This window comes from Colossoma macropomum, unplaced genomic scaffold (genome assembly GCF_904425465.1).
Source record: "Colossoma macropomum unplaced genomic scaffold, Colossoma_macropomum, whole genome shotgun sequence".
In the NCBI taxonomy this organism is placed as follows: domain Eukaryota; kingdom Metazoa; phylum Chordata; class Actinopteri; order Characiformes; family Serrasalmidae; genus Colossoma; species Colossoma macropomum.
The window spans coordinates 7,898,269-7,970,357 of NW_023494784.1; the positions used below are offsets into that span (position 1 = coordinate 7,898,269).

At 39.6% G+C, this 72,089-nt stretch overlaps 3 protein-coding genes across 3 annotated transcripts in view; 2 read left to right on the forward strand and 1 right to left on the reverse strand.

The window, feature by feature from the left end:
* cxcr2 (chemokine (C-X-C motif) receptor 2) overlaps positions 1-1,542 on the forward strand; it is a 6,051-nt gene extending 4,509 nt beyond the window's left edge. Inside the window, exon 3 of the mRNA XM_036573243.1 lies at positions 782-1,542. Within this exon, the coding sequence (XP_036429136.1) occupies positions 782-1,333 (552 nt within the window). The 3' untranslated portion in view covers positions 1,334-1,542. The remainder of the gene's footprint in view (positions 1-781) is intronic.
* Positions 1,543-16,153: 14,611 nt separating this feature from the next.
* dnajc10 (DnaJ (Hsp40) homolog, subfamily C, member 10) lies at positions 16,154-48,696 on the forward strand. Its single transcript, XM_036577096.1, has 23 exons — positions 16,154-16,265; positions 18,797-19,073; positions 20,474-20,639; positions 20,766-20,816; positions 21,566-21,648; positions 22,891-23,022; positions 23,172-23,265; positions 24,772-24,849; positions 25,007-25,050; positions 25,169-25,300; positions 27,571-27,660; positions 27,885-27,995; positions 28,699-28,813; positions 29,619-29,746; positions 32,007-32,123; positions 34,777-34,878; positions 36,652-36,807; positions 37,230-37,363; positions 39,002-39,055; positions 40,245-40,392; positions 44,822-44,944; positions 46,196-46,303; positions 47,623-48,696. The coding sequence occupies exons 2-23, from the start codon at positions 18,855-18,857 to the stop codon at positions 47,632-47,634; spliced, it is 2,397 nt and encodes a 798-aa protein (XP_036432989.1). The 5' UTR covers positions 16,154-16,265; positions 18,797-18,854; the 3' UTR covers positions 47,635-48,696.
* A 23,137-nt stretch (positions 48,697-71,833) lies between these two features.
* frzb (frizzled related protein) overlaps positions 71,834-72,089 on the reverse strand; it is a 14,065-nt gene continuing 13,809 nt past the window's right edge. Inside the window, exon 8 of the mRNA XM_036572646.1 lies at positions 71,834-72,089. This exon is cut by the window's right edge and continues 1,989 nt beyond it. The gene's annotated coding sequence lies outside the window, so the exon portion shown is untranslated.

Sequence of the window (72,089 nt, forward strand, 5' to 3'; positions counted from 1 at the left end):
TGACCACCAGCGTGTAATGATGACCTAGGTCATTACACTCTCATGGGAACAAGGCAGCTGCAGTTTTCAGAGCCAGGCCCTGCAGTTCCTTTCCACCTGGCTGAGTGAGCTGAAACACAGCTTGATGATGACAAGACAACTCCTTGTTGGCAAGACGCTCCAATGACCACCATGACATTTGCCTCTTTTTTATTAAGCATTTTATTAAGCAATTCAGGTTCGTTATAAAGACTTATAACTTCTATTCCATGTGTGATGTCTGATATCATGTAACTCTAATGGCATGATCTCTACTTGTGCTTCATGCCGTCTTTTTCTGAAACTAAAATTAGATGTGAAATCTATTCAAACTAAGAGAAACAGAAGATATGCTGTGTTAATTTAAGCGTAACAGTTTAAGAACCTGAGCGAAAGTGCTTGATTAGCTCACCAAAATTACTATTAATATCACCTGTAAAACAAACAAGAATAAAAATAGAAGGCAATGATAATGCTAATAATTTGTGCACATGGTAATATTTTACATTCATATTAACAAATGATGCAACAATTCCAGAGCGTGCTTTATGTAAATGATATGTAAATGAAGTGCTGGTAGGCTGGCACTTGTTTTTACGCACTGAAACAAATTCATCAGTTGCGCTTAAATGTCTGTTTTTGTTTTCACATCGTTTGAAAGTTTCATAAATCAGACACAGAGCAGTTTGCAAATCTTAGGCAATTTCAAAATAAGGGTCTGTATGTCTTAGAGTGGCAGTGCCTAATTTGGCTGTTGTTACAGGTGGTGCAGCGCGAGGCCCTGCATTTAGACGGCTACAATTCCATGACATGTTACGAGAACGTCACGGCTGAAAGCCTGGATGAGTGGCGCGTGGCTCTGAGGATTCTCCGCCACACGCTGGGCTTCTTCCTGCCTCTGATAGTCATGCTGTTCTGCTACGGCTGGACGGTGGGCACCCTCTTCCACTCCCGCAACAGCCAGAAGCACAAGGCCATGCGGGTCATCCTCTGCGTGGTTTTGGCCTTCGTGGTCTGCTGGCTCCCCAACAACATCGCGGAGTTCATCGACACGCTCACACGGGGAAACCTGATAAAGGACACATGTGAACTCCGGGAGAAATTGGAAATGGCCTTGCATATGACTCAAGTTTTGGCCTTTATTCATTGTGCCATAAACCCCATACTCTACGCCTTCATCGGCAAGAAGTTCAGGAACCAACTCTTCATGTCTTTCTTCAAGAAGGGTCTGGTTGGAAGAGAGGTGCTCTCCCGGTACCGAATCGGCTCCCTCTACAGCTCAGGAAGCTCCAGGCATACATCCGTCACACTGTAGGACAAATTAAATACAAAGGAGGTCCAGAGGAAGAAAGGCTTACAGCTGCAAGCGGCAATTATAGGGGTCCAAGCACTTTGGGATAACTAGGTTTAGTTACTGCTATACAACGACCGGCCACTTCATTAAAACCACCTTGTTGTTTCTGCACTCACTGTCAGACACATCAGTGTCGCTGCTGGACTGAGAACCAAAAACATCCTGCCAACAGTGTCCTGTGGGCAGCGTCCTGTGACCACTGATGAAGGACTAGAGGATGACCAACACAAACTGTGCAGCAGCAGATGAGCTATCGTCTCTGACTTTACATCTACAAGGTGGACTGACAAGGTAGGCTTGTCTAAAAGAGTGGACAGTGAGTGGACACAGTGTTTAAGAGCACCAGCACAACACACACCAACACACCACCACCACGTCAGTGTCACTGCAGTGCTCAGATTTACCCACCAACCAAATTATACCTGCTCTGTGGTGGTCCTGTAGGGGTCCCGACCAATGAAGAACAGGGTGACAAAGTATGCAGAGAAACAGATGGACTACAGTCTGTAACTGTAGAACTACAAAGTGCTTCTATATGGCAAGTGGAGCTGATAAAATGGGCAATGAGTGTAGAAACAAGGAGGTGGTCATAATGAAGTGGCTGGTCAGTGTTAACATCAAAGAACACCTGACACAAGTTGGCTGTTTGAGGTGGAATCAAGTATAAAAGCAAATAAAGAAAGCAAGAAAGAAAGAAAGAAAGAAAGAAATTGATAAGTAATTGGTGTACAGGAACAATATGGAAACTAGGTCCCAATTTACAGTTACCATTATAAACAACAAATCAACACCTGACACAGGAAGGCTGTACAAGGTGGAATTAAATTTAAAACTGAAACAAAATCCAAATAAATTAGATAATATTTTGTTTTTTCAACCGTTATGATGGCGGTTTGGTTATCTCATTGCATTACATTGAGTTAGATAATAAAACAAATCTGCAATTGTTTTTTAAAACCAATGTACATTATTATTTTTAATATTCAACATGCACATGTTAAAACTCAGTATGGAGACATTAAGAGGATCTTCTTAACACACCCACAGACCACACACTCTGTCTGAAAAGACATTATCTACAAACGATCTGTCAAAAACAACCTTATCTTGCCTTGCAGAAGGAAGAAACTGAGTAACCGAGTGTTCTGTAGTAACAGTAAGAACATGCACACACACTGGAGATGAAATGTACTGGATTATGTGTTTTTAACCCACTGTCTTTCTACAGATACGCTTTATTTATATATGTTTGTTCATTTTACGTCATTTTGAGAAAGTAGCTGTTGTGTAGTCACTGTATGACACGCAGCATTGCATCACAACCCCGGTTTTCTCTTTCTCATAAACAAGCTATGAATGCAAATGTGTGGGTTTCAAAGCACTCATAGCAAGAAATGTCCAAAAAAGTAGCGTTTGTTTTAAAGTCCGTCAAAAAGTATTTTCACACTGTCTCTTGCTTTGCTTTATCTGTAATATTGTAATGAGTAGAGCTTGTGCATCATGCTGTATATACTAGGACTCAATAAACGTCTCTTTGAAATGAGAACCGACTTTATTTTTTCAGAAAACACCTGTTTTATTAGCGGGAGGAAGTCTCTGAGCTGCGCGATAGACATCTGGTTGTCTCCGACATCTATGTGCAGAATATCACCTCCACCTCCGATTCAAGAGGTCGCATGAATTTCCTACCTTACAGAAAACAGATCATTCAAATTTTCATAATTCAGTTGTAGCGTTTAGATGTTAGAAAGTGCAGGAGACAAACGTTTCTTTACAGTGATTGCGATGGCAACAAAATACAACACAAATATAGACATTTTATTCACTATCCAGAACCACCAGGGAACCTATATGTGTCTTCTGAGCTTTTATATGTAATACTGATGATGGAAAATAGTGATGAATCTGAGGAAAATAACTTTTGTCTTACAATAGCCTACATATGTTTTTATAAAGTGTTTTAAGCCAAAATCCTCTCAGAACTATTGTAAAAATGTCTCAGACATCAGGCAGTGAATTCATAACCAGTTCATGGAGTAACTTTCTGTGAGGGAGCTTTTAGAGGTGGATGTCTGGTTCCTATCACCACCACTGTGAACAGTTCTGACTCGGTAAGTTTATCCAGAACAGAGCGTTTCACACCAAACCACTCTGAACGACTTAGTTATAAAATCTGAATGGTTGATTAATTGATTGGTGGAATCTATTTTCCTCTTTAATATTACTTAACCAGAGTCTAATCTTTAATATTATTAGTAGCAGTTTTTTATATAGTTCATATGGTGCCTCTCAAAAAAAGAGATAGCGTTCAGACAAAAAATGTAATTGAAGTTTTTGAAATAGGATCCAGGACAGCAGTGACATGGAGGCTGTACACACTTAAAAATGATGGTTCTTCAAGGGTTCTTTAATAAAGAAAATGGTTCTATATAGAACCATTAACACTCAAAGAATGCGTTGCATGATTAAAGAGTTCTTTGCATTGTTAAAGTGTTCTTCAGATTGATGGGGAATGTGCTGTAGATGCTTCTATATAGAACCTTTTTGAAAATGAGTCTATAAAGCACCAAAGCTTGACATCAAAACAATAGCAGAAGCCTTTTTGGTGCTATATAGAACCATTTTCTTTATTAAAGAACCCTTGAAGAACCATCATTTTCAAGTGTGTAGAATGTTCATGGCTCCACATAGAACCATTTTTTCACTAAAGAACCCTTGAAGAACCATCATTTTAATTGTGTAGAATGTTTATGGTTCTATATAAACCATTTTCTTTAATAAAGAACTCTTGATGAATCATCATTTTCAAGTGTGTAGAATGTTACTAAAGAACCTTTGAAGAACCATCATTTTCAAGTGTGTAGAATGTTTATGGTTCTGTATAGAATCATTTTCTTTGCCCTTGAAGAACCATCATTTTTAAGTCTGTAGAATTTTCATGGTTCTATATAGAACCATTTTTTTTGCTGAAGAACCCTTGAAGAACCATCATATTAATTGTGTACAATGTTTATGGTTCTATATAGAACCATTTTCTTTACTAAAGAACCTTTGAAGAACATTTTTAAGTGTGTAGAATGTTTATGGTTCTATATAGAACCATTTTTGTACTAAAGAACTCTTGATGAATCATCATTTTCAAGTGTGTAGAATGTTACTAAAGAACCTTTGAAGAACCATCATTTTCAAGTGTGTAGAATGTTTATGGTTCTATATAGGACCATTTTTTTGCTGAAGAACCCTTGAAGAACCATCATATTAATTGTGTACAATGTTTATGGTTCTATATAGAACCATTTCTTTACTTTTAACCCTTGATGGACCATCAATTTTAAGTACGTAGAATGTTTATGGTTCTATATAAACCATTTTCTTTACCAAAGAACCTTTGAAGAACATTTTTAAGTGTGTAGAATGTTTATGGATTTATATAGAACTATTTTTGTACTAAAGAACTCTTGATGAACCATCATTTTCAAGTGTGTAGAATGTTACTAAAGAACCTTTGAAGAACCATCATTTTTCATTGTGTAGAATTTTTAAGGTTCTATATAAATCATTTTCTTTACTGAAGAACCCTTAAAGAACCATCATTTTAAGTGTGTAGAATGTTTATGGTTCTATATTAAACCATTTTCTCTACTAAAGAACCCTTGAAGAACCATCATTTTTAAGTGCAGGATGGTTGTCCAGTGTCTGGGATCGGTGGCGCTGAATGATCCACCCCTGTTGATGTTAGACTGGTGATTAAGAGCAGCAGTAGAGCAGCAGTAGAGCAGCAGTAGAGCAGCATGTGGGTGAACACACAGTCAATGTAGAAGCTCTGTGAGATAAGGAGGTGTTAGTCTGCGCAGGAAGGAGAACTTCACACTCAGCTAATGATGACGCAGCTGGTGCAACTGACCAGTCATGAGTGTGATGTGCTGGTGCATTTGAGGACTCGGCCCAGAGCTATCCCTGCAGCTCAGCCTGGACAAGGGTGTCAAACTGAACCAGTAAAAGAGTCATTTTAAAAAATCTCATCAAATCTGTGGGTCAGAGAAAAAAAGTTTTTATTTCATTTTTAATTAAAGTTGTGCTGTGACCCGAACAGACTACTGTTTAATTAAAACATGCAAAAACTTCAACACTAAAATACAGACACTTGTAGTAGACCTTGAAATATTACATGAATACTTGAAATATTAAAAATGTAAAAGTCCCCAGGAGCTCAGTCTTTTAACCCTACCTATTTGGGTCATTATAGAGAAATGTCCATTTTTGTGTCTCTAGCGTTTACAGATACATTACACTTCAAAAACATGTTGAGGTTACAATTTATTTATATTTTAAAATAAAACAACAAGTTATTTTAACAGTTACACCTTCTTGAGGCATCAATTTAGCAATATTGGTTTTTAAATCAGTTATCTAGAATTCCAAGCACCACAGAAGAGCTCGTCCTCACAGTCATGTGTGAAGGCTGAGGCCATATTTTGAAGAAAAAAACACATTTTTCTGCAATTTTAACCACAATAATCTATACATGACTATGGAATATATGAATTAAATGACATAAAGAAAAAAATGCCAAATAAATATTATAAAATATATAATGAAAGTTGTGGTCTCCAGAAGTCGTGTCACTGGTGTTACTGTGTAAGTCACACTAATGACATCACGACTTCCTTTTACCTGTTTTCTGAGGATCTGTGAAAAAAAGCTCATGGTGAGTCCACTGTGTCTTTCAGTTATCAGAGATTTTCTCATTTAGCTCATGATTTCATATGAAGCTTTTAGCTGAAGTCACTGGTGTGACCGACTTTATTCTGAGGTAATGGTGAAAAAACAGAATACAAACGGATTAAATTACATATTTTGGTGGATATTCCATGATTGACAACATGTGGTTTGATGCTCGGTAGCAGCCATTTTGTAAAATGCATTCTTCATTAAAAATGTCTCTGGTGTTCCCTTTATTATGTGTAACACCAATGAGGATCAGTAACACCAGTGACTAATATGGAGAGATAGAAAAGTGGACATTTCTGTAGAATGACCCATTTGCTTGAACTAGACCCCTGGCATCCTTTCTTTGCTGCAGGTCCATTAAGACTTGGGCTCAGTGTCTGAGCTGCTGAGCTGACGTTAATTTGTATGTTTATATTGGTTGACCTGTAGCTGAAATGCATTGTGGTGATATGACTGGTGTGTAACTGCTCAGAATTGTGTAGAATTGAGGTGTAACCGTGTCCCTTAGATTGTTGCTGTCTATTGATGCAATGCATGCTGGGGACCGTAGTGCAGCACGTTGTGAAACGGGCTAATATTAATAGAAAATTAAAATACTTTTGCAGGCTTTGTGTTTGACACATGGGGCCTGGACATACAGTTGAATCTCTAACACTGACTCACTTACACTGATAACTATCTTAACCCTAAGTTTTCAATAAGAATCAAAAAGGACCCAAATACACAGTATGGCAGACTTTCTTCTCTCATTTTGAGTCTTGACCTCTCAGATTGAGCAGGTACTCTTTTTTGTGCTGCTCCACTGATCTGTAATGCTGCACTGCTTTCTTCTTTTTTCTCTTTCATTATCTACCTAAGACCATACAGTAATATAGTACAGGAAGTGATAGGCGTTCCCTGTAGATGTAGAGTGGATATGATTTTTTTGTTTTTTTGTTTTCATCATCTTGTATGTGAGGTTTCTCAGTTTTGTAATTAGCTAAAAAACATTTTTCCAGTGTCGATATTTCTTGTTTGTCTTCATTTATGTAATACTATATATTTCATAAAGATAACACACTTAAATATGTCGTTTTACCGCTTTTTCATTAGCTACCTAAGACCATACAGTAATATAGTACAGGAAGTGATAGGCGTTCCCTGTAGATGTAGAGTGGATATGATTTTTTTGTATTTTGTTTTCATCATCTTGTACGTGAGGTTTCTCAGTTTTGTAATTAGCCAAAAAACATTTTTCCAGTGTTGATATTTCTTGTTTGTCTTCGTTTATGTAATACTATATATTCCATAAAGATAACACACTTAAATATGATGTTTTACTGCTATTTTTAGTACGCAATTTCTATTTACAACCCCATTTCCAAAAAAGTTGGGACGCTGTGCAAAATGTAAATGGAATGATGTGCAAATCATTTAAACGCTATAATTTATTGAAAATAGTACAAAGACAAGTTGAAACTGAGAAATTTTATTGTTTTTTGAAAAATATGTGCCTATTTTGAATTTGATGCCAACAACACGTTCCAAAAAACTTGGGACGGGGGAACAAAAGGCTGGTAAAGTTATGCAACGCTCAATAAGAACACTTGGTGGTTGACTGGCAACAGGTCAGTAACATGATTGGGTATAAAAGAGCATCTCAGAGAGGCGGAGTCTTTCAGAAGTAGAGATGAGGAGGGGTTCACCACTCTGTGAAAGACATGATCAAAAGGTGCAACAATTCAAGAATAATGTTTCTCAGCATAAAATATCAAAGAACTTTTGCTTTTCATCATCTACGGTACATAATATCATTAAAAGAGTCAGAGAATCTGGAGAAATCTCTGTATGTAAGGGACAAGATCAAAAACCAGCATTTGCTGGCCGTGATCTTTGGGCCTTCAGGCAGCAGTGTATTAATAACAGACATGATTCTGTAGTGGAAATCACTGCATGGGCTCAGAAGCACTTCTGAAAACCACTGTCTGTGAAAACAATTCATTACAAATGCAAGTTAAAACTCTTAAATGCAAAGGAGAAACCATATATACAGGATCTAGAAACACTGCCACCTTCTCTGGGCCTGAGCTCATTTAAAGTGGACTGAGAGGAAGTGGAAAAACACTTACAGAGTGTTAAAAAAAGAGGTGATGAAACACAATGGTAAACATGCCCCCATATGGAGAAATCTTTGTATGTGAGCTCTTTTAAAATGGACTGAGGGGAAGTGGAAAAATGCTTACAGATTTTGTTAAAAGAAGAGGTGATGAAACACAGTGGTAAATATGACCAAGTTCAAAGTTCAAGTTCAAAATGGGCATATGTTTTACAAAAAACAATAAAATTTCTCAGTTTCAACATTTGATATGTTGTCTATATACTACTTTCCTTTAAAAATATGGTTTACTTGATTTGCACATCACTGCATCCTATTTTTATTTACATTTTGCACAGCATCTCAACTTTTTTGGAAATGGGGTTGTATTTACTGAATTGAGTATACTGGGGGAAAAAAACATGAGATATTAAAAGTGCAATCTTTTGCACAGGCCTCATTTTATGTTTATTATTATTAATACTACAACTATTACTACTACTATTCTTCTTCTTCTTATTATTATTATTATTATTATTATTATCATTATTATTTGCACATATAATTAATTCAATGTGCAGAATGTGTTCTCTGTAGAGTGTTAACTTATTTTCACTTCGACAAAAAATGTCATTTGACCAGAAGCGGCCAAACTTTTGCACAGAGCTTTTGCATTTTCCTCCACTGTAAAATACAAACTTGTGTGCATCCAGGGAATAAAGAAAGAAAGATGCTTTAGAGCATCATTGCTTTATTTTTTATTTTTTACTGTGTGGAGTAATTTGATAGCATGGTCCATATCTGAGGTGCACAGCTTTGTTTACCAACTGGCTCAGGAGATGCTAATCAACTAACAAACTAATCCAGTAATATTCAAATAAATATTTACTGAATGGTTTCCTGTAAAGCTGCAGCAAACTCAGTAATAAACATGCTGGGGTTTTCCCTCAGTGCGACACACCGTCTGAGGAGAGTTATTAGCTGTAAGTGTGCTGATGGTTCTGATAAGGCCTGGCCCACGCTACAGGATATCAATAATCCTGATCGATGTTGAAAACTAAGCGCCCCCACATGATATTTTTCACCGATTTTTCTGTCCTTGACTGTTGTTAGTCGTCCAAGTCCCCACAATGCATGATCTGCCCTGAAGGAAACACCACACACTTTCAGATTATGCACGCCAACAAGAGTCCTGACCGATCGTTATGGTCTTCAAAACCTCGTGGGAGCTTCTCACAAAACTAACATGACTTTAGATCTAAACCAACATGGCATTGGAGGTGAGTACCTACATACATACAATATATGGACAAAAGCATGTGGACACCCCTCCTAATTATTGAGTTCAGGTGTTTCAGCCACACTCATTGCTAACAGGTGTATAAAATCAAGCACACAGCCTTTCAGTCTCCATAGACAAGCACTGGCAGTAGAGGGTCGTACTGATGAGCTTAGTGACTTTAAACATGACACTGCCATGGGATGCCACCTCTGACAAGTCAGTTTGTGGAATGTCTGTCCTGCTAGATCTGCCCTGGTCAACTGTAAGTGCTATTATTGTGAAATAGAAGTGTCTAGAAGCAACAACAGCTCAGCCACGAATCAGTAAACCTGTCAAACTCACAGAATCATCACGAAAGAGTTCCAAGCTGCCTCTTGAAACAAAAAAAACTGCACATTAGGAGCTTCACAAAATCACTTACCGTGGCTGAGCAGCTACACACAAGACCAAAATCAAAATGCACAATACCAAGCGTCGGCTGGAGTGGTGTAAAGCGCCACCACAGGGCTCTGGAGCAGTGCAAATGAATTCTGTGGCGTGATGAATCACACTTCTCTATCTGTCAGTCTGATGGACGAGTCTGGGTTTGGCGAATGCCAGGAGAACGTTACCTGCCTGACTGCACTGTGCCAGCTGTAAAGTTTGGTGGAGGAGGGATGATAATATGGGGCTGTTTTTCAGGGGTTGGTCTAGAACCCTTAGTTCCAGTGAAGGGAAATCTTAATGCTTCAGCACCAAGACATTTTGGACAATTGTATGCTTCCAACTTTGTAGGAACAGTTTGGGGAAGAACCTTTTTTGTTCCAGCATGACTGAGCCTCAGTGCACAAAGCAGCTTCATAAAGGCCTGACTGGATGAGTTTGGTGTGGAAGAACTTGACTGGCCCTCACAGAGCCCTGACCTCAACCCCATCAAACACCTTTGGGATGAACTAGAACAGAGATTGTGAGCCAGGCCCTCTCGTCCAACATCAGTGTCTGACCTCACAAATGCTCTTCTGGATGAATGGGCAAGAATTCCCACTGACTCTCTCCAAAATCTCGTAGAAGCTTCCCAGAAGAGTGGAAACTGTTAGAGCTGCAAAGGGGGACCAACTCCATATTAATGCCTATGGATTTAGAATGGGACGTTATAAAACCTCCTGTGGTTGTAATGTGGAGGTGTCCCAATACTTTTGTCCATATAGTGTATGTATGTACACCCACACATGAAGTGAATAGATATCGGTTTAGCTGCCATGATTACAGCTTCTTCAAACACGCTGACAAGTTCAGTTCGGCTCAGCTCTCAGTGGTTGATGGTCTTTCAGCTATGATGTTAACATTGCGTTTCACACCAGAGAATCGATGTCAGACAGAATCGAGGAGTGAAAATTGAACTGTAGATGCCCCGCAACACAGGATAATCTGGGATGATCATCATTTAAGATCACCCTGATATCAGGAGACCTACTGCGATTGTCAGGAGGAGCAAATCGTCCTCAAAATCAGCCTGATTATCCTCTACTGTGGGCTAAGCATAAGTTGCAAAATGATGAAAATATAGTAATTCAAAGTTTCCCTCAGGCATCTAGAGCTGAATTTCAGAGTCACTCCACTGTAAAATTAGAAAAACTAGTTTTAGTTTTAGATATAAAGCATGTGGACGTACACTGGGGTCCAAAGGTCTAAAATCATGCTGAAAATCTGGTATCTTTTATCTAAACCTGGAAATAAACAACAAAAAGTTTTACAATCTTGACAAACGTAAAACACAGAAAAGTTATGACAAGAAAAATGATGAAAGACTATTCAGGCACTATTCCTGCCCCATTTCTAGTTCACTATTCACATTTAAGCTCATTTCTGAACTAACCACACCGAGGCCTTTGACCACACTGAGGCCTTTGAATGAGAAGCTCAGACTGTTTTTGAGTCTTATCTGTTCTGGAGCTCGTGCTCAGACTCTCAGAATGATTTGATCTGCTGATCAGAGGCTTTTGTACAGACTGGTGGGGTTCATGCAGCTCGAGTGCAGTCTGTGATTTAAGCAAAAGACGCACACACCACCAAATACTGAGAAATTCTGAAATTTTACAATTTCAAAGATTCTACTTTTCACTCAAACTGTTACGCTGATGATAGAAAGTATGATGCAAATCTTTCTATTAAATTAGAAACAAAGGCAAATTAGAATTTTTTTTTTACTGCCGCTCTCTTTCTCGACTTTTGGACTCCACTACTTATATTATGTGACAGTTTTTTGGACCTTTAACAGGTGCTTCAGTCACAGAAATCTTTTTTCAAACATGGGAACCAAAAGTAGTTTTTCTATGGCTTCACTCGCTCAAACAATCCTTAATGGCACCTACATTGCCTCTATTGTTAAGAGTGTAGTGGTGTTTTGGAAGATCAGAAATAAACCAGGTTTCTTTAGAACTTGTTGTGGTCACAGGAGTTTTAAAAGGCCCAAATCCTACATTTTTCTTGGATTTTGCTTTTTTTCTACCTCATTCAAAAACTGGCCAGTTTGAAACAGGCCTTATAACTGCATCGTGAGGGGACTGAGCCAAACTGCTGTAGGCTGAATAGGTGGATATACAGGTGATTTAAAAAGATTAATCTGATTTCAAAATGATTAATTTCACTTGTAAATCATTACAGAACAATGCAGTGAACTGTAAATGGTTTAAATGATCATAAAGTTTATTATGTTATTGTACAAGTGCTCAGTATGAACCTCCTCCAGCTGTACGGACATCAACGCCATAGTCAAATTCATCCCATACTGGATTGAGCATGTCGGGTGTCGCTGCACTCACGGCTCTTTCAGTGTGATTTCGGAGATCGTCCAGTGTTGTGGAAGCAACGACGAACGCTCTGAGCTGTTGGAGGTTCACTGCCCACGAAAATCACGCTGCACAGTTATGACGGATTCACTGTTATTGAAGTGAAGGACGCAGAACGCTTTCTGCTCAGGGGTCTCATCTCCTCTCAGACTTCCACTGACAGTCAGAAACTCTTTCAGTGGGATTGTGATTGGTTCTTAGACGCCTCACGGTTGTAAAAATATGGCGCTTTGAAATTGGATTAATCTTTTTGAATCACCCTGTATATAAATGTGTTGGTTTTTGTGACATCACAAGAATAGTGGATGCAAAACATGCTGTTTTTGCAGCTTAATTTCAGCATATGGACTTTGTGGACATTTTGAAATATTAACATTGTTCATGTACTACATCACACTCTTTTATTTCCGAAAGGTCATGGAAATATAATGAGATGAAACCCTTTTGACCAGAATGGCATCTGATTACAAAAACTGCAACAATTTAAACCATGTTGATGTTTCAGACCTTGAGCATTTGGAAACTACCAGCAAGCGCTTTTGGTGACATTCAGTGTAGTGGGCCATCAGCACACAGGCACTTTCATGAATTCAAGTAAGTCATCACTGCCTGCTATTGTAGAAGACAGAACACTGCTGCTTGAATGTAGATAAAGGATCCACAAGGTCAGAATGTCGTCTTATATACATGTAAAGGAGTAGAAGTTACAATATCATTATGTAGATCATGTAAAGTACCGCACAAAACACACTTCAACTTGCTATGCATGGTCAAGGACAAATGAGAGGGCGGGGCTACAGACAACAGACAGGTGAGACAGATAACAAGAAGGCAGGACTGGGGAGACAAAAACCAACAACAGCAACAAAAACACATGAATGACTTGAACAAAAGCACATGGAACAAAAATAAAGGCTGAAACAGAAAAAGACAAAGACAGGACAAGTTAATAATAATAATAATAATAATAATAGTAATAATAATAAAAATACGTTTCTGAAAGGAACTATCACACAAGATTATGATGTGAAGACAAGTATATTGAAAATCTTACGGAAACTGAATGAAATGCTGTTTAATTGCGACATTTAAAAGCTAAACATGTTGACTCAGATTTTCTGTTTGCCTTTCACTGCTTGGTTGTTCAGTGAATGTTTTGAGAAATGCTGAGTAGACAAATTATTTATGGATATCTCCTCGAAATTTGAGTCAGGCTTCTGGGTAAACTGTACTGTTTAAATGTTCTGTTGCTGCTTGACTCAACAAGTGAACAGAGACTTTCGTAATTTCCGTGCAGCACTCAGAGGAAATGGTTTTCTTTCGTGTGATTTGGTAATTTTTTCCAAATTCAAGCTGTTAGAACTAAACAATGCGACACACATTTCTGAAATATTGGGGTCTATATACTGTCATGGAGAATTCCTCTTGTTGTTTGCTACTTTAATAAATCGATTATCAATCATAAATCAATCAAAAATGTAATAAAGCAAACAATAACATGACCAATTTTACATAAGCCTGATGGAAATGACTCTCCCTGGTTTCCACAAAGTCTCACAGCCTGTACCTTTGTCTAATCGCAGATAGTGAGCATATATCAGTCCTCCGGCTTGATAAGGTCGGCACCCCATTGACTGTTTTCCACTGCTGGTCCACCCTTGGACCACCCAGATTACTGTCCTGCATACAAGCTCTAACTAGCTTTTAATCTCCCTAAACAGATTTTAAATGTACAGAGACTTTTATTTTAGAAAATAAACTATGAAAAATATTACAAACAACTAAGAGAAAAATATAAGGCCTGATATAAAATTGTTTTATAGAAAATGTTGTTTCTGATGCTGAGCTGGATTAAAATTGTTTACTGAACTAATTTCCAAAGTATAACTAAAGAAAAGAGACTGTGAGTGAAAAATAAGCGATGATACATGAAATATTGTCTAATACTCTGCTTAAACACCAGTGGGCCGTCCAGAAAAACGCTGAGCAAAAACGCCAGCGGACTGTCGGGACCAAAGGCTATCCCCTTCAACCCCAGGCCTCCAACATAATATTATGAATAACAAGAAATCTTTTAATACCAGCTAAACTCTTTCACTAATGACTGTTTTAAGTCTAAATTCTCAAAAGATGTCAAAGAGTCTTCCGACACTGAGTTTGTGGAAAGAGGGAAAAAGGCTGCTTCTTTATTTCAGCATTAAGCGGCTCAACTGGGCAAATACAGTGTCCCAAACACCAGTTTATACCGTTTATCTGGGGTAGTTTGATATCCCCCCACCTCACTTCTCAAACTTTGATATCAGCTCATTCTCTAATAGGTGCATCTCTTCGTCCATCAATCTGGTCATCGCATGATGAGCTCACTCCTAAAAACTGGTTTCAACAGGTTTTACCAGCCTGCTTTACCTTTCAAGGTCAACTTGCCCCTCTCTTCACTGGGTCAGTTGGTACACACAGGCCTGTCTGTGAACCCAGGGGCTTTCCAGTGTCTAGAATCTCCCAAGACCGACCCTTTGTGAGAGAATTAATATGCTCTGTTAGCCAATACTGCCTATTTGGTTATTCATTACAATATCTGATCTATCTGATTACTGATTAAGGGAATATTTATTCGAAACCTCTGTCAGGACTACCAGTTAAACTAACTGAGAAGTGAATGTGCGCTGCTGTTAGCTTGGCGCTAACAAAACACAGAAAGGCTGAGTAGTTATGGTCGAATAGTTACCTCAACAACATCGCTGAGCAGCCATTGTTCTTTATTAAGTCTGCCTGCAGACTCTGTTAGATATTAAAAATGGTTTTGCCTTCATTTTCACGGGTAAATTAGCTGGATGTGGTTATAAAGATTTTAAAATTATGTTGTGGTGTTTGTGACTGAGATTAGCATCGACTCTCCCTCAGCAGAGCCGCGTTTTGCTCGGCCAATCAGACGGCGTTCTGTGCAGGGCTTAATGAATATTCACGAGCTACAAAAAGAAATTTCGCGAGAAAAGACGTGGCGCTCTGTGAACGTCATTGCGTCACTCGGGGGATGGTACTTGGTGGGGTACAGGCTGTGCTGGTGGGCGCTGGGTGACGCAACACCCATCACTGCCTTTATATTAATAACTTAAGCAAAGTTAAGTAAAAGATCAGTGAAGCGTCTGAAAAGAGCCGCAAGTTGCGAGAACAGCTTCATCTATTAGCCATCAGACAACCACAGCTAAAGTTTCTGAATCTAGAACCTCATCAAACGAGAGGACAATATATACATTGATGCATAAATAGCAAAATAAAAATAAAAAGTAAAATAAAATAAAGAAAAATAAATAAATAAATAAACAAAAAATACAAATTAATTTAACAAAAAACTTTTTTGTTCGCTTCTATTTGTAATAAGGAATCATTAAAAAAGAAAATAATAATAATAATAACAATAATAAAAAATAATAATAATTACATTTATAATAATAATAATAATAATAATAATAATAATAATAATAATAATAGCAATAATAATAATTCATTGCAGAAAAGCCTAAAAGAACCGATGCCATCACCCAGGATTCGTGTATATAAAATTCGCCTACTAAGGTAAAATCCATTTTATAATATTGCTCGGGGCAGCTAAATATTCTAAATATTAATATATAATTCCTGTTTAAAATTAATTTCCAAGCTCTACTACTTTAACTGTGTCCTACACATTTGGTGTCCTGAAACTGGACTGAGCTTAGTTGTGTTCGTTTCGGGCTCAATTTCAGGTTTAATAGAGGGTCACAATAGGAATTAGTTTATTCCTATTCAGGATGAGTTTTCCAAAGAAAAATCAAGCCCAAACCTGAGCCAGATTTTCAATCAGGCGGGCACGTCGGCTACCGAAGGGTCCTTGGGGTGCAGAGTTTGTCGGGGGGTGCAGCGCGGTGTAGCAGAGTACCGGCATCCGGGCCACAGCGACCCGTAAACTCAGAATCGGAGCTCAGCGTTTGTGTTTCGGAGGTAAATCACAGTTTTGTGGTGTTTTGTCTGAATGTTGCCTTTATTGTTGGACCGGTTTGTTGTGTTCGTGTCTCTGGTGTGGCTAACGTTAGCCTGTTAGCTTTACCTGGTGAACTTACCCAGCTTCTTGTTCGAATTTTCCCGTTCCACCTTAAATGGAGCAGTTATTATTAGAACGCCGCAAGCGCCACAGTGTTACTGCTGCACCATTTAAGGTGGAACAGGAAAATTCGAACAAGGTGCAGGCGGATATGTTACTGTAACTCCTGAGACCCGGAGTGGTTGACAAATGGAGTTTATAAAGCAGGAATAAAGAGGAGTAAACTGGGTTTTTATGGTGGAAACAGTTCTGGTTCTGCTGTTTTGGTTAATCAGCTGTAGTTTAGTTAGTCCTTTATTAATGGTTTATCTGCTATTTCTGGTGGTGGTAGTAAGAATACTGTTCTTATATTCTTATTCTTATAGCACCTTTATAAACACCGATCAGCCATAACATTAAAATCTGGTATCTACAATCACTGTCCATCAGCTCCTCTGACCATATAGGAGGACTTTGTAGTTCTACAGTTACAGACTGTAGTCCATCTGTTTCTCTGCATACTTTGTCACCCTGTTCTTCAGTGGTCAGGACCCCCATGGACCCTCACAGAGCAGGTACTGTTTGGGTGGTGGGCCATTCTCAGCACTGCAGTAACACTGACGTGGTGGTGGTGTGTTAGTGTGTGTTGTGCTGGTACGAGTGGATCAGACACAGCAGTGCTACTGGAGTTTTTAAACGCTGTGTCCACTCACTGTCCACTCTATTAGACACTCCTACCTTGTCGGTCCACCTTGTAGATGTAAAGTCAGAGACGATAGCTCATCTGCTGCTGCACAGTTTGTGTTGGTCATCCTCTAGTCCTTCATCAGTGGTCACAGGACGCTGCCCACAGGACGCTGTTGGCTGGATACTTTTGGTTGGTGGACTATTCTCAGTCCAGCAGTGACACTGAGGTGTTTAAAAACTCCAGCAGCACTGCTGTGTCTGATCCACTCAGACCAGCGCAACACACACTAACACACCACCACCACGTCAGTGTTACTGCAGTGCTGAGAATGATCCACCACCCAAATAGTACCTGCTCTGTGAGGGTCCATGGGGGTCCTGACCACTGAAGAACAGGGTAAAAGGGGGCTAACAAAGTATCAGAGAAACAGATGGACTACAGTCTGTAACTGTAGAACTACAAAGTGCACCTATATAGTAAGTGGAGCTGATAAAATGGACAATGAGCGTAGAAACAAGGAGGTGGTCATAATGTTATGCCTGATTGGTGTAGATTCTACAGCTCAGAGCGCTTAACCAAAAATAATAATAGGCTAAAGAAGATAAAATGTTATTCTGATGTCGCTTTTGCTGAACTTACATGCTACAAGCTGCCTTAAGCTGCGTCCATTCAGTATCATCTCCATAGAAAAGCACTGGGCTGTGGAGCAGTGGAACTGTGTTCTCTGGAGTGATGGAGCTCCATCCAGTACCTTTGAGATGAGCAGGAGATCCAGAACTGACCATCCAAAATCAGTACCTGACTAATACTCAATCAGATCCTCACAGCAATGTTCCAACATCTAGTGTAAAGCCTTCCCAGAAGAGTAAAGGCTGTTACTGCAGCAAAGAGGGACAAACTCACTATTAATACCCTTCATTTCAGATGAAACGCTGGAGTCTACAGACTTGGACATACAGTGTATGTCACATTAACAGAAACAGACTGTTTTATATACTAAGGGATAATAGAAGGTTGACAAATGGTCATATAACATGAGTTATGGCTGATTTTGGTACATAAACCCTCAAAAATGTCATTATTGGACCTCAGAGATTTAATATAATTAAAATATAAGAAAAATGCTTTTTAAAAATAACCTTTTCACAGTCTTCTTATGTTTCTCCAACATATCACTGTTGTCAGAAGAAAACCTCATATCTGCAAAATGGTAACTTTACAGGAGAAGGAAAAAACATACTTTACTTTTAATGTAAGTCAATGGAACCAGACGTCTTTCCAAGTCATTTTGGGCCGTTTCTTTTGGTCCATTCATCAGGAAATTTACACACAATGTAAAGAGCAACAGGCATTTTCAAATTATGTCAATAACTGAAAAACGACAAAAATGGAGAGGTTTTCTTCCGACAGCAGCGACATACAGACCTGTTGCTGTAGAGGGAAGGTAATGTTAGAGTGTTGAAGAGCACAGATGTGTAATAGATGATGATATCTTTGTAAGTTTATAGGTTAGACTTAGATAAATAATGTTTACTTGACTGCCTTTCTTGTCTAATCGAGTATGTAGTCACTCATAGTAAACCATGATGACTTCCTGCTGTGGCCAGGATTTCGGCTGTGCGATGTATCCCGTCACAGTTTAAAGACACTCCACCTTCTGTAAATATAGCCGGCGTATGCCTGCGTGTTGATTTCTACATGGTAAATAGGGTAATAGGCCCTGTGGACGGCCTTCTGACCGTTTGCTCTGTGCTGTGCTTACAGGATTCTTTATTTGGCACATGGTTTGAATCTTCAGACATCTTCAAGATTACCTGCAGCAATGAGGCATCAGAAATCAAGCACAGCGATGATCCTGAACTGTCTGAAGCCTTCGAGGAAAACGCTGCTGTTCCTGCTCTTCATAATGTGGCTTGTGGTTTCCAGTCACTCAGATGAAGATTATTACAAGTTACTGGGAGTTTCGCGAGAAGTGAGCACCCGGGAGATCCGGCAGGCCTTTAAGAAGCTTGCTCTGACCATGCATCCAGACAAGAACCCAGTGAGTACCATAACCGAGAACACAGCAAAAACATGTTTAGGTGTCTGAAGTGATTCTGCTCTTACTGATACCAGGTGTTCTGTTGTTTTATGTTTGTGGTCCATCTGAAATAATTATGATTTAGCTTGACAATATGTAAATATGTCAGAGAGTCTGGTGAGCTGTCTCAGAGTCTGGTGGGTTTGTTTTCATGTAAAGGCTGGTGAGTTTTCAGAAAGTCTGATGCATTGTTGGAGAGTCTGGTCGGTTGTCTCAGAGAGTCTGGTGTGTTCTCAGGGAGTCTGGTGGGCTGTCGGAGAGTCTGGTGGGTTGTCAGGGAGTCTGGTGGGTTGTCAGAGAGCCTAATAGATTGTCAGAAAGTCTGGTAGGTTAATGGAAAGTCTGGTGGGTGGTTGGATAATCTGGTGGGTTGTCTAAGAGTCTGATGGATTGTCAGAAAGTCTGATGGATTGTCAGAAAGGCTGACGGATTATCAGAAAGGCTGACGGATTGTCAGAAAGGCTGACGGATTGTCAGAAAGGCTGACGGATTGTCAGAAAGGCTGATGGATTGTCAGAACGTCTGGTAGGTTTTTGGAGAGTCTAGTTGGTTGTCTCAGAGTCTGGTGGTTTCTCAGGGAGTCTGGTGGTTTCTCAGGGAGTCTGGTGGTTTCTCAGGGAGTCTGGTGGGTTCTCGGGGAGTCTGGTGGGCTGTCGGAGAGTCTGGTGGGCTGTCAGGGAGTCTGGTGGGCTGTCAGGGAGTCTGGTGGGATGTCAGGGAGTCTGGTGGATTGTCGGAAAGGCTGATGGATTGTCGGAAAGGCTGATGGATTGTCGGAAAGGCTGATGGATTGTCAAATCTGGTAGGTTGTTGGAAAGTCTGGTGGGTTGTGGGAGAGTCTGATGGATGGTCAGAAAGTCTGGTGGGTGGTCGGATAATCTGGTGGGTGGTCGGATAATCTGGTGGGTTGTCGGATAATCTGGTGGGTTGTCGGATAATCTGGTGGGTTGTCGGAGAGTCTGATGGATGGTCAGAAAGTCTGGTAGGTTGTTGGAAAGTCCAGTGGGTTGACAGATGTTTGGATGGATCCAATTGACTGACGTAAACCAGCCAGTAACAAAACATTGATTTTGCATGCTTCATCATTCCTTAAAAGAAAATATATAAATATATGATGCTGTGGACTTTTTCAGTCCAGTGTTTATGATGTGCTTAAATGAATCATTGTCATCATGGTATTTTCTGTTTTCTGCTAAACAAAGACAAGTGAGATTAAAATAACCCTTGGAATGTTTGTTGCTTAGATATACAACTTAAATGTGTTGCATAATTTATCATGTCTCTATTCATTTAGTGATCAACACTACACGATTACCTTGTTTTTCCCCACAACACAAAACCCTGCTTTTCTGTACGTGTAGAATGACAAGACGGCCCACGAGAAGTTCTTGAAGATCAACCGTGCATATGAAGTGCTGAAGGATGAAGACCTGAGGAAGAAATATGACAAATACGGAGAGAAAGGGCTTCAGGACGAACAGCAGGGAGGCAGATACGAAAGCTGGAGCTACTACAGATATGATTTCGGTATGATTTGGTAACTCGAGTGAGTTACTGGTCTGTTTAAAAGCTTGAGACGTGAACATTTATGATGTGTTTGATTTTGTTCAGTTGTTTGATAACCTATATATTCAAATGATTTCTGTTTTACAGGCATTTATGATGATGATCCTGAAATTATTACTCTGGACAGAGGAGACTTTGGTAAGTGATGTCTCTCTTTACCAGACGTGATAAAATCAAGCAGACAGAAGTTTGCTTATTGACGGAAGTAAAGGTTTGGGCGATATGGCAGAGATAAAACTTAAGAGGCTTTCACAATAGGAAGTATGTAAATATGCGTCATAATATTTAGTTTTTCATGTTTGTGAACAAGTTGGAACAAATAAAACGCAACAATAAAACCGCAGTGCCACAAAAAAAAGCTGGAAAAATGTGAGTAAAATAAATAAATAAAAAAGTAATAATAATAATAATAACAATCATTATTATTATTATAAAAATCATGTTGTTGTTGTTCTTATTATTATTATTATTATTATTATTGTTCTTATTATTATTATTATTATTATTATTGTTGTTGTTGTTGTTGTTATAAAAATCAAACAGTTGGTAAAAATAAATTAATAAAATAAAACAGGCCTTCAGTCAGCTACCTGTCACTATGCAGTTTGTATTCACTGGCTGGTTACAGGCCCTCTGTAATTGGTGTAATTTGCCTGTATGATCCATACAGTTCAGTGTTCTAGAAATACGATACCCATCATATACTCAAAAAGTGTATTTTGACAGTTTATTATGACGATAATAGCATATTTTGTCATATTTCCCCCTACTAGACAAAAGTACAGTCATTTTGCAGGGACTAAAGAGACTTTTCAGCTTTTCTCTGACTTAATAATGTGAAAGTGTCGTTTCGGGTGACAGTTTGTTTTGTTTTCTCTGTTGGACAGACGCAGCGGTGAACTCTGGAGAAGTTTGGTTTGTGAATTTCTACTTTCCCCGATGCTCACACTGTCATGACCTCGCTCCAACGGTGAGACTCGCCTGCTGTAACTCACAACATGCTTCTTGCTCACTCCGGCTTGCTGTAATCTCTCTCGCAGGGCTGGACGATACCTGAAATTTATCATTATCAAAATTGTCTTGTTTAAAAAAGCAGGACTGTCAGTTACCTCATCTGTGTCCATGTGACCGCATTACATGTAAACATCATTTAATATTACTTGGAAAGCTCTTTTAAATTAATCTAGTTTATTTTGGTAATTGCTGATTTTTCAAATAGTTTACCTTACTGTCCAGCCCTAATGCAAAGTATAATTCTAACGATTTTTCAAAATTTCTCCATAATTCAGTGAGTGAGATGTAAACAGAGAGATTCAGAGTGGTTTGGTGTGAGATGGTTCAGATGTCTTTACAATTGTGGTGATAGGAACCAGGGGTCACCATGACTACAACACAGATATAGACATTTTATTTACTATCCGAAACCACCAGTGAACCTACACGAGTCCTCTGAGTTTATATGGAATGTTGATGGTTAAACACTGATAAATCAAAAAAATATATATTTTGGGATTATTTTGCTTGCAATCAAAAGTTTAGGCACCACTTGTCAAACATGCGTTACTGATTTTCCAAGTTCATTTGCTGAATTTAACATATTAAATATCAATATTCTGCAAATTTAAACATAAAATGCAGCCTGTGCAAATGTTATGGCACATTGTGTATTTTATGTTTAATTTTTTTTCCAATGTGTTAAAATATAAATAGAAATTGGGGACTTAAATGTACAGAAAATGCCATAGAAAATCACTAAAACATGTCATCTGACTGGGGGTGTGCAAACTTCTGCATACAACCTGTCTCCCCCGAATACCTTTAAAAACATGCTTATTGCCAAAACCTTGTCATGAAACTATCATAAAACAGTGTCTCAGTCATCAGGCAGTGAATTCATAACCATTTCCTGTAGTAACTTTCTGTGAGGGAGCTTTTAGAGGTGGACGTCTGGTTCCTATCACCACCACTGTGAACAGTTCTGACTCTGTTTCTCTTGGCGTTTCACACCAAACCACTCTGAATGACTTTGATTACATCTCAAATGTGAAATTATGCAGAACTAAAAAAAAAAAAGATGTGTTTATACAGTTCTTCTATCACACACAGCCAGACTGTCTGATTTCTTTTAGAAGTAGGAAAAAACAGCTCATACAGAAGACCGTGATGTTTTAACCACTCTAATCCGATTCCGTACTTATATAAATGTGAACAGTGGCGAGAGTTTGCGAAAGAGATGGACGGTGTGATACGGATCGGTGCTGTGAACTGCGGAGACAATGGCAGACTCTGTCGCAGTAAAGGCATCAGCAGCTACCCCAGCCTGTTCATCTTCAGAGCCAACATGGTGAGATTTTTCATCTTTATTGTGCATTTTTTTAAAAGCAAAACAATTCGTCGAACAAAATCATCCACAGGTGCTCTAAAGGTTTGACCTCTGTAACTGAATACAGATTTTATTCATCCTTTACTGTATTTTTCTCTCTCATTTCTCAGAATCCAGAGAAATACTATGGAGACAGGTCCAAGGCCAGCCTTACCAAGTTCGCAATGCAGTTTGTAACCAGCAAAGTGACCGAGTTGTGGCAAGGTGTGTTCACAAACTGTCTAAACACGTTAAACAACCGGCTTAGTCCATATTGACGCTGCTGGAGCAAAACCTTGTGTCTCTAAATTGGTAAAAGAGGAGAAAAAATGGTTTTAGCTTTATAGGTAGTTAATGTAGTGTTTTATTTCAGATAGATTTGGACCATTTCTATTGGTCTGTTCATTCTGGGATTTGGACACAATGTAAAGATCAGCTGACATTTTCATTTTCAATGTAAAAACCTTTTATTATTATTATTTTTTTTGGTTCCAAAATTCTTTTATTTTGTTATACAGGAAAAACAGCTGTTCTTTACATTGTGTGAATATTTCATGATGAATGGACCAACATCAGTGGTTTAAAATCTTGTTTCATAAACATACATTAAAGTCAAAAAACAATGTAAAATGTTCAAAATGTTTGGACGATGCTGAAAGTGGTGTATTAAGCATCCAGCAAAGTTTGAATGGAACTGTTTGGGTGTGGCTTAATATTCTAATGAGCATGCTTGATTGACATGTCTGTCCAGCACTCCGTGTGCTATGTCACTGAACTGAATCTAAACAGTGTGAACGAGGAGAAACAGGTGAAATCGGCTCTGCGTAGACGACCTCACTGTGTTCACTCAGTAGAAACATTATCCAGTTTTAATATGGCAGCATCTTAAAGGAGGTTCTTATTCGTGTTACTGCTGAATGAGCGTCCAGGGAACTGAATAGACAAACAACAAACAGATGAGCTATCTTGATAGCTCAGTTATGCTGGCTTAGTTAGCTTTGTGGGCAGGACAAACCACATCAGCCTTGATATCATCACTGTCCAAAGAAAAATGTGTATCTCCATTTTTTTTATTTTTCTACCTCATTTCAACGTGGAAGGTCTCCTCCACATTTTCTGAAAATCTCATGATGAATGGACCAACAGAAGTGCTCCAAAATGAAACATCTTTATGTTCACTTACATTATAAGTTAATAAAGTTTTTGCCTTCTCCTGTAAAATTTTGTAGAGATACTTGGTTTTCTTTGTACAGCGACGGTATATAAAAATGTTTATATGTGTTTGTGTGTGTGTATGTATGTGTGTGTATATGTATATATATATATATATATATATATATATATATATATATATATATATATATATATATATATATGTATATGTGTGTGTATGTGTACACACCAGCGATTTTGACACACACATATATATATATATATATATATATATATATATATATATATATATATATATATATATATATATATAAATAAAAATATAAATAAATAATTTAACGCTTTTAACGTTATGTATGTATGTATATATATGTGTGTGTATATATATATATATATATATATGAGATGTGTGAAGTGCCCATTCTCTGTGGCTTTAACGTTAAGAGCGTTAAATTATCATTTTGGACTTCAGTTATGAAGGCAGTGATACATAAATGTGCTCATGCACTCCTTTTTACGATGTCCTAGTCTTGAAGTATGTATTTCTTTCTTTTCAAGGAAACGTTTTCACCGAGATTGATCAAGCGTTTGCCTCCAGAATCGGATGGCTCATAACGTTCTGCGCTGACACTGGAGGTAAGATTAAAAAACATTTAAGTTCTGGATAACGCAGAAAACAGTCGCGTTCACAGCTGATAAGTGCAGAGCAAACACAGCAAATACAGCTCCGATATTGTAATGAAGAGACATTCTGTCAGCTCCATTTAAATAAGCGTTCTTGTTTTTTCCGCAGACTGTCTGGAGTCACAGACGAGACAGAAGCTGGCTGGGATGTTGGTGGGCATTACTCTTCTTTTTAATGACACACAGTCTGTGTAATGTCCTCTGTTGTACAGCGGTCAGTGCCGTTACGTTTGTCAGTGGTGATGTCCGTGTTTGTTGTGTCTCTCTGCAGGACGGTGTGGTGAAGGTGGGCTGGATGGACTGCACCATGCACCCTCAACTGTGTGAGAGTTTTGACGTGACGAGTAGCAGCACCGCCCTGTTTCCTCCTGGCAGCTCCCTCGCTCAGGAGGGCAGTGTGCTGGTAAGACTTCCTAAGAAATAGTCTCCCTTTTATAAGATGATGGTTGATTTTTATTTTATTTTAGTGACTGGTTTATTTGTCGGGGACAGTGCCCATTACTTACAGGGCTGATATCCTATATGTGTCTCGTATTTTTAATGTAAGATATGTAAATTCAAAAAGCAGCCTGGACTGAAACACCATCTAGAGCTTCAGAGTAAGTGGGCGGAGCTAAACTGCTGTGGGCTGGGTAGGTGGGATGCACTGTATGTAGATGTGTTGGTTTTCGTGACTTCACTGAAACTGTGAAGCAGTTTTTGCACTCTAGTTTACATATTTGGACTGTATGGATTGAGGAGTGAGCGGTATGTTTAGAAACTTTAACAGTTCCTGTGTTTACATGTTTTTGTCAATCCGATTGAACACAGTCTGATTATATATTAAGACTGAGGTGTTTATTCTCACTCTACTCAACAATCTGATGAAAATCTCCGTTTACATTCACACTACAACTAATCAGATCCAAAATTACGCGCATACGTAGAGAACCGCTTAATGTAGACGTTACCATGACAACGAGCATCACGTGAGTCCAGTCAGAGTGAGACGAGCAGCAGTGAGCAGCGCTTGTGTTTTTAATTACTTTAAAATGATGTCAGACTCAGGAAAACGTCCTTCACATGTCCTTATTAAAGAAGGCCGAGAGGAAGACGTCGTGTTCTGAGACACATAAGCTGGACGTCCGTCCCACCGCCGTCTTTTAAAGATCAGAGCATGAACTTCGTCTCCTCTGCAGACCAGTTTCTGCTCCGCCATGTTGAACGGTATAAACTTTCACTATGACGCGACGAACATGATCAGAACGGACTCAAACTTTCCGATAGGGAATGTAATCAGATACAGGCGTTTACACGGATATTATTCTTCTATTTGATGGATTATTTACAGGATTACCCACCTCGTTCAATTGGAGGGAAACTGTATTCCAAATGGCCTCAGTCGGACTAGACTATTCCGATTGAGGTGTTAACATGGACGTGTTCTATTCTGATTGAGCTATTAGTCAGATTATTAACGGATTATCAGGCTGCATGTAAACGTGGCTACTGTTTACATACTTCACTAAACTCTTGTTTGAAGAAAGTGTGGAAAGTTTTCCATGATATGGGCCTTTAGCATTAACCACAGAACTGTAAATGATAGTGATAATGATTTTGAATTACTCTTTATTATTGTTATTATTATTATTATTATTATCATTATTATTATTATTATTATTATCATTAGTAACAGTAGCAGTAGTAGCAGTAGTAGTAGTTATGGAGTTAAAATGGTATGTATGGAGTGAAAACGTAATAAAACACCGGAGCAAAACCAAGGAAAACCTTTAGCTAATTCAAAATGTGGTTAATACTGTTATTTCATTCCGGTTGTACTGTGTCCATTAGGCCTTCACCTTTTTTAAATACCATATTAAATATGATTCGTCGTATCGTCATTTAAAGGACAAAATTCTTGTTTTCCCATAGTTTTCCACAACTGCAAACGCCATCTCATTTTTGAAGAAATGCGCATCATTGACTGGGGCAAATTAATATTAACCAATAATACAATGTTTCCCTGTTCCATCACCACGCCCACCTCTCGTAATCAATCACAGAGAGAAAGTGCTCAGCTAGCTCAAGAGACCCCCCGATACAGTGTTTCACACACAAATATGATACATTTAGTTGTTTTTTTTAAATAAACTTTCTAAAGTTATTACAGTATGTGGGCTGAAGTATTTGCCACCTAATCCATAGTCTTTGACAACATAGAACGACTGATCATCCAGTGCATTGAAATACATTGTTTTTAGTTATATTTTGCAGTTTGAATACTGAAAATAAACAGAAAAGAAACAGTTTTTAATCACTGTTTCAGTAAAATTTGTTGGAAAGTGATAGATTTTGATCTGTTTTTTTTCTACAATCATTTTTAGCACTTTTTGCCATTTTGATCATTTTTGGCTAAAACTTTTGGGTGGAAAAAAATATGCATTATTGATGTCGTATTATTATTATTATTATTATTATTATTATTATTATTATTATTTTATTTTTTTTATTTTTATTTTTTTTTACTTCTATACCATGCTGTAGTATTATTCAGTGCTAATCAATATAGTATTCAATACTACTAAAGTCATTTTCTGAAGGACAGTATCATCCAGTATTCCTATGAAGTCGTAGTGCAGGTTTCTCTTTGATCCTCTGTCTTTCTCTGAATGAATGAATTTCTTGGTCTTGCAGTTTCTGAAGACTCTGGATGCCCGAGAGATTTACACGCAGGTGATGCAGCACATGCCTGACCTGGAGACCCTCACAAAGTACAGTTTTGAGGTAATGGATCTGAATGTGAGTGAGTAATGTGGTTATTTAGCCGTGCAGCAGTCTGAACACAGAGGAAACGCATTAGTGTTGCTGAAGCAGTTGCACTCCTTCACCCCACCCAGCAGGTGTTTGCTCAGTGTTGCTGTTGTGACTCACACCGGACTTCACAAATACATGCAGTGTGATTAATGTCAGATTAGTCTGCTGATTAAATGATGACACTGTGCTTTCAGGACAAGTTGGCTCGTCACCGCTGGCTGATCAGTTTCACCTTTGGGGAGAACAGTGTGGCCACTCATGAGTACAAAAAGCTCAGCGCTCTCCTCAAAGACGCCCACATACAGGTTAAAGCATTTTCCACACAGAAATATCTCAGTACTAACTGACCGTCCGAGTCTGATATGATTGATAATTGTGCTTTTTCATACAGTTGAATGTGAAGTGAAAATAAATTAACACATCATCTGCAGAAAACAAACTCAAATATTGCTTTGGTCTGCATATTTTAGTGCACAATTTGTATGTATTGATAAGTTTAAAATTTTAGAAAAAATAATATTTCTTATAATGATACGTTAAATTCAGCAAATAAACAGTAATTTTGTATGTATTTGTATTTTGTGCACAGAAGTGTGTTCTCCGTGAATTTATTATCACCTAGAATGTCAACAAAACATGGAGTTTGACCAGGGGCACCCAAACTTTTATATACACATTTACGTCTGTGCAAAATACATACAAATACATACAAAATTACTGTTTATTTGCTGAATTTAACATATCATTTGTTGTTGGAAGAAAACCTCGTATCTCCAAAAGGGTAACTTTACAGGAGAAGGAAAAACATACTTTACTTTTAATGTAAGTCAATGGAACCAGACTTTTTTCCAAGTCATTTTGGGCCGTTTCTTTTTGTCCATTCATCCTGAAATTTACATACAATGTAAAGGACAAAAGTCTTTTTTTGTATGTATAATATATAAAATGTATTCCTGCTCTCACCGCAGTGTGTTTCTGCTGTATTTCTGTATATATGTGTGTGTGCAGGTGGGGAAGGTGGATTGTGCGTCAGAAGCAGAACTGTGTGCTTCTCTCTACATCCAGAAACCCTGCATGGCCGTCTTCAAAGGGCTCGGCATTCATGACTTCGAGATCCATCACGGTGGGTTTACAGATGACTATCAGAGTTTTCACAATGTAGCAAAAGATTTAACACTGTAAGGCGATAAACTGTGAAGTATGGCTGAGAACACATAAATAGAACGAGCGGCACGTCTATAAAATAAGGCTGCAAAAAATGATTAGTGATCTAGGCTGTCACTAAGCATTCGTATGGAAAAAGCGGTACTTGGATTGCAATTTGAGCCAATAGGGAGAAAATAAGCAGTTCCTGCAGCACTTACTCTGTAGCAGTAACAGACTCCGATTTCTTTACAGTGGTGGTGATAGGAACCAGGGGTCACCATGACTACAACACAAATATAGACGTTTTATTTACTATCCAAAACCACCAGTGAACCTACACGAGTCTTCTGAGTTTATATATAATGTTGATGGTGCTGAAATAGAGGATAATCAGAAAAAATAATTGGGGACAATTTTACTTCACAGCGCCCTGCATTTACCCCTCCACCATGAACGGATTTTACCTTTTCAAAACATTGGTAAAACAGTGTCTCAGGCCTCAGACAGTGTATTCATAACAACTTTATTTAACAACCTTCTGTGAGGCATTGAACTCTTAAGATGTCTGATTCCTATCAGCACCACTGTGGGCAATCGTGATTCAGTAAGCAATTCACCTCAGACCACTCCGAAAACTTTGTTTACCTCCGAGAGATTTAATTATACAGGGTTTTTTTTAAAGCCCCATTAACATGTTTCTTCTGTAGTTGGCTGTGCTGCTGTTTCCTCACTGTTTCTCTGTAATTTGGTGTTTGTTTTAAGCTGCTCTCCTGTGTCCTCAGGTAAAGACGCCCTGTATAACATCGTGGCGTTTGCGAAGGAGAGCGTGAGCGCCCATGTTACAACGCTGCGGCCGGAGAATTTCCCCCGGGACGAGAAGGAGCCCTGGCTGGTGGACTTCTTCGCACCTGTGAGTTATTACACCCCCCACAGCAAACTGAATGAGGTTCTCTCATATTTTATAAAATATTGTTGCTATTCCCCGTCCATAATTTTACACAGTGAGTTAAACATGCATTGCAGCTGCCTCATCAGCCGTCTCTGCGGTCAGATATTAACACGGCTCGATGTGAAGTGTTTTTGTGTGCATTTTAACGTACTTGACTTGTTGGCTGATAATATTACCAGATATTGACCACATTTTTGTTTATTTATTTATTTTTTATCAGTATTGCCGAAAATGATAACAATCCTGGTTTCATCAAGATTTAAACTCGTAATCTCTCGATGAAAGGTCATAACTTTAGGTGGTTGTGCCACTGGGAAGCCCAATATGAGTCACTTCTTGTTTACGTACATGACAGAGCTATCGTCTGCTAGGTCAATCTGAGCACAAAATGTAACAGTAAAGGCTGAGCTGGTCAATCTGGACATAAAACATAACAGAATTTGGGTAACAAAATGTATTCAAACCTCATCTTTAGCATGAGAATAACATGTTGAAACACACACAAAAAATTAGAGGTAATTAAAAGAAACTTAAACAGTAAAGAATTTTGAGTGCCCTGAGCTACAATATTGACGTTATTAAAGACTTAAAACTAAAAAACTACTAATAGAGTATAAAATTAAAGTATATAATTATATCAGCCGATACTATCAGTATTTTACCCCAATAAAAAAATCAGTTTTACCCAGTTTTCCACTTATCCCAGATTCTGTTGATCAGCCAAGACATGCAGTGAGGCTCCAGATACTGGAACTCAATAGTCACCCAAATAACCCAAACTGGTTCTGTAAAAATACATCACCAGTATTTTTCTTAAACTGCATCCAGGTCTTCGCAAAGGTGCCACAGACTTGCTGATGCGGTTTACTGTGAATAATATAAGTGAACAGAACTGTGGGCGGCCGCTTTAGACAACGGGGTCTGTATGTACAGACCACCTCAGCAACATGAGCGCTGATCTCGAATCAGTATGTGTTACATTGAGTGTGTTTGCATGCATTGCTAATCCAGTAACTGCGGAAAGTCAGAATTTGTCAGTAATCTGATCAACATGTTTACATGCACTTGAATCATCAGATAATGGGAAAACTCCAGATCTACATGATTCAGACAGTAATCAGATTTCTGCTTTACAGCCTGCCAATAAACTCAGAGAAGATGATGTGACGAAAACGTCTTCTTTAAAAAAACATCGCACCACTTTACTTGGAAATATGAACATTAATCAACTAGAAGTTGAAGAATGTTTAAATCATTCGTTGAGATTGATTGATTAATTCGTTGAGAATGTATTTGGTTTCAGCGTCTCTCCAAAAATGTTTTGCTGCAACGCTGCTCGCTTATTTCTGGTCTGTTTTCGCACATGCTCAGACTGAGAAATCCGAAAGAAATCAGAGTGAGAGTTCACATGCACTGAGAAATCTGACTACTGAGCTAAATCCAGCCTCTTATCAGATTTCTTAATCAGATTTCTAGACCTTACTCCGGTCTAAGAAATCAGAGTATGCTGTTTACACGACCATTGGAGTAATCAGAAATGCGGAACTGCGGAAATCTGATTATGATCAAGTTATGATGTGCATCGTGTGCATGTAAACGCACTCAGTGACCAGCATAAATACAGAGGAATCTGATCCAAGTAAAGTTTTTTTTTTCATTTTTATAGTTCATGGAAAGTCATACTGAGCTTTAAACCACACTGACAAGTCATCAGGACCTTTGTGAAGACCTGTATGTGGATTGAGCCGGTTGAGAGAAGCTTTAGGGATGTATATTTACAGAAATGATTTGGGTGACTATTGAGTTTTAGTGTTTGTTAGACATTGTAGCTCCAGTTCCAGTTACTCAGTAAGTAAAATTTAGACTCCAAACATGTCTCGTCTGATCAGCTGCATCCGGAGTAAGTGGGAGGTTGGGTAAATTTAGATTATTATTTTTTTTTTTAAAAACCATTCCCTCAAAATCGGTATCGGCAGCAAAAATTTTATCTTCTAAATTTCAAAATTTTATCCTCTTATCTTCTTCACCAAGTGGTGACAGAAATTTCAAACCTTTATCTACACAGTTCTTTAATACTGTATAATACTAATACTGTAGTTGAGCAAGTTAAGAGCGTCTTTCTGAGAAACAGTGCTTAACTCGGTACAGCCTTTTACATATTGTGTGTGTGTGTGTGTGTGTGTGTGTGTGTGTGTGTGTGTGTGTGTGTGTGTGTGTGTAGTGGTGCCCCCCCTGTCGTGCTCTGCTGCCTGAACTCAGAAAGGCCTCCATCCAGCTGCATGGACAGATGAAGTTTGGCACTCTAGACTGCACCATACACGAGGGTCTCTGCAGCATGGTGAGAAAAACACACTCCACTCTAACTCAGACCTCCAGGAGACACAAACTGATTTATCAGGGTTAGAAATATGATTTCAGGACGTCAAAAATCCAATGACTGTTCTATGATTTGTTTTGTGTTTTCCCTCTTAAACTGCAAGACACAGCAAACTTCAGTGTCTGCTCTCATTATTATGTAACTTCAATATTAGTTTCATGGTTACTAATAATTCATAGTAGTCACTGGATTATTGATGATAGTTACAAGATGACAGAAGATACTGAATAATTCATAGGAAATTCTGAATAGTTCATAATAGATACAAAATAATTAATCATAGTTTCCAAATAAATTCATTGTCGTTACTGTATAATTGATAATAGATACTAATTCATAGTAGATATCGAAAATGAAGTGCTGAATAAATCATAATAGTTATTGAGTAAATACTAAGATTAATAATTTAGATTAATGATAAGTTTCAAAGTTTTATTTGTCACATACACAGTCATACACGGTGCAACTATCAGTGAAATGCTTGGAAATTTAATAAAAGGCCTGCAGTTTAAATGTCTTAGATAAATGTTGTTATATTTGCTAGTTCAGTCTTCTTAAGTCTCCGGTCCCTGGAACCCATACTGTTTTCTAGAACCCAGTCAGCAGAAACCACAGAACACAGGAAACCCAGATTTTCACCTTCATTTCTGTCCTCACCCTGCAATGATGGATCTTACAACATGCATGCATGTGTACAGCACTCTCTCTGTGCTGCTCTGGCGTACAGGGTTTGGGGTTTTGCAGCGGCTGAGACCTCAGATAGCTTGTCAAGAACCTTGATTTTAAAACTTGCACAGCTTTTACTTGGTCGGCCATGTTTGCTTAAGACAGTATTAAGTAGTGTGCTGCTGGTGAAGCCACTTTTTCAGTCATTATGTGCGTGAGTTAATTTCAAACTTTTAAAGTTTTGGTGTTTTTGTTTGTTCTAACACATTAATGTGCATATGGGTCATTCTCAGTCTGGAGGGGAAACCATGTCACAAAGGTCTCAGGGCTTAAAAAGATGCTTAAAAATATTCGGCACAGCTCCAATTAAATAACACATTTTTCTTTTTTATCCTGTTTCATAGTCGCTCTGCATCTGTAAAACGGCTCATCACAAAACCAGTTTTCAACCATTTTTAATATAAAACATTATATTTAAGAGGTTTAACTCAGGAATGTGTATAAAACAGATTCATGTTTACTTTTTATATCATTAACGTTTTACTACATTTAAAAATATATACAGTATTTTATTTAAAAAATTCATTTGTCAGAGATTTTGGTCGCTGGTGTTATCAGGACTCTTATTTTACATTGTAACACAGTATTTTCAGCTTTATTAAACTGCTTCTTTGGGTCGAAGCTCATCAGAGAGGAAGCATCTCGAGACATGAGCAGGCGAGTCACACTCGCTCACTATATTTCATTAATTTATTTATAATTTTGACTATCAGGCAGCTCATAACTTCTATATGTCACCGGTGTTATGTGCTTTAATAGCTGGGAGATTAGTTTTGTCAAAATATTGCCAAATATCACTTTTATTACTGATTTAAATACACAAGGTCACCTGATCAGCCAATGAGTCGGCCGATTTACAGAATCCTCAGTTTTAACCAGGAAGTCACTGGAGTCACCGTCACTGGTGTTACACCATATTCATACAACACCAGTGACTGTAAATATGATAGGAGATGTAATTAGACGTATGAAGATTGTTTGGTTTTGTGATGAAAGAAACTGATTTTTTTAAAAAATGTATCCACCTGAATTCCCACTCCAAATGCAGAACGACCCATATGTGAAATGTTAAATTGGGCCATGTGTCCTCTGAGCTTCCCTGACCTCACATCTGAGGATATTGGTCAAACCTGCTCAAACCATATGGCCAAAAATTTAGTTTTTATCACTTATATTTAAATTAGCCCCTTGATTGCACAAAAAACAATAGAACGAATGGATTATTTTTTTGTATTATTTAAATTTGGTTGTGAATAAAAGTAAGAAAATTACACACAATACAAACTTCATCACTTTAGACCAATCAGAACAAGTTCTGTGGCATTTTTCCTTTTTTATCATACTAAATTTAGTTGTTGGACATGAATGGATTTGTGCATTGTTTTAAGGTACTTTGCATTCATTCATCTGCTGGTCTGCTTTAATTTTAAAACAGAAGTCAAAGCTGCGTTAGAGTCTGTTTCCTAACACTATGTACACAAAAACTTTATACATTTATTATTATTATTGCTAGCATTCATGTATTTATGCATGTATGCTTCTTCTTACCGCTCATTAATGGAGATTCCTCCCTCACCTGTTGTGCAGATTTTGGCAGTAGATGAGATGTTTTTAGGCCCAGCTTCTTCCTGTTGGGTTTAACACCATACCGGTATAACACTGATCGCAGCGCCACTGATAACCATCAACCATTTTCCACAGGAAACTGTAGCATGCAAATTATCTGATAGTTGCACTGTTTAAAGTTCTTCTGAGAAATTATTACAGTCATTTTTTTCTAAGATAGCATCAGCCTGACTGTTAAACAGGTGTTAAAAGCAAATTCTTTGATTTGAACAAAGACATTTATGTTCACAAACACACTTAAGTGTCTTTTTAATTTTTGCAGTACAACATTAACGCCTATCCGACAACAGTCATCTTCAACAAGTCAAGCATCCACGAGTATGAAGGGCACCATTCTGCTGACGGCATTCTGGAGTTTATCGAGGTAAGTTAATGTAGCAGCCTGATCAGTCTGCCTGGGTTTAGAGGTGTTAGCTATTTCTCTGCAGCTTTAGCCAAGGGCACCCACACTTTCGGGAGCCACTAAAAACGCAGAGTGTAAGTATGTAAGGCACATAGTATGTAATAATAATGAGACAGTTTCTCATGATAATGTCTTACTGTCTCATAATAATGAGTTGTCTCATAAATATGATACTAATTATGAGATATTAAGTTGTAATTATGAGATTAAGTCATTCTTATGAGATACTTATTCATAATTGAGGTGCTAAGTCTAGTTATGAGATGGGAAGTTATAATATATATAATGATAATGTAAGTTATAATTATGAGACAAATTATGTGAAACATTATCCATATAATAAGATGAGATCCCATTGTTATAAGACAGCAAGACATAATTATGAGATGCTAAGTCATAATTATGAGATTAAGGCCCAACACCCCTTGTTTTCAAGGGTCATCTTGCCCCTTGGAACTGAGTTTAAAGGGGTAGTTGTTGAAATCTTCCCTCTGAAATGGGACCCTCAAATAATAAGAGCTTTACGTCATTAACAGCTACCAGCGCTGCTCTGCAGGCGACCCTGCCAGTCTGCAGTGACAGCAGAGGAGGGTAAAGTTCAGCTCCTCACTGCTGGGCTTTAGTTACATTTAGGGCATCATATGCCTTCAAAGAGGGGGGCAATTATTTATTATCACCCACCCCTAATTCTTCAGTGATATGAAGCTGAGGTCAGATATTCTCCAGCTTCTTGTTCGAATTTTCCTGTTCCACCTTAAATGGAGCAGCAGTTACGTTCTGGCGCTTCAAGCGTCAGAACTGCTGGACTATTTAAGGTGGAATGGGAAAGTTAGCTAGCTGCTGAGACATTAGCGTGTTATTAGCGATTTTTATGCTTGTTATGAAGAAAGGAACCATAATGCACTGAAACGACATTAAACTAAGATAATACAGTGTTTATCGTAATTTTTAAAGAAATTTCTCACATTTGTGTGTTTCTTTGGTCTCTTGTTCAGCCGTCTTACCGGTTTTTCTTTTTTTTCTCATATCACTCTGTTTGGAGTCTCTGAAAAACCTCTGTTTGGTGGGTCATGTAGTCCCAACACTTCACCCTCCCCCTCTATCTCAACAAGAATCAGGACACCCTACCCCTAGACTTAAACATGCAAAACAGAGGGCTAAGGGCTAAGTGGTAGAGGCGAGGGGTAAAATGGAATTGGGCATTAGTCATAGTCAGTCATTCTTATGAGATACTAATTCATAATTGAGGTACTAAGTCTAATTATGAGATAGGAAGTCATAAGAATGATGTAGTTATAATTATGAGACAGTAAGTCAAACTTCTGAGAAATGGTCTCCATATTATGAGATGAGATCTCTTTATTATAGGACAGCAAGTCATAATTATGAGATACTAAGTCGTAATAATGAGACAGGATCTCGTTAGTCAGCGTCAGCTTTATCGTCACTGCTTCTCATCACGGATGTGTTGAGAAAGGAACAAAATGAAGCTTCTTTTAGGACACGGTTCTACGTTTAACATAGAACAGCAGCAGACAAGCTATGCAAACACTATGCGCTAAATTAATAGACATCAATAACTAGACATCTGTACAACCATTAAGCACCAGACAACAGAGACCATGTCCAGATTATAATGACTGCATATAAAGTGAGCGAGGTTAGTTTCTCAGTAAAGTGGCTGAGTGTGGAAGGTGAAGTGCAACAGGTTTAACAGTGTGAGTCGGATTACAGGACCTGGTGAATCCGGCTGTGGTGACGCTGACACCAGACACCTTTCAGCAGCTGGTGAAGAGGAGGAAGCATACGGAGACATGGATGGTGGATTTCTACGCTCCGTGGTGCGGACCCTGTCAGGCTCTGCTGCCAGAGTGGAGGAGAATGGCTCGGGTACCAAACACCTGTTTAAATATACTTACATGAGAGAACAGTGAGATGAACAATAGCTGACTTACAGTAAAGAAGTTTTGGGATGTTTTTAATGGTTTATTTTTGTTTATTTTCAATAATCTTGTTAGTTTCAAACAGTTTTGCAAGTAAAATTGTTATTTTTTATTGGTAACATTTTTTTTAATCATCATTTTAGTTTATTAGTTTATTTTATTTGTAGTTTATTAGTCATACTGCAGTATCCAGGCTTGAAGCCAGCAGTGCACACAATTCTTTTACATGTATATATATATTAAAATGTCAGTAGTTTTACTTTTTAACTAAGTTTACCACAATTATTTGTTCAGAGGCTATTTTTGTGTCAGTGCTGTGATTTTCTAGGTAAATGTCTTTAACTGACTGCTGTTTTTGCTTGTGTGTAGATGCTGAGTGGGATGATAAATGTGGGAACGGTGGACTGTCAGAAATATCACTCTTTCTGTCAGGGTGAGAACGTGCGCGCGTATCCTGAGATCCGCCTCTTCCCCCAGAACAGCAACCGCAGAGACCAGTACCAGTACGAGCATTCATAAACACATTATAACACTTTTTATTTATTATTTTTGTTTGTTTAACAATGTATTCCTTGTTTTTCACAAAACACTCATCCTTAGCGTTCCATGTCGTGCTACATCAGACAGTGCCCCATTACAAAGGACTAAACTTCAGACCAGCACTGATAACGAGCATTCGTAAATGCATCTCACCGTGCCTCTCAACATGCTTCACAGATGCATTGTAATGCTTTATCATGGCTCTTCACTGTGATCACAGTGTGATCAACAAATAGCGTGTATTCAACCACAGAGACTCCTGCATTCACAGATATGTTGTACTGCTTTCACTCTAGTTTAACCACAAGAACCAGTGCGTACATTCACATCCACCTTCTCTTACAACACTCTCTGTTCCCCCTTTCATATTGCCCAGTCATCTACCTGTTTCTACATACTCACAATCTGTTCGCACTACGCTTGTCTGAAATTGTCAGCTTTTATATTGGACTTTCTCTTCTAATTAGGGTTGCACTGATACTGGCATTCAAACACAGTATCAGCGATATGGGATACTGATACCACATCGCAGTGTGGGTTGACAAGCAGCAGTAAAACTTCTCATGGCAAAAACCTCTAACACAAGCATTTCACGGGAAGACTATAGAAGTGGGTGATTTTTATATATATATATATACTTTGTTAGCCCCCTTTTACCCTGTTCTTCAGTGGTCAGGACCCCCATGGACCCTCACAGAGCAGGTACTATTTGGGTGGTGGATCATTCTCAGCACTGCAGTAACACTGATGTGGTGGTGGTGTGTTAGTGTGTGTTGTGCTGGTCTGAGTGGATCAGACACGGCAGTGCTGCTGGAGTTTTTAAACACCTCAGTGTCACTGCTGGACTGAGAATAGTCCACCAACCAAAAATATCCAGCCAACAGCGTCCTGTGGGCAGCGTCCTGTGACCACTGATGAAGGACTAGAGGATGACCAACACAAACTGTTCAGCAGCAGATGAGCTATCGTCTCTGACCAGCACAACACATACTAATACACCACCACCACATCAGAGAATGATCCACCACCCAAATAGTAGCTGCTCTGTGAGGGTCCATGGGGGTCCTGATCACTGAAGAACAGAGTAAAAGGGGGCTAACAAAGTATCAGAGAAACAGATGGACTACAGTCTGTAACTGTAGAACTACAAAGTGAACCTATATAGTAAGTGGAGCTGATAAAATGGACAATGAGCGTAGAAACAAGGAGGTGCTCATAATGTTATGCCTGACTGGTGTATGTGTGTGTACATAAATACATATATATATATAACTAAACTACAACTAAACAAAGTAAATGCCATTTATTAAAGCTTGGTAGGTTTTATTTGTGACACAGAACATGGCTTCATAAAAATAAGAAGTGGAATTGGTTGAATGTCAGGACTTATAAGGTAGTAAGGTTACATACAGTTAGTACTGGCATACTATCCGATACTTAAGGATCAGGTATCAGCATCGGAAGGGGAAAACTGGTATCGGTGCATCCCTACTTCTCACACTTTTTAATTAATATGAAATATCACTCTAATACATCTAATCCAATATAATACATACAGGCTAATACAACAGCTTCTTTCTTTTTTCTTCTTTCCCCTACAGTAGCTATAATGGCTGGCACAGAGATGCTCACTCCCTCAAGACCTGGGCCCTCAGGTACGCTTTCTAAATAAATAGTTTGACAAAAAAATCAAACACAGTTTTCCCCTCTTTACCCCAGATGCAGTAGAACAGTCAAACAGTCTGAAATGTGCTTCTTTAGTTTTGTACTGGAGCTACAGGCAACATTCAGTACGTCATTCAGTAGAGTTGAGCTGATTGATGATAGTATTGCCGGAGTTTCCATCTGTCACAATTGCCAGTGAAGTGTTGCGATTTAAATGTCAGAATACACGCCGTCCGTGGCTTTAAGATGCACAAAAGAATTCATATTTGATACATATATTTTTAAAATGTGTAGCTCTGTCCATATCAGTCTAGATATATTGTATGACTTCAAAATAATCTATAGGATAATCCACTTTTTTTGAAATCGTGGTCATGCTTATTCACTAGATAAAGCTGTGCTGCAGCTTTCCATATACAAGGGCGTAAATGATTTTGATGTTGAAGTAACATCGAAATGAATTTGAATAAAAAAGACAAAGCCTTTTATTGTTATCTATATCCTAATAACACTGATAAAAGCCATTTATTATTTTAGCATGAACCCACAATTTATACTCTTTTCTGTAAACTTTATCCAGATTAAAAGCAGCAGTTTGCACACATTAAAATGTGTCGCAACAAAGGAGTCTTTTAATCTTAAGGAAATCTAGAGGGCAGCTGTGTTTAAATGATCATACTGGGTGGATCTGTGTTCTTTTGCCCATGCAGGTCAAGTGATCTTTTCAGACTGATATCAGATACAGGGCACGACATTAACGATCAAACAACAGTCAGATTTGGGCAGTAAATCGGATTTGGGTTACTGCAGTCTGAACACAGCCTTAAAGAAGTCGATAAACTTTGCCTGCTGTAATCCAGACAAGACGTCTTTGTATTTCCTGGTGATGTTTTTGGCTTCTGTTCACACATGAGCCTCCGGGTAATTTCCTGGGTATTGTGCTGAATCTTGTACAAATACGTTGTTGCTTAAACTTAAACCGGGATTTTGACTCCGAGTTGTGTTCACACTGAAACTCTTTGTGTTTAATTGCAGTTAAATACCACAAACTGTTGCTTTTAAAGCTCTATGGTGCTCCGTAAGAGACCATATGAAATCTGATATAAAACGTTTAGTGTTCACACAGAAACATCAACGCTGCCTCAGCGTCTTCACTCTGACACTCTTGTTTCCTCTCAGTTCTCTGCCCCGTGCCTCAGTGGATTTGACGCCGGAAGACTTTAAGAGGAAGGTTCTGGAAGGGAGGGAGCACTGGGTGCTGGATTTTTACGCCCCGTGGTGCGGGCCATGCCAACACTTTGCCCCAGAGTTCGAAGTCCTCGCCAGGGTACGTCCAACTAGGGTGCACAGCAAAGATAATAGCATCTGTCATAATTGTTGGTAGTGGTAACATGACGTGTTTATGGCCTGATTACGTCAGTGTGGTGTTGTAGAGTTTTAGTACGACCATATTGTCCTACCTCAAGACTCCAAACCTGTAAAATGACAGAAAAATGATTGTATACGGCGATGTTGACTGTTGGTTGTAAATTCCCAAACTAATGATGTGAATGACCGACTGCACTTAATGCATGTGTTTGTACCAAATTGGCTAAAAACACATCAGACTTTTAACTGACTTGGACTTCAGACTATAATCCTTTCGCTTTGAGTGACCCTATACCTTAATTATGTTCATTTTAATACAAATAAATGATTAAACATTCCATTTTATAACTAATAATCAGTAACTAATTATTCGGTAAATAATAACAGAAACTTTACCAAATGTTTCAGTATTGACTGTTTCACTAGTGACAATTTTAGCGCATTTTGAGCTCAAAAACACTAGTCAGCACATGACCAGCAAACGCAGCTTTGAACAGCTGAACACACAGAAAATCATAGTATTTTTCATTAAAACGCTAGAAAGTTCACTTAATCGCAGAAAATGTGTGTTTCAGTAGTGACAATTATTAATGTTCCACACTGATTTTCAGACTTTGGGACACATTTACTTTAAAACAATGGGATCTAACTGCTCACCATGTGGCCATGAGGGACAGGGATGCAGTTGCACTTCCTGCACTAAAATGCAGGGGTGTGACTACAATAAGGCTCCGCCTACAGGCTTAAAATGTTGTGTTTCGGTAGTGACATGGGACATTTTTTTGCTATGTTTCACACATAGCACACATAAATGATCATTTTGTGTATTGTGTGTGTGTGTATATATATATATATATATGTGTGTACACACACGCATAATAGCTTATTAATGCCATGGGGTTAACTAGATTTAAGGTCTGAACACTTCAACTCTTTTTGGTAGTAGTTTTTATACTGTGGGACTGCAGACTGTAACTAGTTTGGTAAAATGGTCCACAGAGTTAGGATAAATTAGATTATGGTTAAAATAATTATTTGGACATTTTCTACTTGTGAGCAGCTAAACAATTTGCATATGGACCTTTTTGGTGTGATGGCAGTGTGTACATTGAGTAGCCATGTCCATCTGTAATTTATACAAAGCTTTCTTATCTGTGCAAATCTGTCATAAACATTACATACGTCCTGTGACGTTACCTCCCCGTTTAAACTACTTCCCCATTTAAACTAATCCCGTCCAAATGATGCTCATGAATGGAAACCACAGACGAAATTCAGGCTTCAACACTAAACTCGCAGGCCAAACAGGTCTTCAAACAGCTGATCGTCTACCGTCGGATTAAAGGGGAGAACTGACATTTTTGTCTACTCATTTAAGCCGTTCTTTCCCACCGCTGCTACGTCTTTGTAAAATGACATTGCGTTCTCATGCCCAGTGACCAGATCATATCTCGGTCCAACTGTTTGCTCAGATTAAGCAAGAGCGGTTCACTTCTCAGAGTGACGGTGTTGATGAAACAGCTTTGTTAGACTGACCAGAATGACGTGTTGTTTTTTTACATTTGTACTAAATCTTCTTTTTGACGGCCTTCCTGTTTGGGATTAATGCAAGATAGACACTGATGATTGAGTGATGGCCTTCAGTAGGGTTGTTCAGCCTGTTCAGCATATCCCGAATGTCAATCAAGACACGTTTGCTGTCTGAGGTTCACCTCTGTAGCTGTGTACTGGAGCTACAAGGCTAAACATGGACAAAAATATGTTGCTTAACACAAACAAAAGCTACTGTCTTGAAGTCGGGCTAAATGATTGGGAGAAATGTCTGATTGGATATACACTATATGGCCAAAAGTATATGGACACCACTACTGATTATTGAGTTCAGGGGTTTCAGCCACATCTGCCATTAACAGGTGTATAAAATCAAGCAGATGTAATGTAATCTATAGACAAACTCTGACAGTAGAACAGGACATACTGAAGAGCTCACTGACTTTAAACGTGGCACTGTCCTAGAAAGCCACCTTTGCCACGAGGCGGTTCCGCACCGCTCAACTGTAAGTGGTATTGTTTGTGAAATGGAAGCATCTAGGAGCAACAACAGCTCAGCCACAAAACACCAGACCATGCAAACTCACACTGACTGAGCATCAGGAGCTTCATGAAATGGGTTTCCATGACTGAGCAGCTGCACACAAGCACAATGCCAAGCATCCGACACTGGACTGGAAGCATGTTCTCTGGAGTGATGAATCAGCTTCACTCTGTCAGTCTGATGGATGAATCTGGGTTTGGCAGATGGAGAACGCTACCTACCAGAACGCATAGTGCCAACAGTAAAGTTTGGTGGAGGAGGGATGATGGGCTGGGTTGTTTTTCAGGGTTTGGGCCCCTCAGTTCCAGTGAAGGGTGAAGTTAATGCTACAGCACACAAAGACACTTTAGACAGTTATATGCTTCCAGCTTTGTGGCAGCAGTTTGTTGAAGACCCTTTTCTGTCCCAGCATGACTGAGCCCCTGTGCACAAAGTGACCAGTGTGGTGTGGAGGAACTCCAGTGGCCTGCACAGAGTCCTGACCTTAACCTCACTGAACACCCTTGTAATGAACTGGATTGGAAATTGCAAGCCAGGCCCTCTCGTCCTCATCAGTGTCTGACCTCACAAATGCTCTTTTGACTGAATGGGCACAAATTCCCACAGACACACTGAAGAGTGAAGAAAGAGGGACAGCACCATAATAATGCCCATGGTTTTGGAATGGGATGTCCAACAAACTCATATAGGTGTAATGGTCAGGTGTCCAAATACTTTTGGCCTTGTATACAGTGTATATCTAATATCAAATTTGCTTACCGATATTGCTATTGTGATTTAAGTGATATTAATTTCTATAAATGAAGCTTAACGTTTTCCAGGAACTCTGATATGTAATTAGGTAAAATTACTTTAAGTAAAATCTGGTAAGACAGTGTTGAACGATGTAGGATATAATAAAAATTGCACCTTTTGCAATTTGAAATTTAAAAACAAATAAGAATTAACAAATAATTATCAGTTACGTTCATACTGAATTTTCCTTAATTTTGTTCAGTGAATGAGTGAGTGTGCTATTAGATACCGTTTGAACAAGTGAATGGGCTTTCAGGTACGATATGAATGAGTGAGTGTGGTGTGAACGAGTGAGTGGGCTTTTTAGGTGTGTTGTGAATGAGTGAGTGGGCTTTCAGGTGTGGTATGAAGGAGTGAGTGGGCTTTCAGGTGCGGTATGAGTAAGTGTGTGGGTTTTCTGGTCCAGTATTACTCAGAATGCAGTATGAACAAGTGAGTGGGCTTTCAGAAGTGATATGAAGGAGTGAGTGCAGTATGAGTGAATGAGTGAGTGTGCTATTAGATACCATTTTAACAAGTGAGTGGGCTTTCGAGTACGGTATGAATAAGTGAGTGCGGTATGAGTGAGTGAGTGGGGTGTGAATTAGTGAGTGTGCTGTTAGATACCGTTTGAACGAGTGAGTGGGCTTTCAGGTACGGTATGATTGAGTGAGTATGGTATGAATAAATGAGTGGGCTTTCAGGTGTGGTGTGAACGAGTGAGTGGGCTTTCAGGTGTGGTGTGAACGAGTGAGTGGGCTTTCAGGTGTGGTGTGAATGAGTGAGTGGGCTTTCAGGTGCGGTGTGAATGAATGAGTGGGCTTTCAGGTGTGGTATGAATGAGTGAGTGGGCTTTCAGGTGTGGTGTGAATGAGTGAGTGGGCTTTCAGGTGTGGTGTGAATGAGTGAATGGGCTTTTTAGGTGTGGTGTGAACGAGTGAGTGGGCTTTCAGGTGTGGTGTGAACGAGTGAGTGGGCTTTTTAGGTGTGGTGTGAACGAGTGAGTGGGCTTTTTAGGTGTGTTGTGAACGAGTGAGTGGGCTTTTTAGGTGTGTTGTGAACAAGTGAGTGGGCTTTTTAGGTGTGTTGTGAATGAGTGAGTGGGCTTTCAGGTGTGGTGTGAATGAGTGACTGGGCTTTTTAGGTGTGTTGTGAATGAGTGAATGGGCTTTTTAGGTGTGTTGTGAACAAGTGAGTGGGCTTTTTAGGTGTGTTGTGAATGAGTGAGTGGGCTTTTTAGGTGTGTTGTGAACAAGTGAGTGGGCTTTCAGGTGTGGTGTGAATGAGTGAGTGGGCTTTCAGGTGTGGTGTGAATGAGTGAGTGGGTTTTCAGGTGTGGTGTGAATGAGTGAGTGGGCTTTTCAGGTGTGTTGTGAACAAGTGAGTGGGCTTTCAGGTGTGTTGTGAACAAGTGAGTGGGCTTTCAGGTGTGTTGTGAATGAGTGAGTGGGCTTTCAGGTGTGGTGTGAATGAGATCACGCTCTAAACTGTGTTGGTAACCTGTTATTTTTGCCCACAGATCCTGAAGGGAACGGTCAGGGCAGGAAAGGTGGACTGTCAGGCTCACTATCAGACCTGTCAGAGTGCAGGCATCACTGCTTACCCCACTGTCTGCTTCTATCCATACCTGGGCACTCCACGGGTAAGGGCCACCACACTGAGCTCCTGTTCAGCAGGAGGTTATCATATTAGGAACTGATAATAGGAATTAATTCAATGTAAGTTAAAGTAACAAGATTTTATTCTAAGCCAATACAGATCATTTCTATTGGCCTGTTCATCATGAAACAAAAACAAAACAAAAATAGAGATATGAAGGTTTGTTCTGACATTGATATAAACAAGTGGTGAACTGTGAATGTTACAGCAAGGCCATCAGTTTGGGCATGAACGTTAAAAGAAAGAAAGAAAGAAATAACACTTCTGTGTTCGCTCTTTTCCTACAGGTTTTCCAGTTGTATGTTAGCACTAAGCTAACACTGGTTTACATGGGCCACATGTCTTTTTACGTTAAACACTGAAGTTTATAAAAGTCATTCCATACGTCTTCTCTGAAGCTTTGAAGACTTTAGCATATCGCTGTCGGGAAGAAAACCTCGTATCTCCATTTTTGCCGTTTTTCAGTTTTTGACATAATTTGAAAACACCTGTTGCTCTTTACATTGTATGTAAATTTTGTGAAGAATGGACCAAAAGAAACGACCCAAAATGTCTTGGGGGGGGAAAAAAGTCTGGTTCCATTGACTTACATTGAAAGTAAAGTATGTTTTTTCCTTCTTCTATAAAGTTACCATTTTGGAGATACGAGTTTTTTTTCCGACAACAGCGACATGTTTGAGCTTGTATGTATCAGTTTTACAGTGAGTCTTTCAGTAAAGAGTCCTGGCATAGAGCTGCCGCTGCTGTTCTCCGTTCCTAACAACTACCTGGAACCTGGTTAGACTATGATTCGTAGTCATCGTCAGTGAAATATCTAGAACTTACAGAAGGACTAGAGTGATGTTTGTTCTCACAAAATGGATTCCACTCATAATCTAATGTGTAAGATCTGCTCCTGAATCCTAACCAGTAGGAGAGCTTGCTTGGCTGTATCGGCCTAGATACCACAGAGAAAACAATTCTGATTGGAGAATTTCCCATTTAGTGTTTCAGAGTTTTAACCCATAGTTTTCAACCAAAACTAACAATGAAATTAGAGTATTGCTTTGTAATACTTGCAGGGCTTAAACACAACAAGCGTGATGACTCTGGTTAATAAAAATGAACTAAAACAGGCACTTATTTATTTTCCCAGAGCTCATGAGACCTTAAGGGTTCCCCACTGATGATATATTGTTTTATATATGTTATGTATATACTGTAATGCACACAAAAACTCTCCCTCCTCTCACAGCGACAGCAGGGTGGAGAGTACATCAACAGCCGGGACTCCAGCGTCATCGCTGACGTCATCCGTCAGAGACTGCAGCAGCTCGCTCTCCAGAACAAATCCCAGCCCAAGGTACGAATCTGGCCGCAGCTGTAGTGTGTAGTGTAGTGAGGTTGTACTGAAAGTTCACTGAGGGCTAATTAGTGGTCACTACAGCATGAGGGAGGGAATAGTTTAGGTTGTTCTTTCATTTACATCCAAGCCAGACTCAAAACATTAAGAGGCCTTAAGAGCAACTCTGCAACTCTACTGAACATCTGCACCAGAGGTGTTCACATGTCTCTGTATGTGTTTATAAGTCAGAGTCACGTACTGAGGCTTTAATTTTGAACTTCATGCCTCAAAACGGCTGCAAATTTGACAGGGAAATATGCAGTCATGTGCAAAAGTCTGAACACCCCGGTCAGATTTCTTGCATTGTTGATTTTCTAAGTGAAAATAAGTGAACACGGCCTCTACAGAGAACACATTTTATTGCACAATCACTGTTTTTTGCTTTATTTAACATACTGGTGGTGGGGGGGTGTAATAATTTGGCCTGTGCAAAAGTTATGGCACTTGGCATGTTTTATTTCCCAGTATGTTAATCTCTGGCTGTGAGATTGTGCACTAAATGTGCAGAAGGAATGCCATGTTGAAGGAGGTGTTGACTTGTGCTTAGTTTAATCCACAAACAAACTAAACATGTAATTTGACTTTGAATGTTCAAACTTTTGCATACAAGTGAAAATAGTTGGAAAATCTATTTTATTACTATTTTTTGACTTGCATTGAAGGATTTATTATTATTTTTTTTTATTTTATTGGAGATATAAGGTTTTGTTCTCATAACGACAATTTTTTTTTTTTCTGGTCAAAATGAGTGTAGAAAGTCAGAGTGTTGATTTGACTGTGGAGGTTTTACCTCACACGCAGTGGAAAAAATGTGTTAAAAAGATTTTGTTTATGTGTACACTCGTAAAGATGGTTCTTCAAGTGTTCTTTGGTAAAGACAATGGTTCTATAGACAACCATGAACACTCAGTGAACCCTCTGCATGATTAAAGGGTTCTTTGCACCATGGAAGGGTTCTTCAGATTGATGGAGAATAATAAGTAGGAAATAGCAACCAAAAGCGTTCTTCTATTGTTCCAGCATCAAGCTTGTAACAATAGAAGAACCCTATTTGGGTGCTATATAGAACCCTTTTCAAAAAGGTTCCATGTAGATCCGTCTATACCTCATTCATGCTCATTCTCCATCAGTCTGAAGAACCATTTCATGATGCAAAGAACCCTTTAATCATGGAAAGGCTTCTTTGAGTGTTCATGGTTCTATATTGAACCGTTTTCTTTACTAAAGAACCCTTATTTTAATTAGAGTTTAGTTGATTTGTTTGTTTTGTTTTTCAGGATGAACTATAAGACTTTATTCAGCTTTCTACCCAAATCTCCACTGAATCCTTTGGCCTGTGGTAATGATGTGATGGGCTGGAGAAACTCGCGCACACAGAGGATGCTAAAGACTCAATAAGAGAGATCGATCTGGATTGAGGTTTGCCGCCCCTGAGGGATCGTTTGGAGGTATTTTAACCTCAGCTTTGTGTCAAAATGTGTGTGAGAAGGAGGTCAGGATGGACAGACTCCAGGACTTCTCCAAGCACCTCCAACATAAGCGTTACTGAGTCCGTTTCTGATTTTCCCGATGAAGAATGTACTGACTGTACAAGTTTTCTGTGTACAATGTGTTTCTCATTCACGCTGTGTCCTTTACTGTGATGGCAGTAATGCTGAATACTGTTTTCACAAGTTGTCTACTTTTTTTTTGGGTCAGCCTTTTACACTCCTGTTCTACTGTCAAATGAAATGGTTTTATTTATCTAGTGGAGATGCTGTTTGGAAAGACGCCTCTGTATTTTGACAGATGTCAATTTCCTGTGTTTCTAGGAAGCACTGAATTTAAATACAATACAGTTTCTATGGTATTACATATTGTAATATTGCCTTAGCTTGATAATGAACTGACTGCAAGGGTATAATGAACTTTTCACAACTTCAGTTTGTTTTTTTGTTGTTGTTTTAATCAGAGGATTACCGGACTGCACTGTGTACTCTTATAAATAAAGGTTCTTGATTGGACATACAGGTCTAGGAAGAACCTTTAATTGGTGCAGGACCTTTACATAATGTGGAGGTTCTTCACATGCGCTCATAACGTTTACAAAAATGGTTCTTAGAAGGATCATCCTTTGAACGTTCTCTAGGAAACCGAAAGTTGTTCTTTTATGGCGTCGCTCAAAGGAAGCTCGTTTGGCACCTTTATTTTTAAGAGTACTGTACTGTACTGTTGGGGTTTGCAGGTATTTCAGTTCTGTAGATCAGTTTTCTCCTTTATTGTTTTACAGACACTCGTCCGTCATGCCATTATGTAGTGCTGTTTTGCACAGATTCATGCTGTAAAATTAAAACTTTTTTCGATGACCTTTCTTCCAACTTTTCTGTTTTTTTTTCTTTTTTTGTGTTACACTACATGTCAAAGTTTCGAGTCGGCCCTCATGATTAAGTGAATTCAGTTACTATGGGGCACTCACTGTTAACACAGGTGTTCAGTTGTAGAGTCTCCATAGAACAGCATTTATCAATAGAACTGAATGCTCTGAAGGAGCAGCACATGAGCCTGAGGTCACCATGCCCAATGCCAAGCGTGGGCTAGAGGGGTCTAAAGCCCCCCAGCACTGGGCTGTGGAGCAGTGGAACTGTGTTCTCTGGAGTGATTGAGCTCCATCCAGTACCTTGGGATGAGTTGGAGTGATCCAGAACTGACCATCCAACATCAGTACCTGTTGTCACTAATGCTCAATCAGATCCTCACAGCAATGTTCCAACATCCAGTGTAAAGTCTTCCCAGAAGAGTAGAGGCTGTTACTGCAGCACAAACTCACTATTAACACTCATTTCATAGGAAACGCTGGAGTAGCAGGTGTCCACAAACTTTTGGACACGTACCGTGTCTATACTCTGTGGGACTGAACCTCACCATGAAGTTTCTCCAGATGACCACTGGGTGGCACCAGAGGAGCATCCACTGTCTGGGACCTCCAGAAGACTAAAAGCTTTGCAGCTAATAATAATGATAATCATAAACAGTACAGTAGACATTTTGTTTTGGAAATACATGTTATATTAAACAAATCCTGAACAAATATCAGCAGCACATTCTGTGCTACTGGGCACGAAAGTAGTTTTGTAATATTGTGTTTTGGCCATTCAGTGTGCAGCTGTGTCAGTTCTGAATGATCAGTCTGCATAGACATCATTTTAGGAGCATCTCTGACACAAAGGCTGTCTCAGTTCTGACATATGCTCAGTATAGATGGCCGTGCCCAGTTCAGTTAACATCATTGAGTCTGGGACTGGGTCACTCCTATCAAAAAGTAGCGCATTACCAATTCTGCAAACAAAAGAATCTGAGAAATATGAAATTTGAGATCCACCCAGACCTCACCGTGAGCTGTAGAGCACCTGTTCAGCAGAACTGAGATTTATTTGTATGGTGCTTTCTGCAACAGAATTTTTCCCGAAGAAGCTTTCCAGAAGTGGAGCCCCTTAATGAGCACTGCTGAGGAGGACAGTGTCAGGAAAAACTCCCTGAGACCAGAGGAACCAGGGAAAACTGCCTAAGAGCATTAGGACTTAGTATTCAGTGACCAATATACATTATTTGATAACTGCTGGTATTAAGTAGTAATAGGTGTTTTGTGCTCATTATGACCGTGTGGAATTGCTGGTAAAGGCCCTCCAGGACAGGAGCACAAAGGTCAGGTGGCAGGACACAAAAATAGGACAGGAGACACACGAAAGAGTACATAGAACATATTAGTGCACAGGGAAAAGACACAGGACAGAAGAGAGGCCTGGACACAGGACGAGACATAACAGAGGACAGTGGTGAGAACGCAAGAAAATAACAGGACAGGAGGACATACGTCAAGTCATGATATAACACTAGAGGATAATAAGACAGTGGACACAGTGCAGGGACAGAAGACAGAGTGGACGCACAAGAATATGGCAGGGGTGAGGACACAGGACAGAGCATAGGACACGATGATGCACACAGGATAAAGGACAGGATAGAGGACACAGGACAGAGCACAAAAAAGAAGACATAGGAGACAGGAGGCGGAACAGAGGATACAGAATATAACAGAGGACAAAAGACAGAAGACGGGGACACAAAACAGCACAATAAAGAAGACATAGGAGACAGAACGGAACAGAAGACAAAGGGCAGAAGACAATAAAGACACATAGGAGACAGAGGACAAAAGACAGAAGACGGGGACACAAAACAGCACAATAAAGAAGACATAGGAGACAGAACAGAAGACAATAAAGACACACAGGAGACAGAGGACAAAAGACAGAAGACCCAGACACAGGACAGAGAACACAGGAAGCTTAGTACATGACAGAGACAGGACTGAAAACATGATACAGGAAAGAGGACAAGGACAAAAATGCAGGATAGGACACAAGACCGATGATGGGACAGGACATGAGGGGCTAATACAACGAGAAGAGAGACAGAGACATAGAGGAGGCGTTTTGGGCCTCGACTCAGAGCTCACAGAGACGCTGGAAAGGCAGAGGTGCTTTGAGAGCTTCGTGGCAGCAGATGAATCTCTCTCGGCCGGCTCTCTTTTTCCCCGTCCTCCGCTTCCCATGAGCGCTTCGCACACACTCAGTGTGTGTCCTGGCCCGAGCGCTGGAACTGGACACACCCCATGTCCTACGCGCTGACACCGGGGACAAAGTGCTTAGTCAGGACAAGAGCTTGTACAACAGCGCATGAAATCTCTCAGCGCTATGACCTCACTGTACCCAACCGGCCAGCTCTGACCACCTGAACGCCAGCCACATAACGCAGCACTCTCCAAATTACACCACCACTGGCCAATAACCGTTACGGGTCATTCTGACTAGAGAGGCTTGGAATGGCCTCAGGAGGAGTATATGGTGTGTATGCGTGGCTGAGCTCCAGTAGCTGTGGTTCCCTGGTAATGCTGGTCTTCAGGGCGACTCCGAGAGATCGCTGCGTGTTTATTTTCCTGCACACTGACGTGGAAAACGCTGCCCACGGTCCAGGTCTGGCGTCAGTGGGTTGTAACACCTTGTAACCACCGTGCGGCTTTTACGAGGGGAACGCTAGAGTTCACGGAAAACACACAATATACTTTTAAAATGCACACGTCATTTGAAACTATCATAAAAGACAAGTTTTGAAATTTATGTCGTAATTAAAGTTTTATACTTTTTTTATTAAAGGGTTTCAGATTTGAATGGTGAGGTTTTGCTGCCGTGAGTGGAAAGTGAGCCGTTCACATTAAAGCGAAAGATCTTTATACACAATCTTTCCCTCTTACCCCAAAACAGCCGAGGCGATCAGCCAAGATGTGTTCGGTGTCTTCTTTATTTTCACACTGGACCCAATATTTACCATCATTTCACCCCAAATAATCTCGCACTGTACCTCACACTTACACTGGTCACATCCTCTATAAATATAAATCATGTGTGGCCACGCCGTATTAACCCATGAGAAACGTCTTAGTAAGGTGTGGGAATAAGATAATTAAGTCGTGGCCGCAACTTAGCAAGGCATGGGAACAAGATCATGCCTTATTAAGCTGTGGCCAGGGCTTAATTATTTCATTCCCACAGCTTACTAAGTCGTAGCCACACATTAGGATCCCGTTCCCACTCCTTACTAAGCTGTGGTCATGACTTAATTATCTCATTCTCGTTTATTAAGTTGTGACCACACATTATTTATATGGTATGTCACCAGCAGGGCTCTGTAGACTGTAACAGAATGGGTTACCTAGCATCATGCAAACCACATAACCAAGTCCATTCGAGATACATGAGGAGGAAATTTTCATGCTTTTGTTGAAGTGAGTTTGAAGAAGTGCTTAAGTGCAATTCCAGTCCACCCCAGCTGAAAAACCCATAGAAACCATTGTGTTTCTGTTGGTTTCTGATGGTTTTGTGATGTGTTTTGCCTTTTTAGTGAGTTGATATCACAATGTAAAGAATCCTAATGGTTTAACAGTGGCAGAGTCTAAATGCATCTGACCGTTTCCTAATGGGACCTAAAGGTCTTCTACAGGAAAATAGTGGTCTCTATTGGAAACCATAAAGCCAATTAGAAAGCAAAACTATTACGCTTTAATCCTAATGGTTTCTAATGGTCCTTTTTCAGGAGGGATACAGTCCGTATACAGAAACTAAGCAGAGATTTTGAAATGTTTTGTACTTTTTTGTAAGTTAAAAGTGCAGATGTTTCTTTTTCAAATCTGAAAATTTAATGGCAGTGGTCAACACTCAAGCTGTGCCTCGAGCCCTTCGAGCTTCAGGTACAGCTTGGCTCGACCTGCCATCCTTCAAGACACATGGAAGACAAGACCAAGACTCTTCTCTGTCCTGGAGCCCAGGTGGTGGAATGAACTCCTGCTGCCTGTCCAAACAGCGGACTCTCTCGCGGTCTTCAAACGCAGGTTTTTACAGCACTTAAGTGAGCACTAATATACACCGATCAGGCAGAACATTAACTGCTTGTTTCTACACTCATTGTCCATTTTATCAGCTCCACTTACTATATAGGTGCACTTTGTAGTTCTACAGTTACAGACTGTAGTCCATCTGTTTCTCTGATACTTTGTTAGCCCCCTTTTACCCTGTTCTTCAGCGGTCAGGACCCCCATGGACCCTCACAGAGCAGGTACTATTTGGGTGGTGGATCATTCTCAGCACTGCAGTAACACTGACGTGGTGGTGGTGTGTTAGTGTGTGTTGTGCTGGTCTGAGTGGATCAGACACAGCAGTGCTGCTGGAGTTTTTAAACACCTCAGTGTCACTGCTGGACTGAGAATAGTCCACCAACCAAAACTATCCAGCCAGCAGCGTCCTGTGGGCAGCGTCCTGTGACCACTGATGAAGGACTAGAGGATGACCAACACAAACTGTGCAGCAGCAGATGAGCTATCGTCTCTGACTTTACATCTACAAGACGGACTGACAAGGTAGGAGTGTCTAATAGAGTGGACAGTGAGTGGACACAGTGTTTAAAAACTCTTCTTCCAAACTAACGCCCTATAAATTCACATCCTCACCTTCCGTTCCTGTGACAAAGAGCAGTCCCCACTGCCACCCTGATGGGGAAAGTTTGAATAAATACACCCTTAATCAACAAATAAATAGATTAGACCAGTAATCTTTAATCAAATAGTTAAGCATTGGCTAAAAGGGAATATTAATGTCTCACCAAGAGGTAATATAGGACGCATGAGACCATAGTCTGCCCACACAGGGGCTTTCCAAAAGCAGATGAACTTAGATGACTTTACTTGCAGGTGCACTCTCAGTGAACTCATATGAGTCCCTATGATCTATGGTCCAGGAGGGCCTTGTAGGATCAGATAAACTGGTACAAACTGGCTGAAACCAGAAAAAGAAGTGTTGTACGCAGTGAACTTAAAAGAGGCCAAGTGATGGGGAAGTTTTGCATGAAGACTAATGGAACATCCAGTTTAAGGTGACATCATAACACCCCAGATAAGAGTGTATAAGGCCTTGCCTGAACACTGCATTTGTGCGGTTGGATCCCTAGAACCTGTGCCACTTGATGCTGGGATAAAGAAGAAGCCTTTTTCCCTCTTTCCACGAACTCAGTCTTTTTATTCTTTTTGACATCTTTTGAGAACTTAAGACACATTATTAGTGTAATGCCGGCCTTACACCAGACAACTTTTCAAGCAATTTCAGTGTTGCAGACAAATTTCCAGTGTCGGAATAAAATCATGAGCGCCTGGTTAGTCAGTCCGTTTCTCGTCTTGACGCTACGACAAAATCAAACGTGTTTAATATTATCGTAAGTTTTAAGTCTTGGCTCATGCAAATAGTGACGCGCCAGGAGAGAGAGAGAGAGAGAGAGAGAGAGAAAATGCATGAATGAGAGCCTGAAATCCCTGTAAAAACAGCAAATCTGCTCCACTTTAATACAATAATCATATTAACTTACAACGTAAACTGGCTGCTTTAATATTTCAGGTTCACTGAGTGTAACAGTGATGTGATTAAATGTGCAGAGGACTCTAAGAATGGCTTTATTGACGAATCATCTATGTTTTTTCCTTTTTTTTTTTGCTTTCTGTTACAGTGTTTGTTTTTTATGGTTTAGTTCATGACACCCAATCAACAACGCCGAATCACTGCATGTTTGTCTGATGTGTAAATCTTTATATCAAATTTAAAAAGTAGCTGCACATTTTACAGGTTAATTAAATCGATTCTGGGTGATGATCTGCCACAATATACAGCTCTACAGTGAACTGGGCTGAGCCCACCAGGTGCATGATGGGGAATAATCTCAAAAATCTAGTTGCAGTCTTGTAAATAGTGACCCTGAAAGATCCCCAGTCTTTGCAAAAATCATAGTCTGTGACTAAAAACCGTGACACAGTCTTTAGATGTGAGAGGGAGTCAGACTTCAGTCTTTCAAAGGCCTTTTCAAAGTCTTCTAGTGTGGTTAGCATAAGTGTTTAGCCAATATTAAGAGATTTCTTTTTTAATAATATTATGTTGGAGGCCTGGGGTTGAAGGGGACAACCCCATCTCCTCCCTGTTCCTCCACCCTCATCAGCCTTACCACAGCTATGAGGGGCCCAGGCCTTCTAGCTACAGGCAGAAGCTGCCCAGAACTCCAACCCAAGTTCTCAGAGTTTTCCCCCCTCCCTCAATCAGTCTTCCCTCATACTACCACCACCATGTTGAAGGCACAGTCTGAACTCACAAAATTATCCAGAGTAACAATGTGGTCAGTACACACATGCACTAATGTCACACATTTAACCAGGAAAATAAACCAGAAACTCCCCCGGGTAGCAGGTAAGATATGTGGCATAAAATGATGGCACAACGTGCAAAGAACGTTTTGTGAAGTAAACAGTAAGAACCCAGTAGAACCACAGAATGAATCACTGCTTTCTTTTACAGCCCAGATTCAGTTTTGTTTACAGGGAATAAACAAGTACATAATGTATAAAACGATTTTATTCATACTCATTTAGGCCATATAACTACCCAAAATAATTGCAGTATTGTGGAGTTTTTACTAAATACTTACACAGTTAATATCTAGAACCTGTTGGGCATTTCAGTGTAATTTAGTTAGACTGGCTTGGAACGTACCCTCATTTCACCTAAAATAATTATCTAGCACTTTGGAGTCTGTACCTCACACTTACCTGGTTAATACGTAGAACTTACAGGGCTGTTACAGAGCCCTGCTGGTCACATCCTCTAAAAATATAAATATTGTGTGGCCACGCCATATTAACACGTGGGAATGAGCTCCTAATGCATGGCATCGACTTAATTATCTTGTTCCCCCACCTTACTAAGTCATGGCCGCAACTTAGTAAGGCATGGGAACAAGATCATGCCTTATTAAGCTGTGGCCAAGGCTTAATTATCTAATTCCCACGGCTTACTAAGTTGTGGCCATGCATTAGGATCTCATTCCTATGCCTTACTAAGTTGCGGCCACCCAGCATGAGGCTAATGTAGCTAACAAGTAATGGGAACCACCAATTAGCATCATGCAAACCACACACGCAAGTCCAGTCGAGATCCTCTTTGAGCAAACTGTCCTGTGCTTTCGTTGAAATAGAGGACAGACGTATTTAAGCGCTGTTAAGTTTTTAAATCTACAGTCGAGTCCATAAAAACAGCCTGTATTAAATGAATTTTGTGATCATAATAATCAGCAGATTTACATACTTACGCCTATTCATGAAGTTGTGAAGTTCTAAGCAGTGTTTTAGACTGGACTGCTTTTTGAATTAGGTGCAATACAGGGTAGCCAATCACATCAGAGCTCATTTGCATATATCAGTCTTAAAGTAACATTAACAAAAACCAGTGGTGGATAAAGTACAGAAACCATGTACTTGAGTTAAAGTAGAGATACCCAAGGTAAAATATTACTACAGTAAAAGTAGAAGTTCCTCCCTTTAGACCTCCACTTGAGTAAAAGTACTAAAGTATTTGCCTTCAAATGTACTTAAGTATCAAAAGTAAAAGTACTAAAAGATTAATTATGGCTCTGATGTCATATCATTTTTGTAATAAGACTCGCTTCATTAACTCATTTTAGGTGAAAATACTCCAGTGTCTCTCTTGGTAAACCAGTCTTTTAATAGAGTCATTAATTAGTGACGCTGATGTCTATTAAAATTATCATAAGCACAAAACACTGAAGGCAAACAGTTTCCATCAGGTGGAACTGAGTGGCTCTGAAATCACTTTATACAAACAAGCAAAGTTTCAGTTTAAGATTTATTTGAACTTAGTTCCAAGTTTAAGATTAATAAAAACTTTAAACTCAGGTTCACAAATGAGTTTCCTTTACTAAACTGCATCTGTAGGTCTCTGTTCATAAACATAAACTAGCCAAAACTAATTTACTATAAAATGAAATGTGTTTGTATAAATTCAGAATAAAGACACGTCAGTCACAACTGCATATGAGTACATATTTCTATATTGTGGTCTGTTTACACAAAGTTAGGTTAGTTCATCATTTATGTTGAATAGACTCTCCCAAAATTTTACGCTGCTGCACTGATGTTGAACCGTGTGCTGCACTGGGTCGGTATAACCAACAGGTCAAAACATGCTCAAAACAAAGTGACCGCTGTGCCCTGATTGGTGTTTTTGCTTCACACTTCTTTCGTTTTGACATTACATTTTTATACACACATAAACCAAAAAGAACAAAAGGAAGTACAGATACACGAAAAAACTACTTAAGTACAGTAATGGATTACATTTACTTAGTTACTGTCCACCACTGACAAAAACAGCCTGTTTAATTGAAATGCATACAGTGAGGGGAATATGGCTGTGTGAAATGAATTGTGATTGATACACAAACCCACACAAATGTTATAAGTGGACCTAAACTACAAGAAAAAATTAGGATCTGGGCTCAACAGCGTTCGCAGGCCTGCAGTTAGCACCACGCTAATTGGTGGGGTATGAGCTTCCATTACTTGTTAGCGACATTAGCTGTGTAGCCCCAGTGCTAAAACTAAATGAGCAAACTTCAGATCCCAGACATGTCGTGGCTGATAAACTAGATTTGGGGTACATTGTGAACATTTTATTTTTAACCAAACTATCGCTTTAAAAGTGGAACAGAAGCTGAAGAATGCTATGCTGGGAAAAAGCAGAGGCCCAGGCAGCTCCTGTTTATGGGTTTCACTGCCTGCTTCCCCAAGAGCCTTCTACCAAACCTAATGATTTTCCTCTGACAGGTGCTTGACTCGTAGCCTCAATTTAAAAAGGCTGTAAACCTCTTAGCGAACATTAAGCGCAGAGTGGGCTACTTCAGCTGTAAATTTCCTCACTGCAGTAACCTCGGGGCTGTTTTCTATGGCTGTAAGCTTCCTCGTGAACAGTAGTTTCTGGTGTCTGGGGAGAGCCTGTGTTTGGCTCTGCTGAACGGCTGGACTGAGCTGTCGGACACTGTCAGGCACTGTCGCTGAGTTTCCACTTCTCACTGGGTGTAACGTCCAGTATTGACCTCTATAAAATGCTCTTTTATAAGACAACACTTTAGTATTCAAATGGGGAATATCTGACCACATAATGCCACAGTAATGAACAGAGCCAGTCAAAAGTTTGGGCACGTCTGCTTGGATGTGTTTTTTGTAAAGACAGTTTGATCTAAAGGCTAATGCTTGTTGTGACTTCATTAACTTAAAGACATGACATTTTGGTCCATGTTCAAGATCTTCATCAGATGTCTGTATGTTTAAAGGCTTAAAATGTGATTGTGAGACAAATATAAACAGCAAAGTTAATGCATATGTGTATTAATTTATGCTGACACAGTGAGTGCATTTACATGCACTGAGTAATCCGATCATAATCAGATTTCTGAAGTAATCTGATTATTCAAATGGTCATGTAAACAGCACACTCTGATTTCTTAGTTTGGAGTAAGGTCTAGAAATCTGATTCAGAAATCCAATAAAGAGAGCTGGATTTCAGCTCAGTAATCAGATTTTTCAGTGCATGTGAACTCTTACTCTGATTTCTTTCAGATTTCTCAGTCTGCACATGTGCGAAAACAGACAGCGGTACCGGAAATAAGCAAGCAGTGTCGCCACGAGACGCAGCAAAACACTTTTGGAGCGACGCTGAGACCAAATACAAGCTTGAAGAAATGAAATATTTAAATATTCTTCATCTTCTAGATGATGTGTGCTCATAGTTTCAGGTAAAGCAGTGCAGTGTTTTTTTAAAAAAGCCGTGGAATGAAGTTTGAGTTTTATGTTTATGTCACGTCTTCTTCTGTGAGTTTATTGGCTGGTTGTAAAGCAGAAATCTGATTACTGTCTGACTCATGTAGACCTGGAGTCTCCCCATTATCTGATTACCCAAGTGCATGTAAATGTGTTGATCAGATTACTGACAGAATCATTTCTGCAGTTATCAGATTATTAAGTGCTTGTAAACACACTCAGTGTGAGCATGTGTGGATCTTCCTCAGTCCTGTTGGAAAAGCATCCCTGGTGGCTGCTCAAGTGAAGCAGGAGTGAATGGTGTCAAGCTAGCCTAATAGTTCGGGCCATAAATTTCAAAATTTGGTCAAAAAAGCAGAAACTCTACGACAGTGATAATTTGTGCTAGCACCCTAATGGGATTTCCAATAGTATGTTAGCACTAAGCTAACTCTGTTGCGCATTCTAGCATTCATTTTTGGCCATTTTACATTAAACACAGACATTCAAAGCTTTTAAAAAGACATGAACATATTTGATGCTATTGTGTCGTGTGACTACTGAGCATGACTGTGCACTATTTAGTTTAATAATAATGGGGTATCTGCTGCTATAATGTTCAAGGATGCTACGTTTAGACTTTTAACTTGTTAGAAACTGTTGTACTTGGTTCTGTTGCACAGACTTTTATTCTGAAGGGCGGGGCTAAGTACAGCCATTGTTGGGTGTTATTGTAGAGAGTTTCAGGTAGCCTAGCTGTAAACAGAGTGAGCCTAGAGCTAGCACAGCATTGTGTGTTTCCCTTTTGTTTGGTGCACTGCTTCTCTGCTTCGCTGCAGTAATTCTAGTAAAGCGAGTATGGATTAGAACCTTGACTCCAAGTTTCTTATGAGAACCCTCCACGTCACACTCTGTATCAGTTTTACAGTGACTCAGTGAAGAGTTCTGACATAGAGCTGCCGCTGCTGTTTTACATTCCTAACAACTCACCAGAAACTGCTTAGACTACGTCTCATATTCACAGTCAGTGATGTATCTAGAACTTCCAGAACTGATGTTTTTTCCTTGTAAAATTGTTCCCATTGTAAATCAAAACATGCTCAAATTTGCAGAAAAATGCCATATTTAAGCTTGTTCTCTGTAGAGGATGTGTTCACTTAGATAATTAACAAAACATGGAATTTAACCAGGGCTGTTCAAATTTTTGAAAATGTATATTAAGGATTGACAGTGGCTTCAGTTATGATGCCCAGGTTGTTAGTTTCATTCAGAAAATCAAAACAGTAGTTTTTTTTATAATTTGACCAGAGTGCTCAAATGTTTGCTGTATATTTTTAAAAATCCAGAGATTTTGTTACATTTTTTTTCTTTATATTTTCTTCATATATTCATCATATAGATCACTCTACCGAATTGGTTCAAAATCAGAGTTGCAAACACATTTTCTGACTTAACTGACTTGGACTTTAGACTAAAATCCTTTCGCTGTAATAAAAATTGAAAAAAAAAAAAAATACAAAACAAATTTAAGTATTTTTTCCCCAAGTGTAAATTTAGGGGTTAGGGTTTGGGACAGACACCTCCCAAAAGGTGTACCCTATAAATGATGACTCTGTACATATTTGGTTTATTACCATATCTTTTAATGTCTTGGGTTTAAATAAATTACAACACAATCCTTGTAAATATCTAAGATCTGAATACTTCATTGTTTTACATTTTTTCACTGTGGGACCACAGTTTGAACTAATTCAGTAAAATGGTCCATATTCAATTATAATTAAGTATTAATTCTTGCTCTATTCTTACACACGGATTAATATGGTTGGGGTTGTGTGGTCTGGTGCTCTGCAAGCGGGATGTCACTTAGGGCAGGATTACTCAACCACTGAACCGCGGAACACAAGTGTGCTGCAAAGCACCCTTTGGAGGTCCTCAGGTCAGTATTGCCGGTGTGGCCGTGTTCTGTAGTGATCCGTGTGATAGAAATATAGACAGACAGATAGATATTTTATTGATCCTGAAGGAAATTTAGCAACTTTGTCAAACGTTGCACTTAATTTGCCACCATGCCGTTGATATTTACACCGATCAGGCATAACATTATGACCACCTCCTTGTTTCTACACTCATTGTCCATTTTATCAGCTCCACTTACTATATAGGAGCACTTTGTAGTTCTACAGTTACAGACTGTAGTCCATCTGTTTCTCTGATACTTTGTTAGCCCCCTTTTACCCTGTTCTTCAGTGGTCAGGACCCCCATGGACCCTCACAGAGCAGGTACTATTAGGGTGGTGGATCGTTCTCGGCACTGCAGTAACACTGACATGGTGGTGTGCTAGTGTGTGTTGCGCTGGTGCGAGTGGATCAGACACAGCAGTGCTGTGTCCACTCACTGTCCACTCTATTAGACACTCCTACCTTGCCAGTCCACCTTGTAGATGTAAAGTCAGAGACGATAGCTCATCTGCTGCTGCACAGTTTGTGTTGGTCATCCTCTAGTCCTTCATCAGTGGTCACAGGACGCTGCCCACAGGACGCTGTTGGCTGGATATTTTTGGTTGGTGGACTATTCTCAGTCCAGCAGTGACACTGAGGTGTTTAAAAACTCCAGCAGCACTGCTGTGTCTGATCCACTCACACCACCACCACGTCAGTGTTACTGCAGTGCTGAGAATGATCCACCACCCAAATAGTACCTGCTCTGTGAGGGTCCATGGGGGTCCTGACCACTGAAGAACAGGGTAAAAGGGGGCTAACAAAGTATCAGAGAAACAGATGGACTACAGTCTGTAACTGTAGAACTACAAAGTGCACCTATATATTAAGTGGAGCTGATAAAATGGACAATGAGCGTAGAAACAAGGAGGTGGTCATCATGTTATGTCTGATTGGTGTATGTTCACTGATTATTATTAAGTGCTGTCAGGTCAACTCCGACTCCTGGCGACTATGTGGATGGTGTTTCTCTATAATGTTCTTCTGTTTGGGTCTTTATGCCGGTTGTTTCTTGTGTTGGTTGTCCTCTTTGACCTCCCACTGGTCCAAGCACAACTATCTTCATATATCAAACGAATCAGTTCTTCTCAGAATGAGTCCAAGACGGCTTCAGTTTGGTTATCTGGGCTTTGAGTGAGACGTGAGGCTTTGGTGGGCACTCAAACGTGGCTCAGAAAAATGTGAGTTTTGTTTTTCTTTGGACCTTCATGCTTTCTGGTCATAAATAGGTGGACCTTGATGTGGACAAAGTTTGAACCCCTGGCTTAGGGCCTCTGACTGTTAAGAAATAGCCCTGGTCACTTCAGAATTCAATGTTACTTTATGTTAACACATATTCTGATGACTTTGCTATTGTTTTCAAATGTAGAAAATAGTAAACAATATGGAAAAACCTTCGATACACAGGTGTGTCTGAACCTCTGACTGGTGCTGTATGTAAACTATGACCGTGAATAAGCATCTCTCTCCACTTCTTAAAATGCAAACTGCTCTGCTTACGCCTCGAGCCCGCTGCGCTAATGACTGAGCAAATGATTTGGAAGCCGAGCGTTTGCTCAGTGGATGAAATGTTTCTGTAAGCCCTGAGACGGCAGAGTCCAGTAAACACCGTAATTAGTTCTAGGTAAACAGCCAAAGCCACAGAAGCCCACTGTTTTACTGAGAGGCTCTGCAGAGTCCTCCATTAGTGCTGACGCCTGTTTATCTGACCCACAGTCTTATCTTACACACAGCAAACCCTCAACAATACACAATACACAAAGCCTCACGGCTGGATCCCACTCACGCTCACTGAAGGGTTTCTTTTTCCCTGAAAAGAGCTCCAGCTTGTTTCCAGATAAACAATCAGTTAGGACACAACGGACGGTGCTCAGACGGAGCGATGGCTTAAAGTTAAAGCCTCAGGGTCAACATTTGCAGGCCGGTGGGAGAAAGCGAGGAAAAGGAGACAAGAGTCTGGGACCGAGGAACCGTGACCAATCATTTTGGACCTGCAGCCAGTTTGGCTGCTCCAGGATGGCCTCTGATTGCGGCCCAGAGCTCCACTGCTGGCCAGCAGCTTCTCAGATATGGAGCCACCATCTTCAGTAATGTAAAACAAAGAAGATAGACGTGTCCAGAGCGATGAACAGAGCTGCAGAAGGTTCGAACATGACTGAAAAGACTGTAGAACATCCAGAACGAGTCGGGCGATGACCCACCCAGGGGTAGGTTCAAACTCAGGACTACCACTGAGAGCTAAAAGGGGATCCAAGTGCGGAGCAACTCGAGAAAGAGAAAACTGAATGAAACAAGGACGCCACGAGCGAGGATCGAACCGGTGACCTCGAGATACTGGTGTGAGAGGTACAGCATTGAGGGGTTTTAAACAAAGAGAGTGAAAAAGGCAGGAAATCAAACGAAGGGGGGAAACGGCCAAACTGAGGAAACACTAAACACCAGCATCTTCAAACAAAGTAGAGATTTTACTGTAGGGAGAGAGTTTAGGGAGAATATGATCAGCTGAAAACACTCAGGAGCTTCCTTTTCCTTTTCTTAGGTTCAGCTTTTTGTTTTTTGAGGAAGAAAGACGACTCGAGAAGAAGGACAGGCTCGAGAAGTGATTGAGAAGAAAGAAGCTCCAGAGAAACATTAGAGCTTCTACCCAAAATTACCAGCCAGTCTGTTTACTCAAGCTCTGAAGCAAAGACTCAGCAACATGAGTCTCAGTCTCAGGTCTAATGTAGCCCTGCGTCCAGGTGAGTGGTGTTGGGCTTGATTGCAGTTGGGAGTGGCACTGCGTCTCCCCCCAGTGGTCGGAGGTGGCCTTGCTCTGGGTCTACTCCTTACAGAATGAGGTTCTATTAAAATTAACATTCAGAATGAAGTTCAAATAAAATTAATATCCCAAATGAAGTTCTAATAAAATTAATATCAAAAATCAGGTTCTAATAAAATTAACATCCAGAAAGAAGTTCTAATAAAATGAATAACCAGAATGAAGTTCTAGTAAAATGAATATAAAAAATTAGGTTGTAATAAAATTAACATCCAGAATGAAGTTCCAACAAAATTAATATCCAGAATGAAGGTCTACTAAAATTGACATATTTTAATCAAATTAACATCCAGAATTAATAAAGTTCTAATAAAGTTCATATACATTAATGAAATTAATATCCAGAATTAATAAAGTTCTATTAAAGTTCATATACATTAATGAAATTAATATCCAGAATGAAGTTCTACTAAAATTTACATATTTTAATCAAATTAGCATCCAGAATTAATAAAGTTCTAATAAAGTTTATATACATTAATGAAATTAATATCCAGAATATTGTTTTTTTCAATTCAGTTTAATTAGTTTAAGTTTTAACCATTATCAATATATCTAATCGTTCAATACTAGATATTAATTCATTATTTTTCCAATTTACAAAAATTATTACTGGAAGTCAATTAACTGACAGTGATAAGTTGTCAGTTTCCATGATGATTATGATTCTAGGCCTAATGGAATCTGTGAAATAAAACTGTGTGCATCCAATCAGGATTTTTGAGGTCGCATCTAAGTTGACACAGCCGAGCGAGCGCTGCCATTGGTCAGGACCTCAGGAGTTGAACTGATGACCTTATGTATTACATTAAGGGTGGAATCAATTTTGTGAGAAAACAAAATGTCACTTTAGTCCTTCAGAAGGTTCTAGATACATCACTGACTGTGAGTATGAGCCATAGTCTAACCAGGTTTCAGTCAGAAACGGAAAACAGTGGCAGCTCTGTGTCAGGACTCTTTACTGAGTCACTGTAAACTGATACAAACAGCCCAGCTCTAATAGCCACAGTTCACTTCTGACTTTGGACAGGCTGCGCGAGGTTTGCTCTTTGCTGAGTTGAGTCCGTTGTTTGGCCTGTTTTGAAACTGATACCTTGTTTGATCTTGACAGTAACTGGTAGGTTCCTTGATTAATAAATATAACTGGATGGGTGTAGAGCTCTAAGAGACTGTCTAGGCTGTTTCGAGTGTTGTTGCTCAGGTGTTTTCAGGTCTGAGGTCCAGCCCCCGCCCTTTAAGTGCAGTGTTGAAAGAGGTTTCTGTCCAGCAGCACTCAGGAAGCCTCCACTTGGCCGGCGCTCGTTGGAGGGCAGGGTTGTTTTTCTGTGGTAGGGGGTTAAACAGGGGGGGCATTAATGCAGCTCTACAGCTGTTCTAACACTGCAGCTCTGCTACAGTACACAGCTGGGATGGATTTCAGCCCAAAGCACTCTCTCTCCGTCTCTCTCTCTCACACACACACACACACACACACACACACACAGAGCACCTGCAGAATGCACACACATACACACACACAGCTGTACATTCACTTACATACATATATAAACACATCTGCAGCTAAGTACACCGACACGCTGACCAGTCTGAGACGTGCTCAGAACAGAGGCTCTATTTTGTGTGTGTGTATATATATATATATATATATATATATACACACAAAACAGTGCACAGCAGTGGTAGTGTATATAAACACTATAACATTAGAATTTATACAAATATTAAATATAAATGTTTGCTAGTGCTGTTCATCCATGGCAGTAAGAAAATTACTATCTATCTATATATCTATATATCTATCTGTCTGTCTGTCTTTCTATCTATCTATATGTCCATCCATCTGTCCATTCATCCATCCATTGATTAATCTTAACCACCCTTCATTTGTTTCATTTCCAGTCATAACAGTGGTCAAGAGCATTTATTTAGCAAAAATTGCAAAGCCTCAATAATTAAATCCACTTTCAGTTGTGTTCAGTGTTCAGTGAGTCTTTCTTTCCCTTTATTCCAGCTTCCATTCTTTTCAGAAGACTCACTTTCAGTTCCTCAAAGAATCTGCAGGCTCACTGATCGGGGCAGTTTTGGTGTCTACCAGCTCTTCCAGGTGGTTGTTAGGAGCCACATTTTCTCTGTAGCTTTTAATCATTTAATCATCAACTCTTGGTTTTGCAAACTCCTGTTTTTTTCATTGAGTTCCTCCCTCCTCAAGCAAGTGGATTGCCATATGTACTGTCCTCAGATCTCCTGGACAGTAAATTACTTACTTGGCTGTTTTGAATGGAGTTCATACAGCTGAAGGGTGATTTCTGACTTTTGCACACTCAACAAATGAAGCATTAATAGACAGGTTTATTAATGTAAAAAGTACCGAGATTATGAAATCTAGGTTACATGTAGTTTTTTACAACTCTCTCTCTCTCGCTCACTCACTCTCTCACTCTATATCTCTGCTGCTGGAATAAAACCTTATGTCTCCATTTTTGTAGTTTTTCAGTTTTTGAAGAAGTCAGTTGCCCTTTACATTGTGTGTAAATTTCATGATGAATGGACCAAAAGAAACGACCCAAAATTCCTCAAAAATAGTTTGATTACGTTGACTTTCAATAAAAGTAAAGTATGTTGTTTTCTTTCTCCTGTAAAGTTACCATTTTGGAGATACGAGGTTTTTGTTTTTTATTGTGTGGTGTTGGGGTCTGTGGGACCCGTTTTCAGTGTTTACCAAAAGAAAAAAAATGATGATTTATTATTTATTATCAGATTTATTATCAGATTTCTTGGCCTTTGCTCATTTTCTGTGAAGAACATATTAAATAACCCATTTTCAGTGTCTTCACTCTGTTCACCCCCCACACATTTATATTACACATGTGGTGTTGGGTGAACCTGTGGGGAGTAAAAGTGTGGAGGTGCTGTGTCCTTCACTCTGTTCTCCTCCTACATGACCTGCTGTTAGTGTGTGTGTGTTTGTGAGGGTGGACAACATGGACAGGCTGCTGACTGGCTACAGCTGCTACAGGAGAACCCTACACTGGCCACTTGTGATATTTTAAACATCTGGTATTTTTACATAAATTGTTACGGCTGTATTGATTTAAAAACAATAATGTGGTGGGTCCACCAGACCACTGAGTAACAAACACATCAACACCACACAAGGGTTAATTTCTGTATATAAGCTGTTGGTCACGACACATTCATGACACACGATGCACTTCATATAAAATTAATGGAAATGTTCTGTAAAGACATCTGCTAGTTCTGCAAATGCTCAGATTGTGTTTTTAGTCTGAGCTCTTCTGGTGGTGGAAAAAGCACTAGCCTTAGTGAAGTCACTCTAAAGTCGACTGCTGGCTTTTCTCACTCTTTCTGCAGCCCTGTGCGTGCAAAGCTTAATTAGCATGTGCTGGAGTATCTGTGCCCTCATTCACAGAGGCTGGAGAAACAGATGAGTGAGTTAAAAAAGTGAGCCAAAACTGCACCAGAGATTAAATAGCCGCAGAATAATGATCTTGACCTTGGGGTCATGGAGACTTAAAAAAAAAAATCCATAATAATGCTACCAAGTGTTCAACACTTTTAACAAGTGCTCTGAAAGCCCATAAGGCCTCTCAAAGCTCTCAGACTGAAAAAAGCCAGTTTCAGGGAAATCTAACCTCAATACAAGATTAATGAAGCACTTGATTGGAGACTTGCTTGAAAGTGAAGCCTGGAGTGACACTCTGGAGAGGAAAAGGAGGACAAGTCTCAAGTAAAACTATCCTGAAACATGAAAATAATGAAAGCTCACTCCACAGTCATGCCTTTATCATTACTGAGCAATTGTAGATTTGGGCTCCGCTGCAGCCGCTCGAAATCTGAACCGCAGCCCAAACTGTTCGTACACGCCTCAGCATGTGTTTCTGATCACGGGGGCATAGACAGCGTAACAGGAAGTGAACAGAAACGAGGAGAGAGACCCAGAGGGTCATTTTATTCCTGTCAGCAGTTCCTCATGGTGTGAAGTTCTTTTAAACACTTTCTCACCGTTTCGAGCAACAACAAACTCCTCATTCACCGCCCCACACACTGCCTCAGGTGTTAAAGTGAGACTTCAGCAAAAAATCAGATTACACATTTACATGATTTCACCCCTCAACCCAAACGCAGTCGATCGGACAAGACATGTTTACTGTCTGAATCTGAAGCTACTACGAGACTAAGAGATGTTGATGATGTTAATGTAGCAAATAATATACGCTTATTAGCTACTAGAACTATATATATATATATATATATATATATATATATATATATATATTCACACACATACTATATCGCTGTTGTTGGATGAAAATTTGTATCTCCAAAATGGTAACTTTACAGTAGAAGGAAAAAACCTACTTTATTTTTAATGTAAGTCAATGTAATGTCCAAAACGGTATATATTATATATTATTATCTTTTGGCAATAATATATATATATATATATATATATATATATATATATATATATATATATATATATGTATATATATATATATATATATATCTTGGTCTCGTAGTAGCGAGTGTATATATATACTGGAGGAGGAAAAAACGTCTTCACTTTTAATGTATTTTTATGTAACAAAATTTCATTCCACACCTCCAAAGTTCAGTCTTAGAAGCTGGTTGATCATTTTCTGAAGTAATCAAACACATTCAGTGGTGTTGAGGTCTGGACTCTGGGGTGGTCAGTCCATTGTTCAGCTTCTTTGTTTGATGTGTCCGTCTCCTTTTCTCAGTGAGGTTCTTCTTGACAGCTACACATCCTTTCAGACCCACAGCGCTGAGTCGTCTTCTCACAGTGGAAGGATGGACAGAAACACCTGTGGATGTTTTCAGATCTGAAGCAGCTTGATTTTCTCCTCTCTCTCAGAGATGAAAGCTTTAAGTGCTGTTTATCTTTTGGCAATAACAGAGTGAAATAATTGGACTAAAATTGCATAAAACATGCAAAGAAAAAATCTAGAAATACATAAAATGATCATATAATAAGGCTACAACAATCTCAAGATGAGAAATGTTAGATATATAGACTTGGTAGAGATATTTTCACTTGTGATGATACAATTTTTTGCCGTTTACAAGTAGCTATCACTCAGTGATACAGATATAAAACACTTCAGCACCTTCAGTAAATTAAAAAATGATAGACTGATTTAATGATGTTGAAAAACAACATAATCCTTAACAGCAATCTCTAAAATTAACTGTAGTCTGGTTATGAACATATGTGGACATATGGTCCATAACTATCTTACACACACACACACACACACACACACACACATATATATATATATATATATAGTTGTTACTGTATATATAGTTATACACTGTTGAGCTTAGTCCTGATCCTGTTCTAACTCATCCAGCTCCAGGCCTTAGGACAGCAGTGTCAGACTCCAGACTGAGTATTTTCCCTAATTTAACACATCTGATTCAACTTAACATCCAATTCATGAGCTGAACTGGGTAAACACTGAGCTCTGCAGTGCTGTGGCCTTCTGGGGTCTCAGTCTGGCACCCCTGGGTGAGGGCTTTGCTGATGAACTCAGTCAGATGTGTTGGGTTTCAGTAATTAGTTTAATCAGGTGTGTTCAATTAGTGCAAACGTCAACCTCTAATGTCCCATCAGCACTGAAGTTGGGTGTGGTGACTGTGGTGGTCTCCACTGGTGAGCTGGTCTACCTGGCGTCATTGATGCTGTACAATCGCTTGAAATCAGCCACGTGGTTAGATAGATTCTTAAACAGGACGGTTCTTCGAGGGTGTTTTAGTAAAGAAAATGGTTCTATATAGAACTATGAACACTCAAAGAGTCAACTGATTAAATGGTTCTTCAGATTGATGGAGAATGTGCTGTAGAAGGTTCTATGGCACCAAAATGGCTCCACTATTGTTACAAGCCAAAGAACCCTTTGTTGTTACTATACAGAACCCTTTTTCCTAAAAGTGTGGGTTGCTTACATGAATGTCACAGATGATGAAATGGACTAAAAAACATTGTAAATCTACTTAAGAAGTGTTTTTGCTCACCAAAGTGCTGATAAAGTTAGCGACGCAAGCATGCGAGCAACCTTACTTCCATAAAGTAATCATGGACATAGTCCTAGGAATGAATGGGAAGTTTCACCTTTTGAGTCTTGGTTCCTCTCAGTGGTTCTTCTTCAAGTTCTTAGGGAGTTTCTCCTTTTGAGTCTTGGTTCCTCTCAGTGGTTCTTCTTCAAGTTCTTAGAAAGTTTCTCCTTTTGAGTCTTGGTTCCTCTCAGTGGTTCTTCTTCAAGTTCTTAGGAAGTTTCTCCTTTTGAATCTTGGTTCCTCTCAGTGGTTCTTCCTCATTTTACCATCATCAGCATTACATATAAAGACTCGTGTAGGTTCACTGGTGGTTCTGGATAGTAAATTAAATGTCTATATTTGTGTTGTAGTCATGGCGACCCCTGGTTTCTATCACCACCACTCTAAAGACATCTGAGTCTCTACAATCAACCATTTCACACCAAACCACTCTGAATGACTCAAATCAGTGGAATTCCCTTTAAGCCTGGCCATAGACTAAATTACATTTCATCACAATTTCAGAAAGGGCTCCTCAAATACAGCTGAACTGGACTAAACCTGCTACAAGCAGGCTTCAGATTTGAGAGCTTCCACTGCTCCACTGCTTCTGTAAAACTGGACTCATCTTTATTTTCATTACTTCATTCTGAGTCACAGATTGGCCAAAACATTGATGACAGTTTGAAGTCTGAGGCGAGCGTGTGCTGATTTAGGCATGCTGTTAGCACAGTGCTAATTGGTGGGCTACAGGCTTCCAACATCTGCTGGCAACATTAGCCTCATAGCTCCAAGTAGAAGAAAATATCAGACACCAAAAACATCTTGGTTGATTGGCTACATCTGGAGTAAAGAGGACACTGTGTACAACCTTTAATGACCTCTTTAGTGACCTTATTGTGCTCTGCAGTGTTGCAAGTCTGGCATGATGTTCAAGTTTGATAACAGAGCAGTTGGATGAGAGAGAGGGAGCGAGAGAAAGAGAGAGAGAGTCTTACTCCTCCTCTCACACTGATGGAAGGAAAAACAGGAGATTTACTTTGCCGCCGCGTCGTTTGACCGGTCCCACAGGCCGCGTAATTTCAGCGAGTTAAAAGCGCGAAGGGTGGCGGGACAGATTGATGGCAGAGGCGTTTGATTCGGCGTGTCGGGGCGCAGTAAAGCACAGGCTGACGGCCTTTACCAGGGGAGCTGTGGGCCGAGGCAGGCGGGTCAATTTGTCCCTGTAAATCCTCCGTTTTGTGTTAATTCTCCCATAAACTCCCCAGCTCATGATTGTGCTGACTCCCCTGGCACATAAATCAGGTCGGGAGTAATTTCCGAGCTCCATCTCTCTCTGGGCTGGTAAATACGAAGCGTTAAACCCGCAGCTCGATGGCTGTGGCGTCACACGCTCTTCCGCAGGTCGTGGGAAATACAGAGGAGATAAATACAGGAGGAATAAATGAAAGGAAAATGTTGTTTAGACAGCACTGAAAGTGGTTAAAGGGCCCGAATCAAGGACAAACAAGTTTCTTCACTTTTCTGACATAAGTTGAAAGATAGATTGTGTATAAACCCCTATTTGAGTTTGATTTGTTTACCCTGGGGAGGTGCTACAACTAATTACTGATGAGATACGTGATTTTAATCCAGTATGAATCTGCAGTGTGTGTAGTTTTACAGTCTGACGGTAATAATTGTGGAGCGATTTTAATCCAGTATGAATCTGCAGTGTGTAGTTTTACAGTCTGACAGTAATAATTGTGGAGCGATTTTAATCCAGTATGAATCTGCAGTGTGTAGTTTTACAGTCTGACTGTAATAATTGTGGAGCGATTTTAATCCAGTATGAATCTGCAGTGTGTGTAGTTTTACAGTCTAAGAGTAATAATTGTGGAGCGATTTTAATCCAGTATGAATCTGCAGTGTGTGTAGTTTTAGTCTGACAGTAATAATTGTGGAGCGATTTTAATCCAGTATGAATCTGCAGTGTGTGTAGTTTTACAGTCTGACAGTAATAATTGTGGAGCGATTTTAATCCAGTATGAATCTGCAGTGTGTGTAGTTTTACGGTCTGACTGTAATAATTGTGGAGCGATTTTAATCCAGTATGAATCTGCAGTGTGTGTAGTTTTAGTCTGACAGTAATAATTGTGGAGCGATTTTAATCCAGTATGAATCTGCAGTGTGTGCAGGTACTATACCAGCTCCAGTGGTCTTCAAGGTGCTTGATTAGGGAACAGGCCCTCTGCTCTTTCCCTGTGTGCGGTAGTGCAGGGAGCGGCTCTGAGGGGATGTTTATATAAATCTGACCTGACTCTGACTCTGAACAGCACTCACTGTGCTTCAGGCCCCACAGCACACAGACAAACCTCTGTAACTCAGTCACTTATCCAGGCAGATATGTTTAATAGTGGATGTAAATGTGATAACAGACAGAGTGAGTAATGGTCTGAAGTGGGCTTGGCGCAGTGTCCAGTCATCTAGCACTGATCAGTCCAGTAAAAACACTGCTTTAAAACAACAACAGCTGTTTCAATTAACCAAAGTTTGCATGCCACTCAGTATGCATTCTTACATAAACAGCTCCCTAGGAATGGCTTACGATCAAGCGTACTGAACATGTGTTAAAGAAAAAAAAAAAC

Coding starts and splice junctions, on each gene's coding strand:
- dnajc10 (XM_036577096.1), top strand. CDS start 18,855: ATGAGGCATCAGAAATCAAGCACAGCGATGATCCTGAACTGTCTGAAG. Junction 19,074..20,473: donor TGCATCCAGACAAGAACCCA/GTGAGTACCATA, acceptor CTGTACGTGTAG/AATGACAAGACGGCCCACGA. Junction 37,364..39,001: donor AACCGCAGAGACCAGTACCA/GTACGAGCATTC, acceptor TTTCCCCTACAG/TAGCTATAATGGCTGGCACA.